General features: G+C 38.1%; 4 protein-coding genes across 19 annotated transcripts; 2 read left to right on the top strand and 2 right to left on the bottom strand.

The window, feature by feature from the left end:
- Positions 1-7,236: 7,236 nt before the first annotated feature.
- On the top strand, positions 7,237-35,980 carry LOC121856020 (probable phospholipid-transporting ATPase IIB). 15 transcript variants are annotated; one of them, XM_042351257.1, is made up of 22 exons: positions 7,237-7,321; positions 9,312-9,400; positions 11,580-11,686; positions 12,577-12,751; positions 13,487-13,631; positions 14,152-14,265; positions 14,718-14,888; positions 15,667-15,894; positions 16,472-16,657; positions 16,986-17,107; positions 17,418-17,640; positions 18,711-18,947; positions 19,722-19,883; positions 20,018-20,194; positions 20,872-21,042; positions 21,182-21,355; positions 21,821-21,922; positions 23,100-23,222; positions 24,174-24,394; positions 25,022-25,188; positions 26,531-26,731; positions 27,410-35,980. In XM_042351257.1, the coding sequence occupies exons 3-22, from the start codon at positions 11,644-11,646 to the stop codon at positions 27,586-27,588; spliced, it is 3,321 nt and encodes a 1,106-aa protein (XP_042207191.1). In that variant the 5' UTR covers positions 7,237-7,321; positions 9,312-9,400; positions 11,580-11,643; the 3' UTR covers positions 27,589-35,980. The 15 variants fall into 15 exon arrangements, with proteins under 15 accessions (XP_042207191.1, XP_042207197.1, XP_042207206.1 ...); XM_042351260.1 differs by lacking the exon at positions 9,312-9,400 and adding an exon at positions 10,160-10,259 and having other exon boundaries at positions 7,258-7,321; XM_042351270.1 differs by having other exon boundaries at positions 7,280-7,321; positions 9,362-9,400; positions 11,580-11,649; positions 12,580-12,751.
- A 2,620-nt stretch (positions 35,981-38,600) lies between these two features.
- LOC121856019 lies at positions 38,601-43,623 on the bottom strand. The gene is made up of 4 exons (XM_042351256.1): positions 43,507-43,623; positions 43,042-43,145; positions 41,632-41,740; positions 38,601-40,152 (listed from the first exon to the last, which is right to left on the bottom strand). Exons 1-4 carry the CDS (start codon positions 43,574-43,576, stop codon positions 40,100-40,102), a joined length of 336 nt encoding a protein of 111 aa, XP_042207190.1. The 5' UTR covers positions 43,577-43,623; the 3' UTR covers positions 38,601-40,099.
- Positions 43,624-47,002: 3,379 nt separating this feature from the next.
- On the top strand, positions 47,003-52,112 carry LOC121856018. Its single transcript, XM_042351255.1, has 6 exons — positions 47,003-47,042; positions 49,936-50,028; positions 50,165-50,276; positions 50,542-50,711; positions 51,470-51,602; positions 51,981-52,112. The coding sequence occupies exons 2-6, from the start codon at positions 50,014-50,016 to the stop codon at positions 52,019-52,021; spliced, it is 471 nt and encodes a 156-aa protein (XP_042207189.1). The 5' UTR covers positions 47,003-47,042; positions 49,936-50,013; the 3' UTR covers positions 52,022-52,112.
- Positions 52,113-55,666: 3,554 nt separating this feature from the next.
- On the bottom strand, positions 55,667-62,055 carry LOC121856034 (probable glutamate receptor). 2 transcript variants are annotated; one of them, XM_042351299.1, is made up of 12 exons: positions 61,674-62,055; positions 61,298-61,441; positions 60,951-61,038; positions 60,431-60,582; positions 60,163-60,308; positions 59,292-59,379; positions 58,669-58,798; positions 57,959-58,136; positions 57,696-57,795; positions 57,311-57,440; positions 56,842-56,987; positions 55,667-55,833 (listed from the first exon to the last, which is right to left on the bottom strand). In XM_042351299.1, the coding sequence occupies exons 1-11, from the start codon at positions 61,874-61,876 to the stop codon at positions 56,865-56,867; spliced, it is 1,482 nt and encodes a 493-aa protein (XP_042207233.1). In that variant the 5' UTR covers positions 61,877-62,055; the 3' UTR covers positions 55,667-55,833; positions 56,842-56,864. The 2 variants fall into 2 exon arrangements, with proteins under 2 accessions (XP_042207233.1, XP_042207232.1); XM_042351298.1 differs by lacking the exon at positions 55,667-55,833 and having other exon boundaries at positions 56,378-56,987; positions 61,674-62,054.
- Positions 62,056-62,964: the final 909 nt, after the last annotated feature.

The following is a 62,964-nucleotide window of genomic DNA, read 5'->3' as shown; positions in this document are numbered from 1 at the left end:
ATGTTGTACTTCGTTCAATTTACGTATTGCTGGGAGAGATCCTTTGTGGCGCTCATACAATATCACTTTATTTGTTCCTGCTTGTCGTGGTGGTACTCTGCCTAAATTATTCAAAAAACAAGGCGGTGAAGGTTTTATTCTTGACATAAAAGCAAGCGATCACGTTGGTCAGTGGTCACAAAGACAGATCGAAAAACTGAGGCTGAATCATGCTTCACGACTTTCAATCAACTGTGCCCAAAGTATCTAACAACAAACTTTGCAAGGACTGTGGATATGAACTAGCTGGGCACTAGAGAGGTAGACATAATTATGTTACCTGGCGTCTGTAGTCAAGCTAAACTTTTCTTTAGCGCGCGCGCATCTGTGTGTGTATGTCGTGTCAGCACTGAATACAAAACAAAGGCTGGCTCATAAATAACAATTTTACACAAATAGGCGGCACAGATGACAAGCCTGGTGTGGTGGCGGTGAGTTGGGACAGGAATATGGCAGTGGGTAGCAATGTGTTCTTAAGGCTTCATTTATCTCTAGTGACCACTTCAAGACCCTAATGAAATAAGCATATGATGGCTTTCTTGGGCTCTGGAAGTCGAGTCGATTTACTCTTTACCAGTGCTTGTGTCCTGCACTGGCTCTGTACATAATTCATATACCATTGTCTCTGCATAGTGTATACCTGCATTGCCCTATATACATGTGAATCAATATGAACTTCCTTGATAGTTTTACATCTATCTGTCTAACTATCCAGGTCACGCCAAGTTTTCTTTCATAGTTTGATGATATTTCTGCTGTGTTATATTGTAATGTATAATACACCTTCAACAACAACAACAACTGAAACTTCAGGCTTTTCATCCCTCTCGTCCAATATACTTGAAACGTGGCTTTCCTCGTCTGCTTAAAATGAAAATATTAAAACAAATGTAAAAAGAAAATAATCTTTATGAAAAACTATAAGTGAATTCTGACAGTAATCGTTATAACAGTTTTTCTTTTCATTACTTGAAAATCAAACAGGGCATACAATTTCACATATTAATACCTGCTTAGGTGGAAAGGAGGCTGAGAATTAAGTTATAAGTTGGCAATGACTGTTAACTTGTGCAGAGACACTTTCCATGATCTAATTCGCACATACCTCACGGTGGCTGCAATTATAACGTAAGACAAAACAAACTTATAATAATTACCTTCCCCATAGCGACATTCAGACAAGGTTTTCAGTAAAAGTCGAATATTGTAATTAAACGGGAGACAAACATAGATTAACCGTCCATGAAAAGACTGCTTGGGTGTTGGTTAACTGTTTGAATACTGACGTATTGTATTATTCAGTCTCTATCATCTCCTATCACAAACAACTACGTGACAGGTTGCCCAGTGTGATCCATTACTGGTGTTATCTTAGTCACCGTGGAGGGATCGACTGGTCTGGTGAGAAGAGTTTGCAGGCACCACAAACTACAGAACTCGCGGCTGTGGCGACACAGAGGGGTATAGACAGTCATCGGTATAAACACTCCTGGAATAATGTTTGCCGAGACGTGTACAATGTCATAAACCAAAACCATAAAACGATAAACCGTCTTACTCAGTCTGAGAAAGGGCAGGAAAGTCACACCACCTCAGCCAAGAGATGACTGTCGTATCACATGGTATTAGTTTCTATTACTCGTGCCGTTGAATGTCGATGGAGTAGAATATCCTCCTCCTGAAGCTGTTGACCCGCAGTCTGCGGTTTTGACTTTTTTGAGGCCTCTTCCAGCATTTTCAGCAACATTGTGCTGATTAGCGCGTCTCTAATGCCTTTCAGTGGCTCGTCAGCAAATTACGTTCTGTACTCTAGTTGTATCTTGAAGTGCTTCAGCCAATCCTCCGCCTAGCTGGGTCAAGCAGGGTGACTGCAGCATGTCGGACAGTGTGCTTAGTATCCCCAAAGGTTTTGGAAAAAGTTGCGAAGGTCCAATAAATGTGAGAGTATGTTGTGTAAGAAAACCTCTGAGCTTCTACATTTTGTCACTGTTTTCAAGGTCTATCATGCAGAACACGTAATCTGGCGATAATATCCATTAGATTCCTACCAGCTAATGCCTGAGCCCACCTGGTATCGGTAAGTTTTTGCAGTTGGTTCCTAGGCTCACCTCCATACATTTCCTCAGAACATCCATCTCTGGTGCACTGTGGACCTGACGTGGAACACGTGGAAAGGACGCATGGCAAAAAAAAGCATTCAGCCTCAGGAACTGACTTCCAGTGTCAACTAGCTCCAGGTTAAGGCAGTGTGCATCCACGATACATAGAAAACATGTAGCTTCTGCCTTTGATTCGCTGCCACTTCAAAGTGTTTCCTCATGACCGCTGCCCCACCATAACCTTGACCAACGAGATTGGATCAATACTCTAGCCCATACCTTTCCAGGCAGTGGGTGATCTTTTCTTAGAGTGCTTCAGCATCTAAAAGTGTGGCTTGTTTGAATTCTCGGAAGCCTTTGCACGGCCTCATTATAATAGTACCTAACAACAGCTGTTCTTTTTTCTTTGGGTCTTTTGTTTCATCAGCAATAACAGAGAACACTTCGCTTTCATACTTATATTGTCACGTTAGTAGGTAGTAGGCAGCTACCAAACGAGGGGTACTACCGCCTGGGAAGATAATGTATTGTCTATTAGTGACCTGCTGCCATGTGGCATCACAGTGTGACCAAGTCTCAGGTTGCTGATCTGACTTTCTGCCTCATTTACACAATCGCAGGGTCTCAATTGTTTTATATTGACAACACAACATACATACAGTATATTGTTTCTCACTTCTTTTTTATATTTATGGCTCTTTATTATTACTACTACTACTACTACTACTACTACTACTACTACTACTACTACAGAGTTATTATAATTATTATTATCATTATTATTTTATTTTTTATTATAAATTTTAATTACTATGAATTATTATTATTATTATTACATTTTCGCCCCCCAGGCCCCAATGTGGATCAGTGACCTGTGCCCAGGTGGGCTAATCCCATAAAAAAATATATATAGATATTTGCCAAACATTCTAGAATTGCATTCTGTAATATATTGCTGGTATATTTAGCATTACCACTGGCCTTCATTTTTTCCCTACCACTGAATCATGCTTTGCAATCATTTCCAAAATTGATAACGTTTCCTTTGTTTAATTGCCATCTGTCACACATCTCACAACTTCTGGTGGAGGCACTGGGTTGTAATCAGCAGATTCGGTGGGGGGGGTGGCCACCCCTAACCCTGCAGTGATCACTCTTGCCCGGTATTTCTTCCATAACTGGCATTTCTTTTGCAGGCTTGCAGATCTGTGATTATCCACCTGTCTTTAATCCCTCTCCTTGTTTTACAGGGTGTACAATCATCTACTGTTGACTCAAGTTTCATGAAGTCTTTGCAATGATTCCTCTTGTCTGACTCCTTTTTAACAATTACATCCAGTTCGTTCTCTGTGGTTTGTCCCTCATGAGCTGATTGTATCCGTGGTTGAAGTCATGGCTATTTATATTTTCATTCGTTTTCTTTCACTCATTACAAAAATCAAGGTTAGGGAACTAAGTAATATTTGTTCCCGAATTTTCATTTGCGGAAGTTATTGACTAATTGGCTCATTGGTGCTTAGAATTTATTCATATAAATCATTCAATAATAAATAACTGTTCTCTGTATTTGAGTGGGCGCTGTGGTGGTGTAGTGGATCTACAGTACTGTAACACGTTACAAGCATTTTTCCTTCTTGTACACAATTGGCGTAAAGCCTGTAATTTTTTGTGGATGCATGTGTTCTTGTAGTCTCACAGAAAATTAAACCTCCTAACATCGGTAATATCTTTGGTGTCTAAAACTTAGAATTTCGCTCGAGTACAGCTGTGTGGATTTTGTCAGATTTAAGGTTGCCACCCAAGCACGTGACTACGTGTTATATATTTCCTACTTCAGTTCTAGGTGCAGCAGATTATGATTGTGGAGTATAATCAGTTTACTATCAAGTTATATAGCAATATTTTTGTAAAGGGATATTAGAAGATATAATTTTAAATGAGATATGAAAAAACATTAACAAAATAAGAAAACTGATTTAATCCACGCCAGCAACCTCTTGAAAACAGTCTAGCCAGAATGAGAAATACATAGCCAGAACTGGCGAACATGACACTTTTTGATAAATTTCTAACTAATGAATTTTTAATTAAGGGCGGAACGAAAGCTAATATTATGGTAAATTACCCCCTTCAGCCAGGCGCGTGTATGTGTGTTGTGTGTGATCTTGACAATAATACAGACTAAAATATACAATAAAACTAGAATTGACTAACAGCTGATAATGGAATTGCCACTAAAAGTTGGTCTTGGTTACGTGCTGATCTTCAATAACGTATTTGGTGCTACTATAACGTGCGATATATAAAGATACCTTTAGTCTATAAACCAAACCAACGAACCGATTCTAACCCTAAACTAAATACAGGGTTATCCATAAATTATTACCCTAAAACATTATGCTCTCATGCTCTAATCAGGGTAATCATTTATGTACGCCCTGTTGCAGGGTATTTTGCTTAGACTTACGTTATATTCTAAGTAGTACCCGTCTTTTAAACGCATAAAATGCGAAGAACGTTCACTATAATAAATTTTACCTTCTCAATTTGGTTAAGTCAGCCGTACTAAACTTTAACAATAACGTCGAATAGCAACAGGACTTTGATCTAAATTTTCTTCGTTTGTCAATACATTTCTTCTGATATTATCGCACGCAGGGTCACCTGAGCTAGACATCCCAGTTTATTTCGCTTGATGATTAAACACCCCAATGCTATATTGGGGATTGAGTTAGGTTAGCAGTAGGATGGTTGATATTCGTGTCATACCCACATTTATACATATTGTACAACCGTCAGTGAGACAAGACGTGCCCCGAAGGCGCTCCCGGTTTTAGCAGCCAGGCCGAGTCTGTTTGGCCCTGCCACTCCCCCTGCTATACCCCAACGCCCTACCAGCCTTACTACACCGGGATCTATTCAGCAAAACATTCTAGTGATTAGTGAACGATTGATTACGGAGCAGTGTTCCTATAGTGCACTTAGGAACTTTCTCAGCAAAGCATTCAAGTCATCAGTGCAATAAAAGTGATTATCATACAGTTGAATGGTGCACCCCAGGAAAAATCAGACAGTGGGCACTTTATCGGTCACCTTTAAAGTGCCAGTGGAGACCACCGCGGTGTTTACATATATCGTGAAAACTGTGTCGGCGACTAAGCACCAGGACAAAGACCCACGGTCTTTACGACTGCAAATTCAAACAGATGTCTACCAGTGTCAGTGGCCTCAAAGTGCCGTCAGTGACAACACTTCCGTCCGCCACAACGAATATCAACAGGTGTACCAATCACTTACTCCGACGCCTCTGTACCATCTAAAAGCGTGGAACGGTTATCCTGATGGCAGTGTTATCGCTGGACTCAAGTCACTGAACATATTCAGCGTAGCCGTGGACAAAGGCGTCGCACTAGCCGAACCGTAACCTCCACTAGGAAACCGGAAACCCACCCCTGACAGACCATACCACCACACTGAAGTTCCGCGGATATGGTATGATCTCCGGTCTTACTGCTATCCAACGTCACTCCCTAGCTAAGTTCGACGAGCTGGCAGCACTACAGTCAGGTCAGCGCCCAGACTATCGTTGCTATATGTGAGGCTTGGCAGAAATTGTGCCTGAAACGTGTCATATTGAGGATATCAACTCTTTTCATCACCTTCGTTTACATAGACGGAGGCGTTGCCCTTTCTGTCAAGATGACCTTCGCCCGTCAGCCTGTGTTCAAGTCCCAGCAGATGTGGGAAGCATTATGGTGCGTTCATGCCACGGTCACAGCATAACACTGCTTCCATCATAATCTGTTGGCATACCATCAGCCACTCACCCACCAGAGACACTCTTATCAATCATCTCATCACCCTCAGACCACCTCAGAGCTAGGTACCCATGTGCCAAGTTAGGCATTATGTGGGATTTTAATGATGACACCACTGATATCAGGACCAGCTATCACTATCTCAAGTTGTGACCTTCCCCACGGTCAAAATACCCTTGACCTTATCTTAACTGACTTAGCGGACCAGTACCAACCACCTCAACCAATGCCTCCTATCAGGTGTAGCACACACTTATCAGTGCTCTGGTCCCCAGCTGCCACTCCCACTCAAGTACAGAGACCCTACATCAAGACCTACAGGCCGATTACTGACTCTGCAGTGCGCCTCTTCGGGCAGTGGATAGTTCACCATCCCTGGACTGAAGTACTTAGCGTGGATGACGTGGAAACCAGGCACTAGTCGATCCATAGTTTACCATGATGAGATGTATCAAGGGAAACATGTATATGGAGCAAGTAACAAGATCACTAGATTACAAGATGTTGTAACCGCTAGATTAAGGTTAGGATATAAGTACCTCTGGCAGTATGTTCCTCAAGCAGATGTAAACAAACTAAATGTAAAGTGTGTGGCATTATAATACTCAACCTCGTCCTGTTACTGGTCAGAAGATAGAACCTTTTAGGACAGGTCCAAGCACACGTGTGTGAAATGGCACAACACTTCATCTCTAATGGCAAGATAGCCGACATATTAAGATTGTATCCACTTTTTGCACTTAGTAACTATATCAGTTCTCATGTACAGAACCAAATCGCAATGTGCTTGAATACCTCCCACGAAATGTGAATAACAAAGTGTGAGGCCAGACATACTGCCTCACGCCTGTTCTCACGCATTTGTGAATAAGTTACCCCTTTATGTATAGAACTAAACAAATAATGTAAAATGAAATATTGTGTAACTTTCGGTGCCATAATATCCTGACAACCGGGTTAATTATTATGACCCTTGTAAACCCTACTTGTAATCCTTTGCGCGCTACCGCTCACAGGATGGTGTGGGTGCAATAAATGCCGCTGCTGAAAATCAACCTCAGTTTCCTGCACCCGAGCTCCTCAGAGTGTTTTACAACATTCATACTTCCCAAGCTCACCTATGCCTCCCCACCTGGTCTTCCTCCCTAAATGCCACACAACGTAAACACCTAGAAAAGTGCAAACCATTAATTATTATTATTATTATTATATAAAGAAATAATTTAAGAGTAAAGGACAAAACAATTCACAATCTGGCTATAATTTCTCGCCAGGTTGGAGTTGGCAACATTGTTAGGTTTGTTTACATCGTAACGTAAGATAATATTACTGCCAACAGCTCACCATTACCACCATACTTTACGGGTATGACCTTACCCTATCTGTCCTTAAGCATTCGTAGATATATATATATTTATCAAAATTACATTCTGTTCATAACTAATTAGACTTTAGGATTGTTATATTAAAAGTCAGTAAGTAGGAAAATTAATTTATCAAAAATGACGTTGCTGATTAGTCACCTTGTAGTGTTTTGATCCACTAATTTATATTATTATGTTTTAGTTGTATCTCTTAAGCTTTTATTTGATAGTTGATATGATACAGTATTAGAATTGATAGCCTTTTAATGTTATTTGTATCTAGTGTCCTGAAACTTAGACAAAATGTGAAGGCAAGATATACTGGGTTAAGGTGTATTGGTAATAGTTAAGAACAAGTGTCCGGGTTATCCAACTACCAAACAAACAAAAACTATGAAGAAGAAAACTTATTTCTTAATTCAAGAATAAAGCAGATTTGGTGAAGGAATAGTACTTTCCATATTCAGGTTTTTGCCCTTGTTTTTCCCATACCTGAAGACACTGCCACCCTCCTGCTTCACAATGGTGCCATATTTATACAACACCGTTGAGAAATGCTTTGTAGTTACAGAACACTTCCCAGCACACGACCAGTTGAATGTCCTACCTTCCTTTACCTAACTTATCCTAAAATACCTGACCTAACTTAAAATGATAATAACAATTTACGTCCAGCCATCCTAGGATAGTTAGGTTAGAGAGGTTTTGTTGGCTCATATTATGTACAATAAATCGTGATATAATTTATCATAATAACATTCACTCCAAATGTTTTGTATTAAAACGATGACAATACTGCTGCAGGGAAGATGTGTTCTTATTTATCACCTGACTAATAATAATTATTACAAAAATCCTAAATCGACTATTATTAGTCATTTTTGGCATATGATTTAGAATAATTTATCATCATCTTTACAAAAGGTGTCTGAAGTTGTTGCTGCAGCTGTTGTTTCTTTGAGAGTATGTAAAAGAATGGCATTATTAATGTCTATAGAATGTTTGGACTCTTGCTTACATAAAGAAAGATGGTGTCTTTCTCGTGTAGGCAGGTGGCAATCTTTATTCATGAGAAAACTAGGGAAAACCTGATTATGGAAAGTGCTATTACTCAACCCACTTTGCTTTATTCATGAGGTAAGAAATAGTTTTCTTCTATAGATATTTTTTATTAGGTAGTTGACTAGCCTGGACCCTTGTTATCAGCTATTACCGGCTAAAGTTGGTGTTTAGCATCTAGGTATAATGCAACAGGATCTTTATCAATGTGTTTTTTAATGTATAGAATGCATCTCTGGTGGAGGACAAAAGAAAATATGAGTGATCTTGTCAAACTAAAATCAGAGGATAGGAGCAGTGCATCAGGAGTGTACCTGTCTCTTGTCTCAGGGTCAATCTCAAGTCAAATACTATACAGGTATTATAAGGATATTTTTCAGTGTGACGTTACTGAACACTCCAGGTTTTCTTCGGGTACTCCAGTGTCCTCCTGTACTCACATTGGACCCATGAAGGGCAAACTCAAAAAGCCACAAGTTTCTTTCCCAAGACAAAAAAGATAAATGAAGCATAAAAGAATAAATGCTAATGCTAAACATTTAGTTTCACATGTTTACTACACTCAAAGGTTTGTGTAGTGTCCTTTCTTAAATGGTATAACACCAGTTTCTAATTATATACACTCCTCGTGTAGACAATTATAACTTTATTTTCATTAAGTCACATTTGTTTTTATTATGCCTCTCCCAGACTTATCGTATTTTCTTTGCATTAAAACAAACCTATCATTGATCATTGAAGATCCCATTGAAAAATACAAAGCAATAAAGCACCACTCCTTTCCATAACCATGTGATCACTGTATTACAACAGACAGGTAATGTGTGATGAATTATAATAATTAGCTAGTTAAAGTAAAATAGAATAAAGTAGAGCTTTATGTGTTCATAAGATGTGACTAAAGGTGTGGGGAACCATTGCCATTATTACAGTACGTACATATATACCGTATACGTACTCAGATTCTCAGCACATCCCACAGGATCTCCATTGACATCTTCACCTGAGTTTTCACATACAGGTATTTTAAATTTCATAAGAAATTTTCAGTTATTTTTTCTAGTGTATCAGTTTTTAACAAATATAATACTGAACAGTATTACAATATGATTCTCATAGAAAGTCTTAGAAATATATATTTTTTTTGTTTAAATAGCATTTTCTGCTATTATTCCAGCACTTGTTATTACTGTACTGAATCAATGACAAGTGCAGATAAATATTATGAAGCTTCAATGTGACAAGATGGCATCCTAATACCTGTACCTGTACAGTAGTACAATGATTATGGTAGGTCTTTAGTGTTACATCTATTAGTGCTCAAGGGTTCTTTATTTAATCATTACATAATACAATATGGTATTATATTTTTCAGCTGCAAAGCAAAGTAGTTTATGTTAACCACCAACTTATATTTGTTCAGTTAATTTATATAACAACAGAAATGGTATTTACAACAGCAAGAGCTATTTATAAAAGATCATCTTTGAGAATCATAATTTATACTGTACCCAGCACAGTACAGGTACAGTACTATACTGTATATAGAAACCTGAGAAGAGAAAATATATATCTACAACAAACAAGAGTTTTCTTGTGGTCGTGGTACAGTATATGAAATATATGTGTGAAAACTCAACATAAATTGTCATCCAACATCAGAGTATTAATCCTGTGAATAAACAAAATAAATATCAAAAGTTTTGAAGAAAATTCCAGGCAATAATGTGACAGCAATTCTAGACACCTTTACTTCAAAAATAATATTTTAAATCCCCAGAGGAAGGACAACAGATCGTGTGTTGATGATCGGGTCAGAAAGAACAGGCCATAAGAGAGTTGATGACATAGACTAACATAAGCTAATGATATTACAAAAGGTTTTGATTCAGATAAGTTTGTTTGCTTAATGTCAAATTTAACCATTTATCTAACAGGCCAAGTCTGAAGAATTTTTTAAGTTTTACATGATTTATGGAGCTGAGAAGACAAATCTGAAACACTCTTGTCTAATTATGTTATGTACAATCACCCACAAAAGTTCTGTCACCTCTCCTCCTGAACCGTGAACCCCGAGATTCAGACGCATAAATCCGAATCATTTACGGGCAGAATAATGCATGAGTGACTACTGTTTTGGGTTCACGAGTCTGAATCTCGGGGTTTGTGATTCAGGAGGAGAGGCGACAGGACTTTTGTGGGTGACTGTACAGTACTACATATACTAGTACAAGGGGTATACTGTAAATGCATAATTTCCCAAAATCCATCTATTTTCCAAATATTTATACACAGTATATTGTACTGTACTTACATAAATAAGGTAAAAGTGTAATGGGTTATATTTAGAATTAAGATAACTGATCATTGTAGCACCTGTATGCAGAACATTCAGTTCGTGATGGTGTATAGTAGTACAGTATGTATACAGTACAGTATTAATTTTTATCAGAAGTGCAAATACAGTAAGAAAATTTGAAGTAAGCTTAAAGTTATCATGTTACTCCAAAGTGTTGTGTTTTCTTTGCCACAGTGGCACTGAACCTTTTCCATGTTCATATTAAGCAGGTGACATAAACCAACAACAGGTAAATGATCTTGATAAATTTAGGTTATGATCATGAATAGTGTACTGTATATTGTACAGGTACTGGATCAGTAAATTGGGATCACCTAAAGAATGTACCTCTCAGCTTTATTTCCTTTTAAGATTAACCATATTAACTCTACGCTAACTTAACCTAGTCTAACCTAATCCTCACAGATAGTATCAGGGTGTTTAATCATCAAGTCAAAGAAGTTGAGTGCTAATCCTCAAATGATTCATAAATTGTTGTTAATGGTGAAGGAGAACTACTGAAGCATCTTTCAGGGATGGCTATATACTGTACAACTGTTAATGAATATATTGCAGTTGTGTTTTTATTGGAAAAGAATACAGAGACCATTGCCGCTGTTATGTTTTATTAACAATACTGTGCATGGTTACAGGTGGCTTATGGTCTCTTAGTTAGCTTAAACACCTAATTATTGTCAGCATGACTAAGCAGGTGCAGTTATGCAACAGTTTATGGGTGGTTCACTGTAGCACCAAGTAGGAAATAGAATTTTTATATTATCTGGTTTATCTTTTGTTAGTGTGGAAGAGTTAGATAAAACATTTCCTGAAAGTGGTGATAAAATGAAAGCTCTCTTGACAGATATTGAAGTTGGTGAAGCCAGAGAACATCTGAGCCACTCATCAAGCCTGAGGCCATTCTAATTATGGCGGTAATGACCTGTAATGTACAACACTGTGGCATGAAGAGTGAGCTTAAAATTCAGCTGTCGTGGATAAAGTTTTGTTAAAAGCGGGTTTGATATAAGCGGTTGACAGCGAGGAAACTGAACTGATACTGTAATACCTACTTAGTTTGTTTGTTTACAGACCAGTGTTCATAATGCTAACAACTGTTTCACTTTAAATAAAGAGTGCGTGTGCATCCTTGTTACTGACAAACATCTCTTTACGTGCTTTATTGTATTATCAGAGTGTTGTGTTGCACCAAGTGGTAGTGACAGGCATCTTTCATTCCACTTTAAATGAAGAATGGCTGCACTACCAGAGTTGTTCTCCTGGTGGCTGAAGATTGACTTCATTTTTTACTCAATCTTTTCACTTTTGTAATTTATTTATTGTACATGTGTATCAATAATGCTCAGATATATTAGTATTGCTGTACTAAGCTGTTGTAATAACTTGAATTGAAATATTCGTAACAAATTAAGAATATGCCAGTTGAAAAATAGAATTCTAGTTTCTGAAATCATACTAAATTTTAAAGTCAGCAACAACAGTCTTTTGAGTTAATTACCATAAGATTACAGACCATAACATCATCTGCTGGAGTTAGGTAACATGGCATGATTTTGATAATAAATAAAAATGTTGGGGTTTGCTTTGGTATATAAGGTACAGTACTGTACTTTAGACAAGCTTTGCAGAGTGTTAGGTTGTGTGTGGTTTGAGCTTTGGTATGTAATGGCTGCTTGTACTGTACTGACAATCATTAATATACTGTACGTACATGTCAGAGTTCTTCTTTACTTGTCTTTATATAATAATACAGTACAGTACAATATACATAATGCATAGATAATTATTTACAATTCTGTATATATATTTAGATACTGTACTTTTAAATTTATTTTTTTCAGAAGGTCATCCATCAAGAAGAAGCATAATGATGCATGCTTCTGCTGATGGAGATTTTGAAGCAGATGAATCCCAGTATCTCCTCTCAGACACAGACGCAGACACCCGCACAATCAACATGACGGGAGCACAAAGGCTTTGTTGTCTCTCATTTTGCATACGAAACTTTTTTGCACGGTAAGTATTGTACTGTAACGGTCAGCATACTTTTAACTCCTTCAAGTCCAGGCTAGTACAGTACTGCACTTGCATACCATACCCAGTGAAAATTCTGGATTTGAGAATATTTTAAAGTATTCATTTTATGGAGACAGATATGTGAGGAAAAACACCAAACATATAGAATAGACAGAGTCATTACCAAAGTTTATTTAAAATTTTGTCTTGGTGGAGTATGTCGGGGTAATAGAGGATAAAGATAGTGATAAGATATATAAAACTACAATACAATAGTCATAATTAAGTATTTTGTACTTATATGAGAGGGTTTTATGAATGATTTTGTGAGAATGTACCAAGATCATGACAATTGTTGTTTTGTTTGCGTCACTATATTGTATAAATTGGTCATATGTAGTCAGATATAATGCTTCAGAGGCAATATCATATAACTCAGTGTGAAAATATGTAGTTGGACAGTGAACGAATTGAAATCATCCAAAATAAAATGTATTGAAGAATGTGTCAGTTAGAGTATGTAGCCAACCACCAGGAGGGTCAGTAGTGTAGGGAGGGACACAGACACAGTATTTACATGCTTTAATTGCTTCTCTTCTCTAGTATGAATAAACACTGAAATTGTTCTTGTGTCATATACTGTTATCATATTGTAGTCTTTGGCCCTTTGTTAGGTTAACTGAAGTCTGTCTTGTGCCATTTACTGAAACTCATTGATCTTTACTCTTAAATCAGGTTATGTGACAGCATGGTGAATTGCTGCATGCGTCGTCGCCAGTTGTCGGCGAGATCAGTTAGAATTGGTTACCCCACAACAGAGAAGTTCCCTCCTAATGTCATCCGTAATCAAAAGTTCAATTTCTTCACCTTTATCCCACTGGTAAGTACTGTCAGTAAATTATTAAATATCTGACAATATCAAGTGATTTTTGAAGAAAGGCATGCTGCTGATGGTGATGTTATACTGTATTGTGTGAAGAAGCAACAGGGGTAAACCAGATTTGGGGTCTTGTGGAAGGAGAGTACCATGACAAAGCACATTTGTTATGCTCTAAGAATGAATTAAGCAAATTTGTCTGTGTACTTAGTCTTATACTGTACTGTACAGTAGCATTAAGAATATATTTCAATACAGTACAGTAGTTGGTGTTCACATATGATAAGTCAGTACAGTAGTTATCACACCAAATAACAGTACAGTATGTGTCTTTGAATCAACTCAAATGTGATATGAACCTGTGAAAATTTGGATTTACTCATTTTAAATTATTTTGTGCCGTGTATGATCAGACAGTATTGTACAGTACAGGTTTTACCTCCTCATTATATTAGTAGTGAATACCATCTGTGTTTTGTCTGTTGTACAGTATAGTCTTATAACAAGTTATTATCCTCTCCAGGTTCTCTTTGAACAGTTCAAGTTGTTCTTGAATTTGTATTTTCTCGTGATGGCCACGTCTCAGTTCATCCCAGAGCTCCGCATTGGGTATTTGTATACATACTGGGGCCCATTGGTAAGTATTTAATATAATATTGTACTAATGTACTTATCTTTATATCACATTACTTTCAAACAACAATAGTTTGGAAATAACAGCATTTATAACAAATTATATACTGTACTGTACATAGCTGACAGAATGCTCAGTAATATGTTCATCAGCCTTTTTGTATTGTGTACAGTACATTGAAAACCTATATAATTGAAATAAAATGAGAAGCATTTCAGAGCAAAGAGATTGTCAGATTATGGAGCCTGATCACTACTCAGTGCTCAGGTAAATGGGTTGCCCTAACCTGATACAGCATAATAAGTTTTTATAAAGAAAGAGAGTAACTAAAGAGAAGATAAGATATAAGAAAAGTACTGTACTGTGCAAGTTGATAATAAGTAATTTATTAAAACACTAAGAAGTAGGGACTTAGGTAATAGGTGCTACAAGGCTGTACGTCCATTTGATTCCAGGGTTTTGTCATACTGGTGACAATGATCCGTGAAGCCGTAGATGATGTGCGAAGACGTCAACGAGACAATGAAGTAAATCAGCAAAAATACAAGAAGTTGACGCCCCACGGGGGACCACGGACAGTGACCAGCGCCAACATTAAAGTTGGCGACTTAATATTTGTGGAGAAAGTAAGATAATCCTCCAGCTCAGTCCACAACTCAACTGCATTCATCCCACCTCCAAAACACAGTTTACTCCCCACTTTTCATTTCTCTTATTTTATACAGGAGTGCTTGATTTACAAAACCTTGATTTTTGAAAATTCGCTAATACCTGTACAAAATTTTTTTCCAGCACTTCAGTATTTCTAAGCCACATTGGAGCATTGAAGTGATATTTATATATATTTTTTTTATTTATAAGTAAAATTAAACCATTGAAGTGATATATCCACAACCTTTATACTTTCTTACAAAAATAAACATTGTGGCAACCGGCACTCAGTCGCGAATTATGAATATTTGACCACAAAATTAAAAAAAGAGGTAGTAATAAAGGTACCGGCGAATTTAAGAATGTGAATTATCGCGACTCCACTATAAAATCAGAGTATCAGTTACATGGGTATTAGTTCTCTGTGCCTAAAAAATTTCTTACAAGATTTATTCCTTATACTGTACTGTGGAGAGATAATATTCTGATATACAGAGAGGTAGTCAGCCTTAAAGGATAGTCATATATACTTGAAGTAACTGAGGAGGAAATTTTGAGCTGACTTACTTTGATCAACTAAATCCTATGAGTCAGTAATGTCACCCCTTAGTTTGCTATCATGTTTAGGTATACTCTAGCTTAACTAGCACCTGTGATCAAACTCAATCCCACACAACATAGTTTTTAGGGTTGTGCATTTACTTCTATGTTGTGACCGGCTCATACATACTGTAATGCTTTAACTCGCCACAGGACCAGCGTGTGCCTGCTGACATGGTATTCCTACGAACAACTGAAACCAATGGTGCCTGCTTCATCCGCACAGACCAGCTCGATGGCGAGACCGACTGGAAATTGCGGCTGACCGTCCCTTTTATACAGAAACTGGACACAAATGAGGAATTGTTTCAGATGGATGCTACTGTGTATGCAGAGAAGCCCCAGAAGGATATACATAATTTCATTGGTACAATTACTAAGGTAAGATTTTCATGAGCTAATGTTTGTTAAGTGCAGTACAGAGGTGGTGTGTTATAGAAAGAAATATGGGTATCCCAGTGTCATGAGGGATGCGTAAGGAGGATTTGAGGAGGGATTGAAGGATTTGCTTGTATGAATCTCATCAGTGAGGGATTGATGGAGATTTAAGAAATTATTTAATTGTAGAAAATGGCATATGAAAAATAATGGAAAACTAGGAGTATGACTGCATTTATTGATTATGAAAATGATTTAGAGTGATTTTGTATTGTATAATACCTGTATGTTGTGAATAAATATCAGTATGGCATGTAATGAAAGTTGTTTACAACTGAAAAAATTCTTGAAGATATGTTACAGCAAACAGTAGTTTTAGATACTGATTTCTAACAATGCTAATCATATCAGAAATAATACATATGCATGATGATCTTTTGAGCTAAAGAAACATAAAATGTTTCAGTCATTTTTATATGTTCACTTTACAATGAATTTAATTTTATAATGCTATCTGTTTGTCAGATATGAGGATGGAATGCTGATTGATTGATGGTAATCAAATATTTTTTCATCATAGCATGACACAGAGACAGAAGAATCTTTGAGTGTGGAGAACACTGTTTGGGCCGGGACGGTAGTGGCATCAGGGAGGCTTCTAGGCCTGGTGATATACACAGGAGCAGAGACGCGCTCTGTCATGAACAACGCTGCACCAAGGTCTAAGGTCGGCCTGCTGGATCTAGAAATCAACAACCTCACGAAGGTAAACATTTCAGTGCCTCTGCTAATTTACTCTTAAATATACAGTATTTGACAAAGATATGTTTAGATACTGTGGGATTACTAATTTACTTAAACCTACCATAATCAGACCCAACACATAGATGAAGATTTTAAACGGCTTGTCAGACCAACATTCCTACAGAACCTACATTTCATTCATATTGCCTATTCAATCTGAAACCCTATTCAGAAATAACACAAGTTCAGGTTTAGCTAAAGTTTATTTTTTTTGGGGGGGGGGCAATATGCTTGGTATCAACAGTATTATTTTTACATTTATTCACATGTTAATATCTCTGGTTTAACAGCTTTTGTTTGTGGCGGTGCTGGGTTTGACCATAGTGATGATGTGCCTGAAGGGGTTTGGTGGACCATGGTATCGATACTTCTTCAGGTTTATGCTGCTCTTCTCCTACATTATACCAATCAGGTAAGAATTTTGTTTGGATTTTCTAACAGATTCAGAATCAGAATTTTTTTTACCAATACAATATATCAGTCCCGGTACAGATGTACTGTAGGCGTAAAGAAAATGGGAACTCCAATTTAAAGATAATGCTATCATGGAAACTCAAGTAATGTGTGTACTGTACATTGTTTTTGTAAGACATTATCTTTACAGAGAACTTTGAAATTATTGTCTGTGATAAGTTTTTCAAATGGAGTTCTATTTTGTATGTGAACATATACAACACATAACCACTTAATTTGTTGACTTGACTTATTGTATTCCACATCAGTTTGCGAGTGAACTTGGATGTAGGAAAAGCCTTCTATTCCTGGGTGATCCAACGCGACCAGGAAATGCAAGGAACTGTGGTACGTTCAACTACCATTCCAGAGGAGCTTGGACGCATCACATATTTACTCACTGACAAGACTGGCACGCTCACACAGAATGAAATGGTGTTTAAAATTCTGCATCTCGGAACTGTGGCCTATGGGACAGATACATTTGATGAGGTAAACATTCTTAGTATTTTTCTCGAGCCTTTTTCACGCTTTTACCCCTTGGGTACAAGGGGTCTTTCTGTGCTGAATAAAATCATCTGGCATTAGCCAAATAAAGTAGTAAGAGGATGCCCAGTAGTCAAGGGGCTAATGTGGAGTGACCAGAGTCAAGTGCAAAGATATTTATTTCCCTTCATTTGGTGTCATGGATTCAATGTTGCTGTTATAAAATACTGTATGTATTTTTTTTTTGCTATAGTACAGTCCTCCCCTTCCTCAATAAGATTCCAAGTACTGTGCAGTTAAGTGGATCCTCTATGCAACCCAGCCTCACCCATCATGCTTAAACATGTGCTAGTGTTGATCAAATCTGGACCTAAAATAGCTAACACTTGGTGCTGTCACACCATTCTCTTGCAGTTTATTACAACAGTTCAGTACTCTTACTTTAAAGTTATTAGTTGTTACTGTTTTTTTATACTCTTTTTATCTTCAATTTGAGACTGTGATGCTGATTGGGGCAGCCATCTCCTAACTCTTAATTTTTTTAGTGTAATGTTCTTTAAATGCTTATTAACTTTTATATTAATAAATTTTACCTGTCTGTAGTATAAACTAGACAATTGTAGGTGTTCTAGCCTCTCTTGGTAAGTATTAACCCCTTGTGTACGGTGTCGCCTCTGAGCCGAATAAAATTGTCTTGCGTTAGCCATATGTTAAAAGGGCATCACCTTAATGAAAGGGTTAAGTTTTATTCTTTTTCATTTGACCTGTAGGTGTCATGCTTTCCTTCACTCCATCAATGGGAAAGTATTAATTATATGTCATAAATTAGGTTTAGTTTAGTCAAGTCAAGTAAGTTTTTTTTTTTTTTTTTGAGATCAAGTGAGTGTTTATGTTGTTAAACCTGAGTGGGAATTAGAATTGATGTTGTGTCTCACTAACTACCAACCAGTAGTTTGTCAGTATCATGCCATTGCCCACAAGAAGTACAGTACAGTACAATTTCTGTAATTTAGATTTTTAAGATGAAAACCCCTTGGAATAATTTGCAATATTTACTTAGAATTACATTTTTTCAGGTTTCAACCCATGTGAAGACATTCTTTTGTAAAGATGGAAGTGGAACAGGAAATACCTCCACCCCTACACGCATGAGAAAGACCGTAGTGACACGTGTGGGGGAGGCCGTAAAGGCTCTAGCACTGTGCCATAATGTAACACCAGTATATGAGGAAGGTGTGAACTTGGCTGTTGAGGAGTCAGAAGACATTCAGACTGTGCACAGCGTCGTCTACCAAGCGTCTAGTCCTGATGAGGTATGTAGATATTTATTGAAATTTTAAACCTAAATTTTATTTTTTCAGATGTTAGGTGGTATATTTTATGTGTTTAAAGGAAGATAAACAAAACTTATGCTGACTAACCTATCTTGTGTACAGTACATGGAGAAGTTAACATTCATTATCATTATTTATAGAGATGTATCATTAGTTAAGACATACTTTATCTGCCTTCTATAACACTGTTTTGATGTAATAAATATTTAGGTTATTTAATTATTTTGTTAATTTACTGAGTACAGTACAGTACTGTATTTCCATAACAACTATTTTCATGGACCTCACTAAAAATTTTGTTTGTCAAAGCCAAACTAACAAGCAATTCTTTTTAGGTTACTGCACGTACAGTATGTTGAGAAATGAATAAAATCAAAATTGTCAAGGTCTGGACAAATTTAGTATTTAATTTTTCTATGAAACTACCTTTTCTTTTGGAATTAGAAATTATTGTGTACTGTACTGTACTATACTACTTCAGAACATTACATTTAGAATAACAAAAAACACTAAAAATTACTTACAGTGAGTAAATAGGATTGCAAAATGAATAAAAGAGTCATAAGGACAAGTAATTACCAAAAATAAATATTTTGACCCCAGATTCTTAAAATAAGTTTGTTGAAGAGTACAGGATGTACAGCAGTAGAATAGATACTGGTAGAGATAATAGTTATTATTAAAGATGAATGGGAAGCTGTAAAATGAAGCCAAAATTATATTTAAAGAATTACATTAACAAGTGTTCTGTAGGTTTCTCTGGTGCGGTGGACAGAGAGTGTAGGCTTGCCATTGGTTCATCGAGATCTGACGACCCTGACCCTGCGCCCGCCAACGGGTAAACTGCTCACTTACACTGTCCTGCAGATCTTCCCTTTCACCTCAGAGACCAAAAGAATGGGCATTATTGTCAAGGTAAAGAGAATAAAGCAAAGGCATTTCTTCTTCACTTTTTAAAAAAAAAATTTTATTTGTATAATTTTCAAATTTTTGTGAGACAGTAGGTGTCTTCCATTTATTTAATATATTTCTGTGGTTTGTGTTTCAAGGAGGAATCAACAGGTCAGATAGTTTTGTACATGAAGGGAGCTGACACAGTGATGTCATCCATGGTTGAGTATAATGACTGGCTGGAAGAGGAATGCATCAACCTGGCTCAGAAGGGACTTCGTACCTTGGTGGTGGCTCGTAAGGTCCTCACTCCAGAGCAGTACACACATTTCGAGGTATGGCAGTTCCCCCAAGCTATATTACACATCATATTTATGTAAGGCTAGATTTAAATGCCATATTGTACAAGCACATTTTGACTGCAGTTGCACCACAAGGCACAAAGTATCTTATTTGCATAATCGGTATGTTTATGCCTTATATTGTGGACACATTATGAGGTAAGCCAAATAACACCATAATACAAAACTTATCCTATTTATGTGAGGGTAAATATTAATCTTTTATTGCTTATATATATACACTACAGTACAGTACACTAATTAAGGCCTCTGTGTTTAAATTTAACTTTTTCAAATGAACTTACTGTATAGGTATTGTAATTTTTTATCTGTTAAGTTAGGCTCAGAGTTGCTATCCTATTAGAGGATTTTCATTTTCATACTTGCTTAAAGCTTTTTCTGTTCCACAATATTGACTTAATGCTCTAATAGTTTCATATTAATTTCATGACTCTTTCCATGTTTCATATATTATTTTCATCATGATCTATTGTTTCATATTTTATTACAATGTGCATGTCATGTTTTGTATCATTATCTTCATACTCTGCTGATACATACCATCTGAATTACTTCTGTTATGCTGTATACTGTAGTTCCTCCATATTCTTAATATACCATTTTGTTCTTATCATTTTGTAATGACACTCCATGTTGTTTCCATAATACAGCAACGATATTCAGCAGCCAAACTGAGCGTGACAGAGAGAACGAGTCGGATAGCGGCTGTTATTGAGAGCCTGGAATGCGACTTGGAACTTTTGTGCCTCACGGGAGTCGAGGACAAACTACAAACAAATGTCAAACAAACCTTGGAACTGATGAGAAATGCGGGAATTAAGGTAACTACGACAATATTTGGGTCTAGTTTAAAATTCCCAAGTGATGACTCTATCATGCCATAGGCATAATGTGACAAATTTAGTGAACATATAACTTTACATATCAAATTTAACTGTTAATCATGCTTCTTCTCTACAGATCTGGATGCTAACAGGGGATAAACTGGAAACTGCCACCTGCATAGCAAAGAGTTCTCGCCTTGTATCACCCAACCAGGGTCTCCACGTCATGGGTAACTTGTTGACCAGGCGAGAAGCTCATTTAGAACTTAACGCTCTCAGAAGAAAGAGTGATTCTGCCCTCGTTATTAAGGTATTGCAATATTAGATATCTTTTATTGGAACTTACAGTGTATTTCTTTTTTCTTTTTTTAATGCTAAAGAGTTTTTCATGCATTTGGAAGCTTGTGGAATAATTTACTACAAGTACCTGTATCAAAGATCAAGGAAGATAACAAAGTGCTTGAATGCCAACTGTACTTAAGAGTAAGACAGGTGCCTTTTAAGAGTAAGACAGATGCCTTTTATGTTGTTACAGTTATTTACTTTGTACATAAGGTGACTCGGTGAAAACAATGCAGAAAAATTTAAGAATATTAAGAGATTTATGTACTGTACAGTCTATCTCTTGTGGACGATACAGTTAATACAGTACAGTACAGTACAGTACAGAATATCATAAAACCTAAACTTAATAGAGTTGCTAATAAAAGCATGGAAATTGTATCTGAGAAAGGAATTAGATTTTCAAATACAGTCTTCTTGTACACCTTTGCAGGGTGATGCACTGGAGACTTGCCTCCAGTATTATGAACATGAGTTGATGGATCTTGCTGTGCAGTGTCCAGCAGTTGTTGTCTGTAGATGCTCACCAACACAGGTAATTCTTGGCTTTTCAGGTGTTTCAAAGTTCATTTAATATCCTGGGGTAAATTGCTTGTGCGATGGCAACAGCCCAAGTTGACCTGACCGGCTATCACTGGATTTGCTGCTGTTTTAGAGAGTACTGCATATTTATTTTTAGCCATATTTTTTATACCCGTGTTTTGAAAGGTTTAGACCACTGGTTCCCAACCTCAAGGTCGCGGGGTGTCCTCAATAGGGTCGCCAGGGACCCTCAGGAAATTTTTAAAATACGTATACTGTAGTACTTATCATAAAGTCATAAACAAATTTTTGCTTAACATTCAAGCTATATAATATATTATATGCCTGAGGATCACGACACCATGTTGTTGGGAAATTAAGGGTCGCAGCCAAAAAAGGTTGGGCACCACTGGTTTAGACAAATGTGAATTTAAGAAACTTTCTTATGTAAGCTTGTAGAAGAATGTTGATATACAGGCATACCCTCATTACGAAAGGGTTCTGTACATGAAAAACTATTATAAAACAAAGTACATTCCACAAACTCCCATTATAAACGCCAAGATATGTTCTTACAAAATAACTTCCACGGAATGACTAAAAATACCACAAAATGCTACAAAACATGTTTCTCATGAAAATTTTGTTATACACAATGATTACAAGCCAATAATAAACATCAACCAATCAATAAAAATACCATCATCATATCTGAGGGTTGGCAACCACTGTTTACCCATGGATGTTCAAGGGCAAGAGATGAAATTAATGAGAATGGATGCCCCAACCTTTCCTCATCAAAAGACTAATTACTAGGGAAGTAGAAAAAGTTGGGAACGAGCTATGGGAGGTAGAGGTCGCTCATACCTCACTCTGGTAAAGGACCAGCCCATCACCTAATAAGTGAAATACATTCAGTTCAGTATAATATAGTGTAGTATTGTATAATAATTTGACCTGTATTGATGAGAAACCAGATGAGATTGGAAATATAATGAAGCACTAAGCCAACATTGATAATGATTATATTAATGTAGTAATATATAATGATTAATATACAGTACTGTACTACATAAAATCTTAGGAAATATACTGTACAAGTAAAATATAAAATTCTGTACACAGAGGTACAATACCTGTATGTATAAAACAAAAACAGAAATTGGTTCAGCAGTTGTTCCCTGTTGCAGAAAGCAGCCGTGGTGCGCCTGATACAGCGGCACACAGGGAAGCGCACAGCAGCGGTGGGAGATGGTGGGAATGACGTATCTATGATTCAGGCTGCAGATGCTGGTATTGGTATAGTTGGCAAGGTAGGAAATTTTCCCCCAAGAGAACATATACAGTATATAGATAGTTTATTAGGTAATTTTAATGAAGTTTTGTTGGAGGTCTGTATTGTATTTACTTGACCCAAAAGGATTAAGTCAGGTTACAATACTGCAGTGTAATGAGTGAGAACTTAGATACCAGTTCAAACTACTGTATTATTCAGCTTAATAAAGATGATCTACAGTTAGATAAGGTAAGATGTATTGGAAGCCATATTGTAACCCACAAATTGTATGCTCGGTAATCAATTGCCTGTACAGTAACTGTTAATTGGCTTGTTAAGTTAGATTCACTGGAATAAACAAACTAGTGAGGTGTAGTGTTATTGATACACTGGGTGATAAAGGATAAACATTAAGCTAGTGTGAATATCACAAGAAAATGGAGGCAGAAAGATTGATGGAAACACTACATTTAAATATAGCAAGTGTTTGCCACGAAAGATGGGAATGGACAAGTATTTCAGAGCAAAACAAGATAAGAGAGGAAGAATAAGGAGGACAGAGATAGAATAGAGTGAGAAACGGAGGAACTTCATTTGAAACATTACCGGGATTTTTTTTTATGTGTCAAGAACTTAAAGCTTAACTGACAAATTGACATTTTAACTTCTTTTTTTTTTTCTTGTTTAATCCCCTCACCCTCCTCTTACTTGCAGAGTGGCTTGGGTGATGTAGTAAGCACTCTTTAGTAGGAGTTTGCATGTGAATCTTCTTGGTATCTTTAATATTAAATGAATGAATTATGTCCTGTATGATCATTAGTGCAAGTCATAATCTCTCCAAAGCTGGGAGGGGGGGGGGATGGTTGAATATAAAATATGAAAATACCAACAAAATAAGGTGACTAATAATTTTTTTTATGAGCTTGGGAAGTTGTACATTCATCTCCGTTTTTGTTTCAAATTGTGTGCACGATTCTGTCACCAACAGGAAGGGAAACAGGCCTCTTTGGCTGCAGACTTCAGTATTGAGCAGTTCCAACACATTGCGAGGCTCTGTCTCGTTCATGGTCGCAATTCATACAAGCGCTCAGCGGCTCTCTCTCAGTTCGTCATGCATCGTGGTCTCATCATCTCCACTATTCAGGCGATATTTTCATCGATCTTCTACTTTTCCAGCGTTGCACTGTATCAGGGGTTCCTCATGGTCGGGTGAGTTTGTTATTTGTTTATGTAAAAACAATGATGCCACAAGTTGTCCACACAATTTTTTGGGGGGCTATTCACAAAATATTGGATTGAGGGATTTCCTTTTGCTGAAACAATTTTTTTTTTTATGAATCTTTCTATAATTATACTATTCTACTTTTTATTCTCACATGACCTGAAAAAAATTTTCACGTCACCCCTGAATGTTTTGCATATTGGTGCATAAGATGTGCTTTATAAACCCTGGAGCCCTCATCTCTCACCTATACAAAGTAATGCAGTGGAAGTAGAATCTTTGTGTCAGGCATTACCACAACCATGAAGCAATAATCACATTTTTGTTATGAGAGTTAAAAACGTGTAAGAGTATTAAGGATTGACTAAGAAAAAAGTTATAAGAAAAAGATTAGATGTAGAAAAGTTACAAAGGTGAGGAATTAATTTATATGTTTATTAAAAGTGAAGCAATGGCCTTCCTGAGGGCAGTCAAATCAAATAAACATTAGAAAAATCATAGGATGGATCTAGTGTGAGTGATTACTCATAAACATCATGGAAACCAAATTTTTGTGTGGTCAAGTGATAGATGTTCAGTGAAGCTATTTCTGGATCTTATATAATTTTCACCAGATATGCAACCTTCTACACGAACTTCCCAGTGTTCTCTCTGGTCCTGGATCACGACGTATCTCCCAACATTGCTCTCACCTACCCTGAGTTATACAAGGATCTTACTAAAGGAAGATCATTGTCCTACAAGACTTTCTTCGTCTGGGTGCTCATTAGTATCTATCAAGGTAGGTCATATTCATATCTTTTACTGCAGTGTTACAGCCAGGGAATATCACTACTTATCTCTCTCTCTCAACTTATCTTATACAGAACAGAGGTCATGTATATCTTGATTTTGGTCTAAAAGAACTGTTTGTGGCAGTTATTGTAAGATTTCATTCTGGGAGCTTTGTTGGGCAATGTAGGTATTAATCATTCTAACTTAATCTATGACCATTTTGAATAGACAGCAGACAAAATCTCACTCTAGACTAAGGAGCAAGATTACATACTGGCACCTAATAAAGTAGTTTTTATATGGTATACAGTAGAACGTCGATATAACCCGAGATACGTTCCAAGAGAGGTCGCTTTAAACCGAATTCGCACTAATTCGGAGTGTTGGTTCAATGGAATAATGTAGTTTGGTACTTAAGAGAAACACAAAATACAAAAAAGACTGAGAGTCTAGCCAGATGCACCTCAGCCCATCTCCTAGAATAAACAAAACATTGTTTTTTGTTGTATTATGTCAAAACAAACACTCATAAATCAACACAGCCAAAATTAAGGGATGCAAAATGGTCTGTATACTAGCGATCAGCTGATGTGAGAGGGTGGTCACGTCACCCTCCACTCACCTCCCGTCTGACTCACCAAGCACTTTCACTTTCCTCTCAACTTAAGTTTTAATTACTTTATGCTATCTAAAATAGATTTTCACTCAACTTTAGCTAGGTAATTCATCCTCTGAAGATGCAGAGCCCAACTCGACCAGCTCATTATCCACATCACTGTTCAAATTGGCGCCCCACACTTGAAGCACCTTCCAGCACCTTGATTATCTGCTTCATTGTAATTGCTTGCCTTGATTTCTTGGTCTTTTGGGGTAGTTATTGATGTAGTGGCTGACCTCTTGGACATAGTGGTGATGGTTGATGCACGTGGTAGAAGGAGATAGTGTCATACAATATGTCCATTCACTAGAGCGTCAGTGCGAGAACTGAGGATGTGGGTGGGTGGCGGGCAGCTGTGTAGCGTGCAAATTTTAAAATAGTGTGTATTTCCATATGATGCACCAGAATGACTCGTGTAAAATAGGAAAGATTCGCTTTAAATTAATATTGTTCTTAATTGTGGGTGTTGCTTTAAATCAATAATTTTAAATTGAATCGCTTTAAATCAATGTTCTACTGTATTATAACTCGGAAACAATGTTACCCTGATGAATGCAGTAAACTTGTAGTGGAATTTTTCACTCAGAATATAGTACATATATTTGCCCCATGTAAGCCAGTTTATGTTAGCTTATGTTTGTTCATATACAGGGAATTAGCTTTGGCTACTAAAACCCATATTTCTCTATAGGCGGGGTGCTTATGTACGGTGCAATGCTGCTGTTTGAGGACGAGTTGATCCACGTTGTGAGCATCAGCTTTACGTCGCTCATCTTAACAGAGTTGCTCATGGTCGGTCTGACTGTGCGCACGTGGCATCCCCTCATGATTGTCGCACAGTTCCTCTCACTCGGCTTCTATCTGTTATCAATCATTTTTATGCATTACTTTGGTGAGTATATTTGTGTAAGTGGTACAATGTAGTGTACTGTACTCAGAGAATATTGACCAATAGCATTATTACAAAAGTTCTTCACCAAATTGTGAGACTAAACACTCTTGTGAAGGAATAGACAGCTTATATGAGGAGCACAGAACCAAATTAAGATAAACGCCAGTACTGTATGGCCGAAAATAATATGCATGATATCTTTCACTAGTATCAATTAAATCTGCACTATTAATGCTACAGTCTTGTCACTTGAATCACATTAATATCTTAACAGGTTCCAAAGTTATGGTAATTTGCAGGTTTGCAAACTGTAACTGCATTTTTCTTTGTTTTTCATTGAAGGCACTTGCCGTACTTTGGTTCTGTGCACCTCATATACAATCATCAGAAGCATTTAGTGGTTTTATTCAGTTCCTTTTAACATTCTATGAGTGGGCTTTAAATATAAAATCAGGGCCTCTTCCTTCAAACCATTGCCTGCTTGACACAACTTGGCTAGAATCAAGAGTCACTGTTCAATATGGTCATTTTTAATTGCTCAACTACTGTACCAGGGTTAGTAAGTACTGCTCACTAGGTTTTAGCTTGTACAACATAATTTTATGAGTTTTACAATATTAAATAAAAACAAACAATAAAAGCAAAAAACAGCTGTTATTATACAGTATTCCATTTCAGATTGGGATTTCATTAAATCTAAAGACTTCTTTTGGAAAGTTATAGTCATCACACTAGTCTCCTGCCTTCCTCTATACATCTTGAAGTTCCTACGTAGAAAATTCACTCCACCTACTTACTCCAAGCTAGAAGAACTCAACACCTTCGGCAGTACCAGCCTATCACAACCACAGCCATGAGCCTGTGCCTAGGTTTTATACCGGTATTTAGTTTTATTTATTTTCTTTCAATGTTATTAAAGTTTGTAAGTTTGAAATTTAGTTTACATAACAAACAGCGATGATGAGTCAGCTTATGGTGTATAAAGAAAAAATCATACATTATGTCAGTAGGCAAACTCCAACCTAAGCAGCTCTCATCAAAGGATCTGTTTTCTTGTTATTAAAAAGAAATCTTTCCAATGCAATGAATAAGAATTTGACTCTTGTGACAGTCCATGGCAAAGCAGCCTTAGTGTGAATAAACCAAGAGTCTTCAATAACATGTGGTTGAGATACAGTTGATGTGGTGAGAATTTCCTCTGAGAATCCAGTCATGTGATATGTGAACTTGAGCTGAAAGTTTTATTTGATTTTTTTTAAATGAAAGATGTACATTTAGTCCCTTTTAATGTGGTAAGGTGTATAATGGAACTGATATATTTTTACATGAGAATTGGGCAAAAGGGATAGAGTTTTGTGAAAGATATTGATGTAATTGTTTTTTGTTCATTTGGTTCAATTTTAAATTAACCAATACACCTTATGTCTGACCCAATTCACTTTGCTCGCAGGTCAAAATTTTAATTTACCTGATGATAGAAAAGTTATTTACTCAACCACAATTTAACTCTGAACACAGCTTTATTAATTTCATCTCCGAGAGTTGCTTTAGTTTCTCACATTTGTTTTTATTACATAAACCGTGGACCCTTTGAATCCCGTCCTTCTCAAAACCTTGAGCATCAGCTCTTTCATCAAATTGATTTACTTTACACAAAACAAATGTAATTTTTAATGTAACCTGTCTCCTTTAATGCTTCACTCTCTATGTGAAGTATAAACAGAAACCCTTCCAAGATCTGTATAGAACTTGTCACACAACTGTTAGATGAATATTTTTCAGGAACACAAAAGATATTTTTTCCTGTTTTGTCATAAATTCATTTATATGGGATCCTTATATATCTGCATACAGTCCTCTCCCATTAGTTGGTATTAGTGTGGACAAAGCACATTGTGCATATCAAAGATTCATAATTTAATCCCAGAATATAATATGAAGCTAAAGTCCTTGTAGATAAACCAAGATATTGATACACTGTGTGTCATATCCCTCTATGGCTCCCATAGTCAAACATGAAGCTCTCATTTTTGAACACAGGTGCAGTAGCACTCCCTGCCAATGATTGACTTAATTTTGTCATACAGGGATATAACAGGGGGTGCTGAACCAACCCTGGCTTACCTGCATGGACTGTGAGAGTGGTCATTAAAAAATACTGATGAGTCGTAACATTTCTGATTAAATAAGAAAGACAGTACAAAAAATTATCTAACCCAGCAAATAAACACTGCAGAAGGTATTTAGCAGAGAATGGATGAGCCTTCATCATATACAACAGGAATCAATAATCCTTACTTAGTGATGAATACATAGACTTATTTTGTAGTTGCTCTATTTTCTACACTAATAGATACCTTCGCAAGTTTTCATTGAGGTTAAATAGGCTTTCATTTATTATTCCTATGATCACGACTGACATTATCAAAAATAATCTAGTACAGTACAGTAATTCATCCATCTCCTTGTCAGTGCCATTTTCTGCTCAAATCAAAGTATCAGAGTAGTCCGTACAACACCTGCCTTAGTGTTTGGAGTTACTAGTCTCATGCCTCTTAACAATTTACCCTTACCACTGTGTCCCTTCTCCCTTACTCCTACAATTTATAGCTTCTTCACAAAGAATTTTTTACAGACTCCCAGTAGATGTAGCAACAAGATAATAATTATTATAGTACAGTATGATTATTATTACAGTTCTATTATTTTTATTTACTTTCCTGACTTAAGAATATCCATAGTCATCCTGAGTCAGCTGATCTACTCTGTACCTAAAATTGCTATATGGCTTTTCATATGGATATAATTTTGTTTGCATTACCAGTGAGGGTCATTCACCCAACTTTTGCTAACTTAACCTAACCCAGCAATTAGCATTAGTACCCATTAGGATTGGCCAATCTGGCCAAGTACAGCTATTGCAGTACTTTACTGTACTACCAGGGAATAATAACAATCAATAGTTAATTATAATGATTATGTTCCAATAGTAGCTGTGGTGGTGTGGATGATTGTGTAGAGTAAAGAGTTTTAACAATTATTTTCTTGTGTTAAGTTTACTACATTTTGTCCAGTCTCTATTAATGACCAACTTATATCAGTGTGTAAGTGCTTCTTGCTGGCATATCTCTGCTCTTATCTCATCCAGCATCAGATATATAATAATGTTTCTTCTATATTGAAGCAGGTCTACTATGTTTGGCCAAAATCTGTAATATAATCTTACTTTCAGGGAATCATTTGTTGTCTATGATCATTTATTTGCTTCACCTTTCTGACATTTTGCATTTTATTTTCTTATAATCTATATTAATGGTTTACTCACATATTACAGTACAGTAGTATTTTTAATTTTGGGGACGCTACACAATAATGAACCTCAAGATTATATACTGTACATAGTAATTCATTTAATTATTCAAGTTTGGTACAGTATTTGTGAATTGGTTAATCTGAAACCGATTCACATATTTTTTTGCTTTCAATTAAATCTCAGAAGATTCTCAAAGATATTTTGGGTTCACATGAAGATTAGCACTCCAGCTTATTTCACTTTCAGATTAACCACTCTAATGCTAACCTAACCTCAGCTAACATTAAAGTGTTAACTATCATGTGAAATAAGCTTGGATGCTAATCTTCAGGTGTTCCATTTTAAGTTATACACTACTGTACTGTGAAGTTCAGTTATTTCAGTGTTTACTTCATTCTCCGGGTGTAGTACTGCCTAGCTGAGTTTATCGTTGTGTGTAGTAAAGCAGAGTAATGCATTTATTTACTCTTTGTTCTATGAATAATTTCCTAGGTTAAGTTTTTATTAAATGTTGATAAGTACTTTACAAAATTTGCCTGAGGGATTGTCAGGGTTGGTTACTTCAGTTGTGATGCATGAAGATCTGAAGCGTAGGGAGGGGCTTCCATATATGAAATTTATCTAGTTCATTTCTGTTTTTGTCTTTAAGTACTGTACTACAGTTGAGTTAATCAGCAGACTTCATCAGATCTCTAAGAAATATATATATCAGGTCTGAAAATTCTTGTAAAGTCCACAATGACCAAAATAGAGGAGGAACCCAGCATATTGGCCACGAAGAGGGTGTTTTGTGACACATCACAGTCCGGGGCAACAATGTCCATGGCCACCATGACTACTGTGAAATTCTAAGTCAATTATATACATTAGTGGAGCTTTTTAATGTTGTTTACCAAAAATGTTTTACAGTGTTCTGGCTATAAGTGGATCTCTGCCACATACTGCTGACTCTATGTCTGGCCTCGGTCATATTCATTGCCAACCTCGCTATTTTTACATAACTGGTTGCTGTACTTGACTAACTTTAGAGATTACCAGTATGCTTTTGATTAGATTAATTTAGTTAGTCTTTGATATTTTTTTAGTTATCAATATTAAATATTTGCTCAACTTTTCATAGAGTTCATCTCTCCTGTAGTATATAGAATGCATATAAGTGAGAAACAGAATAATGCCCCACCAACCCTGCCTAGTCACAGGATTAAACCATTATCTCATGGTTTGGGAAGTCCAGAATATTACCTAACCCTATTTAATCTAACCTAATCTGGCTTGACCTAAATTATCCCAACCTAATCTGATCTGACATGACCTAACCTATCCAATGAGTAAGAGGCAAAGATAAAAAGCAAGGTACCTGTACTGTACTTTTTAATTCAAATTTTAGCTAGTTAATTCCCTGAAGCTTTTCCATAAGTCATTCATTATTGGACAGTCCCACAAAATATATTGTCTTTGAATCAGTGTCTAATGTAGAAACAAAGTCCTGAAGGTCAGAAGTTATATTTAGGAGTTATGTAGGAGGAGAATGCAGAGTTTGTCTACCGAGAGATTCTTAGATTTAGTCCAAAGTATTGAGACAGATAGTTTAGTATGGAATTATGACCAATAGAGGAAGTAGATTTAGTACATTAGAGTTGTACAGTAGTTGACAGATTTAGGGTATGAGACTTGGGGGTTGAAATGTGACTGATAAAGAGACTCAGTGTAGGAAAATTGGAATGATCAAAGGTAGGAATCATTGTGAGGGTTTAAACTACTCAGTCAGTCAGTTGTCCTGTGCCTTGAAATATTAACCTTGTTCCCAACACTCAAAACATCTGATAATTGTTTCATACTGTACAAGGATTTTTTATCACTTGTAAGAAATACTTTTTCATGAGAAAAAGTAATTAGAAACAGCTTTATGAGTGTAGATGTGCATTTACTTTAATTACCATACATGATGTTATGGTATAGTACATAATGTAGTCATACTGATTTTGATATACAGTAGTTATATTACTTACTGGTTCTTCTTAGTGTTGTGTGAATGTTTATCCTTTGTGTATGTTCCAGTCAGTAGACATGCGAATGTGCATCATGGTATTTTCTCTCTCATCCTTTCGTCTAAACTTCAGCTGCTGGAACTTCTCTCACATACACTTAACATTCTGTTGTAAATCTCTCATCAAAAACATTCCCCTTTCAGTTTGTTGTTGACATGAAGGAGGGCTGTTACAGGTGTTAGAATTGTAGGAAAATTCCCAGCATGAAAGAAAAATATCCAAGGTTCACCGTCTTATTCAGCATGGTGCAGTACTTTTTGTTTTGTTTTATCCTTTCTTTTTTTATGGTATACAGTACTCTTTTCATTAGGGTTAATGTTTCATAGCCGGAGTACTACAGGAGGTGGATGCAAACATTTATCTGTCTTAAGGTTACTGAACTGAACTCAGTAACATAACCAGAAACCAACTGAAATGTCTAGGTGTTGACAATTGGTGCCATCATCTTTGAGAACAGATGAACTCAAAATTGTAAAGGGGCATTAAGATATGGTTAATTTCTTATTGGGATTACTTAGGCTTATTAACTCTATTACTATTGTAGGGATGTGATATTGTACTTTAGTGCTAATGTAGCTGGTTTTAATATGTGCATTATTTGAAGGTATTGATATTAATTTAAAGGTAATTACTGTTTGCTCAAACTAATAGTTATCAGCTGTAGGAGAGTATATACTGTATTGCTAACCAACCGATGTTATTGTTTATATGCAGTATATAATACAGATATAAAGCTGGGGTTACAGTATACAAGTATGACTTACCATCAAAGTGCCCCCTCAATATTTCTATATTGTGATTAATTAAATATATTCATATTACCTGTATCATGAAAATTGAGTAAGAGAAGTACTGCACAGGTAGTGTGTTTTAGCATGTTTCTCAGTACAGTTGTAGGTCTTATTCATAACATGCGATGAAAAGCAGGCAGATCATATGTGCATGATTGTCTTCAAAGACGAACAATAATTATTACTACCGGCACCCCTCATGCCCAAATACAGTACAGTACAGGGGAGGAAGGTGAGATTTTTAGTCATTTGTCTGTCCATCACACCACAGCCATTTTTTGGGCTATCCAGTCACAACAGAAATTCATTTGTCCAACTGTCTCTCATGGTTTTGTCTCAGAGACTAGTGCAGAAAATTGTCAAAGAGAGAGGCTGCAGTGAGTGATCCAGAGCAGATTACTTATTTTTGGTGTTAATAAGATTATAACATCTTTATAATAACAAGCCTATCACATAAAGACCTGACATCTCTTCTGCCCATCTAAATCCAGTTGAAGCCTTAGTCAAATCTAAATATTTTGTGTACAGAAAATATTATTAAATTCATTTGTAATCACTAAATAATTTATCATTGGCTTGGCATTTTATTTCCTTTGTTTTTGCAATTCTTCTTCTATTTGTTCAAACAGTATTGAAGGGTCATATCAAGGGATCAAACTTAGCACAATACAGTACTGTTTTTGCAAATGTAGATAAAGATAAGATATAAACTGTGCCTATACTGTATTCCCAAAAGTGTGTGACATGCCAGCTTTGAACCCCTGAACTTAAACATACTGTATGCAAAAATTCACAAGTGTTCTCGGGACATTGGTTTGCACACCCGTAGACTATAAACATCCTTGCATCCACACTCTCACACACACATGTGTGTGCCATAAACAATATCTAAGCTATATTTGAGCCCCATTATGACCCATTGATCCACATTTATATTTGTCACGTGTCACTGTTATTTTGAAATCGGAAATAGTGAACTGGATGTGATGGTTGCCTGTACTGTAATTGCAAAAGTACTGCAGTGTATGGTGTGTTGATCTCAGCTTCCAGTTCATCATTGAAGTTGTAAGCATAAAGGAAACACTGTACTGTACCACTAAAATGGCACACACTTCCAATTTTGAATTTCACTTTTATTTTAATGTTGTGTACTATATAGTTAGTTTGCTAGTCATTTGCATTATTTGCTTGTAGGTAAAATGTAAACAATGCTTTATATACTATCAGTTATTTAATGGGTATGAAGTTAGTGATCACCAAGAGGTGTGCGTATCAAGTTATGGATAAAATATATTCTTGGTATACAGTACTGTATACAGGGTACAGTGTTACATAACTGTAATACTGTATCTTGTTTTCATTAAGAATACTTTTATTGAAGCAAAGATATCTTTTATTAATGAATTGTTCATTGGTTAAAATATCTTCTTCATACATGTTCCATACCATTAGTGTAAATGCAAAAAAATCAATTAAGTTTAACCTTCAGAAGTAAACTTTGTTTTCTGTAGAAATATGTAAATAATCTTGGAAAGTTCATTTTACTTGACCTAATTCTTAATTTTTCTAAATACAGAATTGTTATTTGGTATTAGTTTTACTATTGTTGTTTTCTGTCACCATGGAAGCTGCTGCTTCATGGGTACTTGTCATAGATAGCGGTGGGTGACTGTTATATCTGGGGCTGGTAACTAATATTATATTGGTGGCAAGGTTTGACTTGGACTTAGATTGTATTAAGAAATGTTAATTAATGGAAAGATTGTATTACAGTTTAAGATATTATTGTGATCATTTGATTGTGTCTTCATTGTTTTGGTTTAAATTTCTTTGAATTTGCATTTTGTTATCTTTCATGATCTACACACAGTATATATTTACTCTATATGTTTATCTTGATTTCTTTTTATAATATATATATATATATATATTTGTATATGAACTGTGTACAGTAATATTATTTTCCTGCCTTCAGAGTTGGAAGCTAAGTGGAGTATTTCTACAAAATCTCATATTTACCTTTTTAAGAATTATCATCAAAACTTGGAAACACTTGTAGAACAAGAGAGTTAAAGAGAAAATAAGGAACTACAACACAAGGCATAAAAGCTTTAAGTCCCAAAAGGGTTCATACGTGTAAAGTGATGAATAAAGAATAATTTTAGCAATATACACTGAAGTATATTTGTAGCATTGTCAGTAACTTGCTGACTTCTCAGTCAGTGAACCTTTAGCTCTGGCTTCTGCTCAGATGGGTGACTGGTGCTGACACTCACCTGGCATATACAGTACAATATTAGTATACATACATTGTTTTGTTCAGTAATATGTACTTGCCTATTATGCCATTTCATTAGATTGTTCCAGCTCTGGAGGTGGCCTCATCTTGCAGGACATTAATATTGCAGGAAAATTATTGATCACAATCATGCAGACAAGGGCTAAAGGCACTCTAAAGAAGTAAAAATGTCCAGAGTACTCCAAGACAATATGGATAAAAGGATAGTTCTTACATGAACTTATCCTGGCAATTGAGATGTCAAAAGTGAGGAGACACCATTTCCAGGTTACCTGTGATATTGTATTTATTTTTAAAATATGGATAATGCAATATAAGGCAACCTGGGGTGTATCTGTACTCTCAACTAAGGTAACTAAACTCTTCCCTTCAATCATCATGAAAATGTCAAAGTGTTTATCATGTTATATTTAAGAGTCAGTATGTCACCACAGCTCTTGGGACTAGTTGCACACTACACCTGGGGGAATATTCCTTAACTCCATTATTTGCTCTTGTTCCACTGTACTTATTACTAATATCTTCACTTTTTTTTTGTAGTTTAGAATCTATTATTATGCTTACCGGATAATATCATACCTGTGACTACTACTCTTCAAGTCTCCTGATTCAGTAACACAGAATGGGAACAATGTTCCCTCTTGTGCATAACTTGTACCAAATATTGCTGTTTAAAGTATAAGTCTGTGATTGATAATAAAATAACTGGGTGTGAGTGGAAGTGTTTGTTATGTGAAGCTCTGTATTTTTTGCTAAGTCAATGAAATGTATGAATTCTTCAATAAATGATAAACATACTCTCTGTTTATTTGATATAAAATCATTCATTATAGACATTTCTAAATAAACACGCTAATTGTGCACCAATTATTAATATTTATGCTGACAGTACAAACTGAGCAAGTAAGGAGGATCCAGGTGTGTGTGCCAGCGAAGTTCCCATTCAGTAGTTATTTGCTTTTTTTATATATATATATATATATATAAAGGAGAGGGTGGCTGTTCTATTTCTTGGTACTGCATCTTTTAAAGCAGCTGTTCCCAAACACTGGGTCGTGGCCCCAAATGGGTCGCAATATGCCTCATAGAGATTATGGGGTTACATGGAACTCTTAGGGTGTTGCTGGGCTCTCATAGAGCTCATGGGGTAACTGGAGTCACGTGGGTTTTGTAGCGGTCACACGTGAATTTTTTTTTATTATTATTATTCCAGGTGTCAAGGACTGAAGGATGTGGCCAATGGGTACCATCTCGTTAAGTCGGGACCATAAATTATGGTCAAGGGATTAATGCAGTTATTCTCCTTGTGTCAGATCAGGTCAGGCTTGCCCTGATGACACGTTTTGCAACAGAAGTTCCACATTCCTACCTGTGAACTGCTCTCAGCTTAGTCACTCTCTATTATGTTTCCACAGAAGTGGACAGAAAATGGCAGCAAATTTCAATGATAGATTCCCTGAGTTGCTTACTGAACCTTATGATTTTGTTTAGTTTCCGTTTAAGACAGATGTAAAACAAAGTGGCTCTTTTGTACTCGAAATTGGAGGATTGCAGGCTGACAATGAGGCACGGGTGAATTTTGACATTAATGATGACATGTCAGAGATTTGGATTACTTTATCAAAGAGACATTCAGTGGTTAAACATCGAGTTATCAAGGTTCTAGTATAATTTGGAAACGCCTATGTCTGTGAGGCAGCTTTCTCGTCAATCGTGTTTATAAAAAAATTATTAGTACTATAACCGTGTATCATATTTCAACTTAGAAAATTGTATGCTATGTTGTTTAACCTTGTCTACCCCTAGATATAGAATATTAATAAACTGATGATGTACAGTCAGGGGCAAAAGTTGGCTCCTCATGGTGAAACTGAGTCACGGGAATGAGTCTCCGAATTGATTTAGCCTAATTGTTGTACTGAATCTCGTTTGGGGTTGATGCTGCTCCATTTTGCTGAGGGAGCAAACTTTTGACCCCAACTGTACACATGTCAGATTATTAAGTACAGTACAGGTACACAGTTGTAGCAGACGACATAAGACAGAATTGTAACTTAGAAAATTGTATAGTATGTTATTTAATCACATAATTATACTCCCAGTTTACAGAAAATTGATTAAATGATGATGCACACATGTCGTAATACAAAATATAACAGTTGTATGTTATGTTCCTTAACTGTGTAATTATACCCTCAGTTATAAAACATTTACTGATGAAATATATGATATATAATAAACATGTCACATTTTAAACATGACAGAGTTGTAACCTGCTTCTGCCAGTGTTTGCTTTTACACTTCTCAATGATGTAATACACACACACATACACACACACACACACACACACACACACACACACACACACACTAATTTAGTTAATAACAAAGATGCCCTAAAAATCACAAGCGAAAAATTAAAGGAGGCGAGTAATTAATGTTACGAAACCAATAAAATTTACAAAAGCCATTTGGAGAAACAATTACCGTAAGAATATTCTATCTTTCTGAAGTCACTGATGTACTAAAGAGCAGTGCGATCAGTGTCAACCGCAATCTGTATCTCTAATACAGTATGTACTGTATTAGTAAATGAGTATTCAAGTTTCAAAAGGACAGGGTTTACAGTACAGTACAGTACAAAATCTTATACTGTATACAAGATCTAATTTACAAATGGAAAAATTTCAATACATTTACACATACCAAACTTATAATACATAATTTACTAATACTAAACCTTACAATATACCATTTACACATACAGGTACCTGTACTAAATTTACATAGTAAACACAATTTATCAATTATAAATCACAAACTTACATCATTTACAAGTAGTACCAAACTTTACCTAAAAATACTTAGAGGTAAAAAACATATATATTTTAGCTGGATATTCAGTACAGTACTGTTCTCACAACAGCCAGATCACAGCATCTTCATGATACAGATTGTGGGAGGCAGCCAGATGTTATCTCAGGCTGACGTCAAGGTGAGGGAGCCTTGTGTATCATTTACATCTGGCTTTGAGAATATATGGCTCGTAACATCTGGCTCTGATAATATCTTTTCTTTTTTTTCTTTTGTCCTCTTCACCATTGATTGGCTCGTTAGCCGCTTGGGCGATCGGTCACGTCTCTGTTACGCACTGTTGGCAAGTACTGGGCATGCACCGACTCCTGAATGTACCTGAACCTGCTCCGGTGTTGGTCAAGTCTGGTCTTGAAAGAGCTCACACTCAGTGCCATCACAACACTTTCTGGTAGATTGTTTCAAGAGTTCACAACTCTCACTCCGAAAAAGTTTGCCCTCACAGTTTTCTGGACTTGCGGCTTCTTCAACCTTGAGCTGTGACCCCTTGTGGGGCGAGCGTCTGCCAGCTCCAAGTTAGGACACTCGACAGAGTAGTGCCCCTTGAGATGCTTATACACCTCAATTAGGTCGCCCCTTGCCCATCTGTAGTTTAAGCTAGGCAAGTTCAGGCTCTGATAATATAATGATTATTAATATCTGGCTCTGAGAATGCTGTAACAGAGATTGTAACATCAGGCCGAACTATACGTAGTTAGTTAGTATGGTAACATCTGGCTTCGTGAGTGCGTGGATTGTATCTGGCTTTGAGAATATAAAAAAAGTAACATCTGGCCGACCCTTAGTATAGTAATTTCTGGCTTCGACAATAAAAATATCGTAACATACGACTTACTCTAATAACATTTGGTTTCGACAACACATGACCAACAAGCAGGAGGCACACAGGATGCACAGCATTATCTTCGGCACCAGGATGCTTTCTTCCTGTTACCGATACAAGCTATTTGTATCTATGTGTTTAATAAATTACCACCGTGGTTATATATTATGAATACATCAAGAGTTGCTGTTTTCACCATTGTAGTCTATAGATTGTTTTCTAATACAGTAAATAGAACTTCTGTAACTTTGAATATCGACTGTAATGCAATGATAAATTTCTCTGTCACACCTTACTGGAAATATACAACAGGTGGCTTTGTTGGACTATCCATGGTCGAATTAACTTAGTGCTTACCTGTGTTTGTAGAATCCAGGAAAAAAGTCACAGAAAAAAAAGGCACGGAAAACCTAACCTAACCTAACCTACGTACAATATGCCATCATATATATATTGTGTTGTCAATGTGAACAAGTCAAGTGACTTTTTTTCCTGTGACTTTATTTCTGTTCACCTTCTTTTTATACCATGACTCTATGTGCATTGTTTGTGTACCTTCACTATGTATACTGTATACCTACATTGCCTATGTATATTGTATACCATACTTGCTGTCTACGTACATGTATATTTGATTAGATTAGATTAATTTAAGTTAGATTAGGGTAGGGTCAGGTTATATTAGATTAAAATTAGGGTAGATTTGATAGTTTTGTTAGCTGATGTTAAGGTTATGTTAGAATTAAGGTTAATTAAGGCTAAAGTTGGGTAGGTTAGTTTAAGTTTGGATAGGGAAAGTTAGGTTAGGTTAGGTTAGGTACTGTTAAATATTCACCAAATTATTATTGATCTGATATTTAATTTAATATCTGAAGGTAAGAGATGTAAATCATAATTATTTACAAGAATCCGTAAATTTTAAATGTGACTCCAACTTAGACGACAAGGCATAACTGAGAACGTAAAAACATAGAATACGAAAAAAAATAATTGGAGGCAAACGTAGAATTACAAAAAATAACGAAGAATAAGGAAACAGCAATAAATGAGGAAAAAGAACGCAGAATAAGGAAAGAAGTGGCTACTCAGCCGGGCAGACTGGAGGCTACTTTGCCGGGAGACAAATCGTGGTATGTCCAGTGATCGTCTTCTCGTCTAATACACGTGCCATTTTGGTCCTCTGGTCTCATGCAGGCGTTGATGAGGTCCACAGGTGTTATTTAGGCGTTGTCGTAGTCGTTTAAGGTATCGTAGTTTGATGAGCAATTTGACCCTGTATGGAGGAGGTTTCTACTTAAGAGGTTTTTGTTTAAATTGTTCGTCAAAGAAAATTTTGCTCAAGACTTCTCTATTTTAAAAGTTTCTACTTTACAGGTTGCTAATTAAACCGTTTATATTTTTTGTTACTTTACAACAGCTTCTTACTTTAGAGTTGTCTAATTTATAGGGTTTCTATTTCACCATTTTTACTTAATAGGTTTCTACTTAAAATGCACCCACTTGAGAGGTTCCTACTTAAGAGGTGTCTACTTAAAATGTGTATAGTACAGTACTGCACTTAAGAGGTATTTACTTAAAAGACACCCACAAGCCACAACGCCATCTAGTGCCCAATTTTGCTTTACGTTGTCATGGTATAGTGCTTGCAAGATTTTACTGAACATAATTTTAAGGAGAGTAAAATTTTGAATCGACAGTGAGTTATATGAAGATCAAAATGGATTATGAAAGGGGAACGGAACTAAAGAAGCTATATTTGGTTTGGGAATTTTGTGTAAAAGGGCTTTAGAGGTCCAAAGAAATTTGTATTTCTGCTTTGTTGATTTGGAAAAAATTTCCAAATCAACAATAAATTTGTAGAGGTCTTGGAGAAAATATGCATTAACGAAGGAGATATTAGAATTTTAAAGAATCTTACAGGCAACAGGAGGCTGCAGAGTTAGTAAATAATGAAATTAATAATTGGTTCAAAGTTAAACAGGTACAGTAGTAAGATAAATGCTAAGCAGATGATACTGCTTTTATGGTGGGCAAGAGGGAACTTAAACAAGTGAACAATTTTGTGTACTATTTGGCAAGTAACATTAGCTGTGATGATAGATATTGGAGAAATCAAATCAAGATTAGGGAAAGAAAAACAGCAATTAATAATCTTAAGGACCTGATGAAAGTGACATTAACTTCAATTTGGGAAAAAGGCTGTTGAAAGGCTCAACATGGCAAGGACTGATGTATGGGTCAGAAGCGTGGACATTTTCTGCAGACTCCAGAAAGTGGTGGAGGCCTTTGAAATGTGGTGTTATAGGCGAATGTTAAGAATAAGCTACACTGACAGGAAAACAAATGAAGAAGTACTAAGGTTAGCAAAAACTCCAAGAAAAATACTTGAAATGTACAGAAAAGGAAAATTTAAATATTTAGGTTATATAATTAGGGATGAGGAGATAATAACAGAAATATAAATGAGCAAAGTTGAGAGTAGGAGGGCCAGGGAAAGCAGAGACTGGGATGGATGAATGATATTAAAAACTAATGTAGGTCCCCAGAGAAATACGAAACTAAAGAGGATAAACAACCTGAGTAGAGGACTGTGGTCGCCAACCCTAAAATATGGGGATGGTACGCCTATTGATTGATTGGCTTAAAAGAGGTTTCTACTTAAAATATACTTAAACAGTATATACTTAAGGGGTCTTTACTTAAAAGGTATCTACTTAAAAAAGGGTTTCTACTTAAGAGGATGCTACTTTACCATTGGCAGTATCACCTAAGTCGTAATACATATGATCTGGATCCTGGTACACCCTAATGTCTTCATAATGGTGCTCGTCCTCTGATGACACCGAGCTGTAGTCACGGTCCTGCAGGGAGGAGTGAGAGACATGGTGATAATGGGGGAGTAATGGTGATGATGGGGGAGTAATGGTGATGGTGAGAGAGTAATGGTGATTCATGGGAGAGTAATGGTGATTCATGGGAGAGTAATGGTGATGATGGGGGAGTAATGGTGATGATGGGAGGGTAATGGTGATTCATGGGAGAGTAATGGTGATGATGGGGGAGTAATGGTGATGATGGGGGAGCTGAGAATGGTGATGATGGGAGGGTAATGGTGATGATGGAAGGGTAATGGTGATGATGGGGGAGTAATGGTGATTCATGGAGAGTAATGGTGATCATGGAGGGTAATGGTGATGATGGGGGGAGTAATGGTGATGATGGGGAGGGTAATGGTGATGATGGGAGAGTAATGGTGATGGAGGAGAGTAATGGTGATCATGGGAGAGTAATGGTGACTGCGGGAGAGTAATGGTGATCATGGGAGAGTAATGGTGATCATGGGGAGTAATGGTGATGATGGGAGGGTAATGGATATGGTGAGTAATGGTGATGGTGAGAGAGTAATGGTGTGATCATGGGAGAGTAATGGATCATGGGAGAGTAATGGTGATTAATGGGAGAGTAATGTGATGGTGAGAGAGTAATGGTGATGGTAAGAGAGTAATGGTGATTAATGGGAGAGTAATGGTGATGGTGAGAGTAGTTTTGTGATCATGGGAGAGTAATGGTGGATGGTAAGAGAGAATGGTGATGATGGGAGAGTAATGGTGATTAATGGGAGAGTAATGGTGATGGTGAGAGAGTAATGGTGATGGTGAGAGAGTAATGGTGATCATGGGAGAGTAATGGTGATGGTAAGAGAGTAATGGTGATGGTGAGAGTAATGGTGATCATGGGAGAGTAATGGTGATGGTGAGAGAGTAATGGTGATGGTGAGAGAGTAATGGTGATCATGGGAGAGTAATGGTGATGGTAAGAGAGTAATGGTGATGGTGAGAGAGTAATGGTGATCATGGGAGAGTAATGGTGATGGTGAGAGTAATGGTGATGGTGAGAGAGTAATGGTGATCATGGGAGAGTAATGGCGATGATAGGAGAGTAATGGTGAGATTGGTGATGATCCTGAAAAAATCCACTGAACAAATTATATGTTTTTATGTCGTTACCTGAACTAAATTGACCTAATGTAACCTTACATAACCTAAAGCAACCTAAGCTAACCTTACTTTAACTAACCATACCTTATCTATTCTAACCTTACCTCTGGAAAAGTTAGGTTAGTTTAGGTTTTTGGGCACCAGGGGGAGGGAAAGTAGCTTACCTTTGGGAAGGCTGGAGCCGGCGGAGGTGCGTACGGGGGAATGGCGAGTTGTAGGTTGGATACATCCTGCACCTTGACTCGAGACCTTGTTATGGATGGCCGTGCTGAAGAAGAGTAGACACAAGAGGTTTAGTGAAAAGGAAATGAGAGAGAGAGAGAGAGAGAGATTGAGAGATTTACACAATAGCATAGCCACCTGGATGTTACTTAAAATATAAAGAGAGAAAGGGGGAGATAGAGATGAAAATCATACCCAGTTAGTGTTGAAATAAGAGTTAAATCTAACATTTTACAGAGTTAAGTGTGTGTGTGTGTGTGTCACCTTCTACCCCCCCCCATCCTCTCAGTTCTGACACGTATGACGGCAATGCCTTTGGTCTCTCTCACTCACCTGTCTGACACTTGACACATATGAGGTGATTCTCTCTTAACATACACACACACACACACACACACACGACCTACCTGCGGCGACTTGGACGACGTTGAAACGAATCAGAAGGATGGTGATGAAAGCCATGAGAAGGCACACCATAACAATCCCCAGTGTGATGAACCATAACAGTGTCCGGGACTCAGTATCCTGCCGGGGGGAAGGTGGGAGGGAGAGTTAAGGAACGAACACATCACCTGAAGATTAGCCCCCCCCCCTAAGTTATTACGCATGATGAATAAACACCCTAATGCTACTTACCTTGGAAGTTATGTTACATTACGTTTGGATTAGGTTAGGGTCAGGTTAGGCTATTATATCACCAGGTGAAATAAACAGAATGGAGGTGATATAATTTTCAGTGTTTTGATCTTGTAGTGGATTTCTCCCCTACAAACGCTGTTTGTCGCTGCGTAGCCGACCCCACGAATTCCCCAGTGTATGCCTCGTGGTCTAGGTCAACCAGCGCCGCCATACATCACGGAGCTGGGGTCAACTACTAAGCCACGCCTACCCTGCCATTTAGCCTGACCTCGTGGTGGTCTCTTCTACCTACACCAACCAGCCAGCAACACCTCCTCCTCCTCCTCCCTGCCTGGCGGTCCTCGCTCCCGCCGGCGAGCATGGCGACCCACAAGCTGTCCTCCTCTGAGCATCCTCACCAACCAGCTCTCTTCTTCTAGCTACAGCCGCAGCAAGCTACACCTCCTCCTCCCCGCAGCCTGGCGCCTCGCTCCCGCCGGCGAGCATGGCGACCCACAAGCTGTCCTCCTCTGAGCACCCTCACCAACCAGCTCTCTCTACATCACGCTTGTAACCATGCTGCCTTCCCAGCACCAAGCTGCATTGTGCATCCAATACAACATGTATACAGAGAGCACATTGTGAGTTTCCTTTCTCCATCCCATCCTGAGTGTGAACACAAAAATCCCATACCCCACAATCTGACCCCAACATGAAAAATACAAACACCTACTAGACTGAGCATGATGTTATGTGTGTGACGGAGGCTGCTGTGACATCAGATGGTGGTGGAGGCTGCTGTGACATCAGATGGTGTGGTGGAGGCTGCTGTGACGTCAGATGGTGTGGTGGAGGCTGCTGCGACGTCAGAAGCCTATTGGCGGTACAAAAACACGAGAGTAAATAGACTATCTTTCAAAGGCTTAAGTAATCGTATTTAAGGGGTTAATTCATCGTATTTAAGGGGTTAAGTCATCATATTTAAGGGGTTAATTCATCGCATTTAAGGGGTTAATTCATCGTATGTAAGATGTTAAGTCATCTTATTTAAGGGGTTAAGTCTGTATTTAAGGGGTTAATTCATCGTATTTAAGGGGTTAAGTCATCATATTTAAGGGGTTAATTCATCGTATTTGAGATGTTAAGTCATCGTATTTAGGGGGGTTAACTCATCGTATTTAAGGGGTTAATTCATCGTATTTAAGATGTTAAGTCATCGTATTTAAGGGGTTAATTCACTGTATTTAAGAGGTTAAGTCATCGTATTTAAGATGTTGTCATCGTATTTAAGGGAGTTGTTAAGTCATCGTACTTGGGGGTTAAGTCATCGTATTCGAGGGGCTAATTCATCGTACTCTCGAGGGGTGTCATCGTACTCGAGGGGTTAATTCATAGTACTCGAGGGGTTAATTCATAGTACTCGAGGGGTTAATTCATCGTACTCAAGAGAATAAGTCATCGTACTCAAAGGGATAAATCACCAAAACCAAAAAATAACATCATACCTTAATAATTGCAAAAAAAAAAAGTCACAATAGTAATTCGGCTTCAGGGGACGCTATACCCTAACGTCCGCACAGACACAAACACACTCTTTCACTTTTCCTCCCTCCTTCCCCCTCTCTCTCTCAATCTTTCTTATTATCTCTCTTATTTATGTTAATCTATCTTCCCTTTGTTAATTCCAAAGTCCCCCTGTTTTTAATAAAGCCGAACAGGATATGATACGGAGAAACGCCTGGTGTTATCTTTTGGTTGTGTTATCTTTTGTACGTGTTATCGTGGCTGTGTGTGTATGTGTGTGTATCCTGGTTTTGTTTAACGCTTCCATCCCCATCCTCGCCTCTTGCTTGTTGAACTTCGATGGGGGTCTAACGCTTGTTATTTGGTTAAGCCTGGCTGCTTTGTTCATACACTTGGCTGTTTTGTTCATAATCGAGGCTGTTTTGTTCATACACTTGGCTATTTTGTTCGTAGTACTCGTCATTTTGTGTAAATCAAGCTAAAGTTAGCCCTAACCCTGGCTATTTTACCCATAATCCTTACTCTCCTCTTCAGAAACCTCCACATTTCGCCCCACACCCTCGCTTTCTATACCTAAAACCTCACTATTATGCCCAGTAGCTTTCTCCTTTCAATTTCTTTCAATTTCTTACAACTTCTTCCATCTGGTGTGATCTAATGTGTTGGCCGTCAACGTCTGGGTCAACACTGTCTTCAAATGCGGTCCCGTGGCATTCCTCTTGGCACTTCGCTTTCTGTTGTTTTGTGTTACTTTTACTTTTTACTTTTATCCTCTTCGCTACTAATCGGCTTGTTAGCCGCTTGGGCGATCGGTCACTTCTCTGATTACTTTTCCTTTTCATTTATCTTCTTCACCAAAAGATCGGCTCGCTAGCCACCCGGGCGATCGGTCACGTCTCTGCCACGCACTGTTGGCAAATACTGGGCATGCACCGGCTCCTAAATGTACTTGAACCCGCTCCAGTGTTGATCAAGTCTTGTCTTGAAAAAGCTCACACTCGGTGCCGTCACAACACTCTCTGGTAGATTGTTCCAAGAGTTTACAACCCTCACTCCAAAAAAGTTTGCCCTCACGGTTTTCTGGACTTGCGGCTTCTTCAATCTTGAGCTGTGACCCCTTGTGGGGCAAGCGTCCGCCAGCTCCAAGTAAGGACACTCAACTGAGTAGTGCCCCCTGAGATGCTTATACACCTCAACTAGGTCCCCCCTTGCAAATCTAATCAACAGAAACATCGATCCTTCCCAAAATAAACAACCTCAGTTATAAAGCAAATCTAATCAACAGAAACATCGATCTTTCCCAAAATAAACAACCTCAGTTATAAAGCAAATCTAAACAACAGAAACATCGATCCTTCCCAAAATAAACAACCTCAGTTATAAAGCAAATCTAATCAACAGAAACATCGATCTTTCCCAAAATAAACAACCTCAGTTATAAAGCAAATCTAAACAACAGAAACATCGATCCTTCCCAAACACCACCCCCAATACGCGACCCAAGTACACGACCCAAGTATCACGAACAGCCCCTCCAGAAGTACCCCCTCCCCACGGACAAACACACGTGAAATTAATCTAGAAAGGTAGTCAAAGTGTAATTCCGGCGACATTTTGGACTTTTTTTTTTCCTTGATGGGTAATATTACATCTACAGTTATGAGGAAAATTTATCTTACAAAACTAAAATCCTCCGGAAGTCTGTATGGATGTCATGACACACCTCACACCGGATATCAGTGGCGTTATTATAGATGCTCGTTGTATTTTTAGCGACAGTCGGAGCTATTCTGTTATCCTAGTAGGTACAGTACAGTAGAGAGTTTTACCAACACCTAAACTAATTCTAAAAGTGAAGTTACAGTTAATTTTTCTGTATTTTGTATTTTTGAAAGTTTCAGTAAAGTACAGTACTCGGTATTTTCCGTCGTGAAGTTGTGATTTAAATTAACTGTATGCAAATGCCTTGTGCATCAGTTGTATAAATTTTTGTATCACTGATTGAGCTTACAGTCGACCTCTCTATGATAATACCGTATTATCCTGTATCATGGTTCAGTGTGTTACAGTGTACTTAGGTATGTCGAAGTATTATCCTACGGTGTATTCTAGATAAACCTACATAAGCTCATTACAAGGAAACAAATATTTGAGCTTCATTATGCTTTATATTGGCGGGTGTTTTACTATACAACACAGTAATACGAACAAGACTTTGACCCGACACTGCCTACTCGGTAAACTATGTCAGTGTATACAATTGGTCTTTCACTGTATTATTGATTTTTTTTCAGTATATAGTGTATTGATATAAGAAAAAATACATAAACTGTATTTGTACTTTTTGTAACGCCATGGAATTACAAGCTGATGATGGTTATATGAAACGGCAGAGGTAAACCAAATGGATATATTGGGTTTGTTGTGGCAGAGGAACACCACAAGAACACAAGAACGGAGGAAGCTGCAGCGGGCCTATTGGCCCATACTGGGCAGTCCCATTTACACCCAACCCCTATCGCTCATATATCCATCCAACCTATGTTTGAAGCTATCCAGCGTGTTCGAGTTAATGATGATATTTGGTAACTTGTTCCACTCATCCACTACTCTATTTCCAAACCAATGTTTACCTATTTCGCGCGTAAATCTAAACTTCTCTAATTTAAAACCATTGCTACGAGTTCGCTCCTGGTTGGATAATATGAGTACCTTTGTAATGTCCTCTTTGTTCAGCCCTGACTTCCATTAATACACCTCTATCATATCGCCCCTCACTCTACGTCTCTCGAGGGAGTGCAAATTAAGAAGCTTTAACCTGTCTCTGTACACAAGGTTCCTAATGCCCGGGATTAGTCTTGTCATTCTCCTCTGAATTATGTCCAAGGATTCTATATCCATTCTGTAATACGGTGACCAGAATTGAACTGCGTAATCCAAGTGTGGTCTCACAAGCGCAAGATATAGTTATAGGATGACCTCGCTATCGGGACCTGGCGTCTTATTAGGCTTTAGTTTGTCTATTTGCTTACTAACATCGTTACTAGTCACTGCTATCTCGCTTAATTTATTTTCTTCACTGTCTCTGTAGAGTCGGTGCCTCGGGTATCATGTTTAAATTTTCGGTGGTGAAAACTGTTGAAAAATATCTATTCAGATTTTTGCTCATTTCTCCGTCGTTATCAGTTAGTTCGCCGGTTTCTGACTGTATTGGTCCAATCTTTTCTCGTGTTTTAGTTTGATACATTTGAGAGAATCCCTTGGGGTTTGACTTCGCCTTGCTACCTTCATTTCATTATTCCTTTTTGCTTTTCTTATCTCGGTCTTAACCCTACCGGCCAATACCTTATAATAATCTCGGAGGTAAACTTCACCACGATTTATTCTCCTACCTATAACCTTCCTTTGGCCAATAATATTCTCTAAATAATTATTTTTTCCATTTAGGGTCATTGTTGTTTGATCTGAGTTTTCTGTATGGCATGTTCTGCCTTTGTGCATCAAGTAACTCATTATTTAAATTGTTGTGGATCTCGTCAACCTCAGATCTCGTTATCAAGTCATCCTCAAGCGTCGGGTCTCCAGGTAAGGTGAGGTCGCCCTCTGTGGGTATATTGTGTAAGGTCATGTAATTCACCCCCAAGCGCGATACCCCTTCTCTCAGCTGCCTCTTCAAACTGTCAAAGTTTGCCCTTCTGAAATCTGAGACTTAAGTGGAATTTTCCTTGTGACTGCCCTGAAATTCTAACTGGAATTTTATCTCTTTGTGATCGCTGTTAGAAAGTTCATTCCCTACCTCGACAATACTAATGAGGTTTTCTCTGTTGGCTTAGGAAACAGTCCTAGATTGTTTCAAGAAAATCCTCTGATTCTGAGTTACCCGTAAGGTCAATCCAATCTATTTGGCTAAAGTTAAAGTCGCCTGCTATACAGACTTTGGAAGCCCTGCGCATTTCATCCGAAATAAGTCGCTCATTAGTTCTATCAAGATTAGGAGGTATATATACTACTCCTGTGATTAATTTTCCCTACCATCGATTAATTATATCCAAATTGTTTCTGTATTCCGCTCAGCTTTTAATTCGTTATTTATTTCACACTTCAGATTATCCCAGACATAGATTGCTACTCTGCCTCCTTTCCTAATCTGCCCAACGGTATGGAATAATTTGTAACCCGCAATTTGGTATGCGACAGGTAACTCACGTGAGTCATAGGTTGATCCATGTTTCAGTGAATGCTATTATATCGATTTTTTTTCGGTATATACCAACGCCCTGATTTCATCCATTTTGTTTCTCATACTTCTACTGTTTGCGTAGTAGACATTTAAGTTAGTCGTGTACCGAGTCCTCTCTTTGTAGCGTTTAGGTTTTAACTCCCTGCCTAATTTAGTTTTGTCATCATTCCTAGCACTATTTCTTTGTAACCTTTCACTTTGTTTACCCGCTCCCGCTGCAGTCTCCTCCACCCCCTCCACCATAGCATAACACGTATTTTATAGCAGTTGGAGTGAATGGGTGGATGAATGAATGAATGAATGAATGAAGTCTGTGTTAGCTTTTCATATCGACCAAACTTACGAGAGCGAAACAAAGGTTAAAATATTATCATCGTTGCTTGTAAACAAAACGAGATAAAAGAATCTCTCCTACGATAACGTGTTGTTGATACACTGTTTCTCACTTCAACAGAGTAACAATAACAAGGCAGCGTCACAACACCAACGTCAGCATTACAGTCTCCGTCACCGTCACCGTCAGCACAGGACCATGTCAGATGTCAACGTGAGTCAGACCTTCCTGATACTGCCTTCCTGATACTGCCTTCCTGACACCATCTTCCTGACTCTACCTTCCTGACACCATCTTCCTGACTCTACCTCCCTGACACCATCTTCCTGACACTACCTTCTTCCCGCAGGAGTCTGAGACGCGGGCACTGCTGTGGTGCATCACTGGAGGCATCGTGCTGGTTCTGTGTGTGATGGCAACGATCACCTGCCTCTTGCTGCGTTACAACCGAACCATGAAAGGTACTACGTCAGGCGCCAGTATATTGTGTGTGTGTGTGTGTGTGTGTGTGTGTGTGTGTGTGTGTGTGTGTGTGTGTGTGTGTGTGTGTGTGTGTGTGTGTGTGTGTGTGTGTGTGTAGCTGCAAGGGACAAGGGACTAGATTAAATCTCTCTCTCTCTCTCTCCCATATCTCTAGACAGTGGAGATTAGAGTTAACGACCTGGCCCACATATATATCTCTCTCTCTCTCTCTCTCTCTCTAACAAGCACCATATCTGATCACAGCTCCAAGGGGCAAGAGAGTCAGGGTTAGAAGTTCTCGTGGGGATGGCCATCGACTCAACACACCGGGCTACAACAAGGCGGCCAAAAAAGAGGAATTGCTTTACCTGCAGCCCAGGCAACACCACCCACTACCCATTGCTCCGGGAAAGATGGCCCCCGACCTCCCCATGGTAAGTCACTCCCACACTTACACGGGTCGGCAATGACGTCACAAGAGGCGCAAGTTTTTATTGTTTTTATCTTTTTATGGACATTACCGCCTAAAGTCTTTGGTTTAAATGGTGTTCTATACATGATATATCGCCGCCTACCTCATACACGAGGACATTATCTCGTCAACACAGATTTGTGAATGACTTAGAGAATATTGAGATACATTAAGAGATAATTTACCATAGATCAGTTAACTTTTGTACGACAACAACCAAACTCTCACAGCTGACTTTGACTAATTTAAACGAACTTGACCTAACCCAACCTACTGTACTATAATCTGTCCTAACCTAATATAATTTACCCTGACCTAATCTAACTAAACATAACTTTGATATAATCTCACCTAAGTCCAACTAAATCTCACATAATCTAACGTAACCCAATTTAATCTACCCTAGCATAACATAATTCACCCTTAACGTAACTTAAAGCTAACCTAACCTAAATTTCCTTAAACAAACCTCATTAACTTAAACATAGTGAAAAAATAATTAAGTAAAACGGAGTCAATTCGACCATTACTCTTACCCACCCACGGCTTAACCTAACCTAACCCACAGCCACTATCCCTCACTTAACTCATCGGATCCCCAACACTCACTCTCTCTTACTCTCCCAGGGCCACCACTCACTCTCTCTTACTCTCCCAGGGCCACCACTCACTCTCTCTTACTCTCCCAGGGCCACCACTCACTCTCTCTTACTCTCCCAGGGCCACCACTCACACTCCCAGGACGAACACTACACTCCCGCATCATCAGTGGAGAACCACATCTACGACGAACCAGAGTTAAAGGTCCCTGACAACACTCAACACGACTACTACAACGCCAGTGAAACCTCCGGTGAGTAGAAACCTCTCAAGTGAAATGTCTCTCAGTAGAAACCACTCAAGTAAAAACCTCTCAAGTGAAATGTCTCTCAGTAAAACCTCTCAAGTGAACTGTCTCTCAGTAAAACCTCTCAAGTAGAAAGTCTCTCAGAAACCTCTAAAGTAGAAACCTCCCAAGTAGAAACCTCTCAAGTGGAAAGTCTCTCAGAAACCTCTCAAGTAGAAACCTCCCAAGTAGAAACCTCTCAAGTAGAAAGTCTCTCAGAAACCTCCCAAGTAGAAACCACTCAAGTGGAGAGTCTTTCAGTAGAAACCTTCCTACGATATATTATGATTCATGGTAGCATAAAGGATTTGCAGGAGTTAAGTTTATGTTGTCCTTATCTTGCAGGATCAGTTGAGTACGAGACTATTGACTACTGCATCCCCTGAGTCCACGGCCATGTGACCTCTCCTCTTCTCCTTCCTCTTCTTCTTCCTCCTCCTCCTTCCTCTTCTTTTTCTCCTCCGCCTTCTTCTTTCTCTTCTTTCTACTACGTTTTCCTCCTCCTCCTCCTCCTCCTTCTTCCATTATTTTCTTTATTCTTTTTATCTTTCCATCAAGTTTATCAACTTCTCTTACTATCTTCTGGTACCTGATTATAATTTTTATTTCCTCATCAGGTAAATATTGCCATAATTACAACACCTATTTATGGTCGCGGTAGTCAGATATATTAATATGTTAAATGCCTATTTAACAACTGTCGAATAGGTTAAAATCAATAGCAATACATGTTAATATCTGCGTACTGTTGGCTCCTATTAGTTAAAATCTTAACTATTTTTAAGATGAATTGTATTAACATCTATGTAATGTTCACCTAATTAAGTGCAATTAAGAATGATTTAACCTCTGTACAGTAGAAGTGACTCACATAGATAGGAATACATTTTAACCTATGATATAACAGTTAAGTAATTCTATCAATATTTTTGTAAGGATATAAATAATGGTGTGAATAAGATGACCAGTTTTAACACTTAAGGGGTCGGTTGTTAACTCTCACCATTAAAAATGTTAACACGCTGTCTCAAGAATGGTGATTGATCTTAAGAAAATATATACTTAAATCTTAGTATTTAACTTGTTATTAATTCTGAGCGTTAACAGTGAATGCTGACTTTTGTATAAGGAATGCTTGTTAAATTCTAAGCATGTAATGGATTAATTCTTCTTTATTTTGAATAATATTGAAGTTAGTTTTGTAATAAAGTTAATTCCCAGGATTTGTCAGGTTAGCTCTAGATACAATACCATAGAAACTTTCTGCACGTTTCCAGCATAATATTTTAATTGACTGTTACATAAGTGGAAGTATAAGTGGGTCTCTTAGGCATGTCTGCCCACCACTAAATCTTCGGCTCAGTACACAAGGAGGCAGCGTGGCCGGTACTGCACTCGACCGACTTCACTTCCCCAAGTTGTAAACTTTGGTACCCATCTACAGCTGGGTCAGCTAATAATTTAGGGTGTCCTAAAATTTTATTTGAGGAACAGGATGTCCCAAAAATTAACATTAGGTACAGTCGGGGTCAAAAGTGTTGAACACTTAGCAATACCTGGCATCTACTTGTACTATATATGATTGGGATATACTAATAACACTACTTGTCATCACATATTACGTCTGAACCACAAAACTCTCCTTAATACCTAAGATCTTCGGGTACTTACATGCCAAATACTGTCAAGTGTTCGAGACTTTTGACCCAGACTGTACATGGTATCCCAAAACTTAAGGCAAGGGACAGTGGCCCGAAAATTTAACACAATTAAGTTTTTAATTATTTTGATTAATAACATTGACTAATCTTAGCTTGTATGTTGCCTAACGGTGTGTGTGTGTGTGTGTGTGTGTGTAGTCATATCAACATTGAACCCTTGATATTATCCCTCAACAGAAAAAAAATCCACCTTGTAAAGTTGGTGACACTGCTCCATGTCAAACCCATTGACTTTGTACACTATCAATAAATAACTAAGCGAATTAATTGTCTAACCTCATTCTGTAAAACGTTAAAAAACAGTAAAATAATAATAATAACAGTAATGGGTTGACATGTCAGTAAATGGCGTCAAAAGTCCATGACATTATTTAAAATCTTAATTCAATAAACTAGTTAATTAATTACACAAGTCTCTTTAATTAACCCTGTAATTAATGTTTAATACAGTGACAAGTAATTCTAGAGTACTCAGGGAGTTAAGTTATAGTACTCAACTTGTCATCATGTTCAAGGGGTTAAATCATTGTACTCAGGGACTTAAAACATTGTATACGAGGGGGGTTAGGTTAGGTTAGGTTAGGTACACAATAAGTTAAAAAAAAATAGTATGATAGATAAGTAAATACAGAAAAAAAATTACATATACAAGTACAAGTAGATTTAGATAAAGTTTACGCAGACAGAAAAATTTGGATATCAAGTTTACATTTAAAGAGAGGTAAAAATTAAAGGTCTCTCTAGTTGAATTGTAGAGTAGTGCGATAGCGACCGGTCGAGTGAGGGAGGGATGGAAGGAAGGGGGTTTCAATAATATTTCCAAAATTTCAACTTATTTTTACCACGAAGTTTTTTCTTCATTTTCTTCTCCCTCATCTCAACGCCACGTTTCCACTAGTATATACGTGTTGCTTGTTATAATTCCATCTATACTAAGGACAGAAGCATATCACCTCCCTGCCCTTATGCCTTGAACTCTTTTAATAATTTCTTCATGGGTATCGCTTCAGCCGGCAGTTGAGTAAGTTGATCTAAAAGATATTCGATGGACTCGACGTTTGTCTCGGCAGCTAATTTTATCAAATATTAGGTAATTACTAAAATGATAGTCAGAATTATTATTACCACACTTACGGCAAAGATCTTTTTCCATGGTAAATCCTTGATTATTTTCATGAAAATCTTTATCTTCATAAATCTTTTGAATATTTTTCGACGAGCCTTTAATTTCAATTCAGATTTATTCTTCCCTTTGACGGAGGGAGGAGGGCGTGTGGCTGAGGGAGTCTTGGTGTCTTTAGGGAGGCTATCTTCTAGTCTAGAGAGAGTCTCATCTTCCTCAGAGAGAGCTTCGTAATAAGGAAAGTTCCCTGTATTAGAGATATCCTCCGAATGAATCCTGTCGAAAAAGGCCTTCACATAGTCAACATCTGCGTGGTCTGCTTCAGGAGGGATCTGGGGGAAAATATCTTCATCATATAATTTAACTTTCTCATTGTAACGACGTTGGATTGTCTCAAATTTAGGTGAGGAGCCACTGAAAGACCCATAGACGAATGTACTGCCTCCCTCCTCCCCTGCAATGTGATAATCGCGTTCTCTCTCAGTTTTCGTGTCTTCTATCTTTTTCTCGTCGTCTTCCCCCTCTTTGACCTTATGATCCTTGACGTAGGGCTCCGGGTCATCTTGCTCGCCGAAGACATATTCCGTGTGGATATCTCTGCTAGGTGTTTCCTCCCACGACTGTACATTGAGCTCGACCAAGGACCCGGTTTCCTCGAAGACCATCTACGTCTCAGTATCCAGTTGCTTCTTTAAGAATGGTGGGATCATGGAAGCGATCGACCTGATGTATTCTTCATCTGTCTCCCCGTTCTCGTTGTTAAACAAATCCCAGTCCATTTCCTCTTCTTAATTTGAGACCTAATCATTTTCTTCATCAGAATCAGTATCCGAATGGCTCCCTATCCAATCAAAGTCATCGGATAATTTTACCATGTCATGTACATCATCATTATCCTCATCTTCATCAAAATCCCAAGGCTTCCCTGTCCAATCAGAGTCGCCGGGTAATTTCACCGTGTCATATACATCATCACTATCCAAATCATAATTCCAAAGAGTACCTTTCCGATCCTCGTCCCCATACCAGTCCTGCATACCTTATATCTACTTATCTGACTGTTCTTCATCACTATGTTGCCCCAAGCTCATGTTACTTAATAACATCACCAACAAGGCCAGGAGAAACAGGTCCAATGTCCCGACACTACCAAAAATAAACCGATACATCTTGTTTCAATACTTTATTTCAGGTAAACTTTATGAGACTAACTTACAGAAGATGAGGATTTTGGGTAAGTGCTTGAAATCAAAGTGAGGATGGATACCAGTCTCCAGTACTGTGCTAGTGTGTAGGTGTTTTATTTGTTTGTGTTTTTAGCGGAGAATAGCCAACCCAGGCACAGGTCATCGGCCTGGGGAGAGAAGAAAGAGTATGTTAATCTACACCACGAAGATAACCGGAAGACCAGAATTTCGGAGTGAGACATTGTATGAAGATGGAAACACGGAAGAAGGCAGACCATTCCACAGTTTGTCTGTGTGAGGAAAGAAGGGTGTACTATAACGGGTTATTCTAGTGTGACCGACATCCACACAGAAACGGTGTGGTGGATGTACGGTAGATAATGGTAGCTACACTACTCCACCAAGTTTATCATGTTAGCTACTCTACTCCACCAAATGTATCATGTTAGCTACTCTACTCCACCAAATGTATCATGTTAGCTACTCTACTCCACCAAGGTTATCATGTTAGCTACTCTACTCCACCAAATGTTATCATGTTAGCTACTCTACTCCACCAAGTTTATCATGTTAGCTACTCTACTCCACCAAATGTATCATGTTAGCTACTCTACTCCACCAAGTTTATCATGTTAACTACTCTACTCCACCAAGGTTATCATGTTAGCTACTCTACCCAAATTACCCAGAATTTGTATAATACAATTTACATTACTAATTACATTTATTTATACATAAACAAATATCTACAATGTTTACAGTAATACAAACAGCGTTGTATTCTGTTTTGTCCCTTTGATTTATCTTAAAAATATGTCAAATTTCATAGGTGTTGTCCATCTATCGTGGGATACAGAACACCTACCCATGTGTTATGTAACCGGTAAAGGTATACTAATTAATCATATACGGCCATCTTACTTAATGCAATATTTGTACATAATTGTGTTACATATGAACACTGACACTGTAATATATACACTTAATTGTTTAACACATTATCACTAACATCACACCACTTATCTTCCTTATTTAATGCACCTAACTCATCATTAATGAAACCACATAAACACTCAATTAAATTACACACAATCACTAAAACTTCCACGCACACACACACACACACACACGTCATGTCTCCTCCACTTATGTTCGTCACTTTAGGAAGCCTTTACCGTGCCTCCTCCAGGTATAATCATCACTTCCTGGTGATCTTGGAGGCCTTGTTAGGTCTCCTCACCAAGAGCCAGTGGGTGATAATATCCCACAGGAGGATGAGAGCCGCCAACCCCGTCCCGCCGCCCAGCAACACGAACGACATCTGTAGAACACGAACATCGGTGACGGGAAATTCGAGAATAATGTGAATAATTTGTTGGCGTATAATTACAATGAATAATATCCTAATATCGTAATATTTTAAACTAAAAAAATAATTGGTCATGTTCAAGTATATTATAAAAAGCTGATTGAACTTAGGGTATTAACTTTATCTTTCTGTCACGGTAGTTTAAGACGGAGAGAAAAGCAAAGGAATTTATATATTTATTTATCGTATTATTTATGAATGATCGTTCTTGGTGGTTTCATCTATAAAAAGAAAACGAAGTTAGACGAAGGGTAAACATGATGGAGTACACTCACCTTCATGTCCACTAGTGTGTAGGGAGCAATCTCGGTCACCCTATTAGAGGCGAGGTAACAGTGGGAGGCTCCCCGTAGCTCCTCCGTCACCCACTGAGCGTAGATGCCGTACTCCCTTAGCGACAGGATCCTCGCACACCATACATATAAATTTAGTATTTCGAAGATTTTTACACACTTAGAAGCTAGATTTGAATAGGGGGTTTATATAATTAAGCCATATATAAACGGGGAAATTAGATGATTAGAAGCCAGATCGGAATGGGACATATGGGTGGTTAATAACTAGGGGATTCGAGTCTGTTTAATGTGTTAAGATCCTGAGGTGGCAAGGAGTGGAGACCTTCTGTGGTGGAAGTGTTCTCCCGGATTCACTCTCACTCACCTGGCGTTGAAGAGGTCCAGGAGAGGACTGCCCTTCGAGACGGCCATGGAGATGTAAATTGAATAGCTGTAACTCCGAGACATGTAGAAGTTACACCTCCCTGTAACACCAAGGTATGAGAGAGAGAGAGAGAGAGAGAGAGAGAGAGAGAGAGAGAGAGAGGTAACATCTTGTAAACATAATTAACAAACAATCTAAACACATTTCAGAACCCAAACATTTCAGAGCCAAAACTACTCAAGGTCTTAGAGAGCCACACGTACCAGTCTTGGAGAGGTTAATGGACATATATTTCTTGATCGTGTGTTCCTCCAACAAGGCTGCGTGGCCACGGTCAGGCAGGTCCCTCTCCAGTACCTCCTGTAGCTCGGACGCCTTCAGGAACCTTCCTCTGCGTTTAAGCTCCTTTGAGATTTCCTTTACAATAGACTGTTCCGACTCCTGTGGTGAGGGGAGATGAGGAGGGGGTGAGAAGGGTAGGGGAGAGGAGTAGGGGGGAGGGGGTAGAGAAGGAATAGACGTGGAAGAGAGGGGAGTGGGTGGGAGCATGGGGGAGAGGGGAATGGATGGAGTTTAGAGGAGAGGGGAGTGGGCAGGGGTAGGGGGAAGTGGGTGGGGGTGTGGGAAGAGGGAAAGAGGAGATAGAGAGAGAGGGACTATAGAAGGATAAAGGAAGTACAATGTAGGGAAGGACAGTGAGGGAGGGTATGTAAGGAAGGAAAGAGACTGAGTGTAGAGGGAGGAGTGGAAGAGGTGGAAGTGAGGTGAGGCGGAGCATGAGAAAGATAGACAGACAGAGAGGACAGACAGACAGACAGGCAGACAAACAGGCAGGCAGACAGAGAGAGACAGACAGACAGACAGACAGACAGACAGAGACAGGTGACAGACAGACAGAGAGACAGACAGACAGACAGGCAGACAAACAGGCAGGCAGACAGAGAGAGACAGACAGACAGACAGACAGACAGACCTGGACGAAGGCCTTGAAGCTGGTGTTGTCCTCCAGTAGAAAAGTCAGGTTGTGGTCGTTCAGGATGTCTCTCAGGTCATCATGGGTAGCGGGTAACGACTTCACCGTCAGTAGCGAGGTGTACGAGCTCCTGACGAGGGAAGTAACGTAAGGAACACGTGGGTTAAGTAGCATAAGTAACTGTAAGGTAATAAAGTGATGTGAAGAAGCAGTATAATGGTGGTAAGTAGCATTAAGTAACACAGTGGTAGTAAGTGGCGTGAATAAGTAACATTAAGTAACATAAGAGTGATAAGTGAAGTGGGTTAAGTAATATAAGTGGTGTATATTAAGTTAATAAGTGGCTTAAGTGGCGTTAAGAGGCATAAGTAATGCAAATAAGTGCCAAATACAACGTAAAGTGGCATGAGTGACGTGGGTGAGACGAGACGATGTGAGAGGTGAGAGAGACAGGTGAGAGAAAGGTGAGAGAGAGACAGGTGAGAGAAAGGTGAGAGAGAGACAGGTGAGAGAAAAGCGAAAGGTGAGAAAGAAATGTGAGAAGCAAGACACAAGTGAGAAGTAAGAGATAAAGAGACCAGTAAGAGAGAAAGGAGGAGACAGGTAAGAGATAAGATACTCACTTGAAGTAGGAGGTAACGATGAGAGAAAAGAACATCCAGGTAATACAGGTGATCCTCATGGCGGCTCCCTTCGGCTCCCAAGTCACACCTGTAGTAATGATTAGCGTGTTATTGCGAGTTAGTGAGTGTCAGTGCGTGTTATTGCGTGTTATTGCGAGTTACTGAGTGTTAGTGAGTGTTATTGCGTGTTATTGCGAGTTACTGAGTGTTAGTGAGTGTTATTGCGTGTTATTGCGAGTTACTGAGTGTTAGTGAGTGTTATTGCGTGTGATTGCGAGTTACTGAGTGTTAGTGAGTGTTATTGCGTGTTAGTGCGTTTTATTATTGTTAAGGTGTTTTGTTTACATGTTAATTTTAGTTTGTGTGACTTTGTGTTAAATTTTGTGTGTGTGTGTGTGTGTGTGTGTGTGTGTGTGTGTGTGTGTGTGTGTCGTTATCTTCATTTATTTGGGCTATTTAAAGCAATTTTCGCTCGGTATCAGGATTTGTCTGTCCATTTAACACTACTACTCCTACTAATACATTAATAATAATAATAATAATAATAATAATAATAATAATAATAATAATAATAATAATAATAATAATAATAATAATAATAATAATAACAGCGAGTAAGACTACAGTATAACTAATTTATATATTATCAAGACAAATATTGTTTAAAAATCAACATATACTGTACAAATATATACTGATAGATAGATAGATAGATAGACAAAATATATGGTTCATTATATAATTTAGATTTAAATTGGAAAAGTGTAGGAAAGGTGAAGAGGCCGACAGACACACAGACAGATAGACAGACACACAGACAGATAGACAGACACACAGACAGATAGACAGACAGACAGACAGACAGACAGACCCTGAGAGACGAGAACAGCGAACACGGTCAACAGATGGTCACTCAGGCCTCGAGGACCCCGGAAGTCGATCACCAGCTGCGCCACCATAAAGCTCACCATCCACATCACCAGCAGCGACACCAGCAGGCAGATCCACACCATCCACCTGTGTATGGTGAGACCGGCTGTGTTTAGTGAAGCCACCTGACTGTCAGTTAGGGGTCACATAAAAGTCAAATAGTGCCAAATACGGGTCAATCAGAGGTCATGCAGGGGTCAAACACTCACGTAAACGGGGCAGCAATGGTCCAGGGGTCAGGGAGGGGTCTAGGGCGCCCAGTCATGATCCTGAAGTACTCCTGGCCGAGGGGCACCGTGAAGTTGGCCACCTTGCTCCTGCTGTAGGTCACGCCGATGGGTCCTAATGCCATGTCCACTTCCTATAGGATATAACTCACTGTAGGATGTGTGTGTGTGTGTGTGTGTGTGTGTGTGTGTGTGTGTGTGTGTGTGTGTGTGTGTGTGTGTGTGTGTGTGTGTGTCTGTGTGTGTGTGTGTGGTTTAGCTCGTTGTAGGGCATGTACAGTAATCACCATAGGATCGTATAGGATTTATGTCCCTCGTTATATAGGATCCAAAAGGCGATAATAATCACTGAGATTAATATAGAATTTGTGAAACCATAATTATAATTCAAGCTCAGGGGATAAGATTACTCTCACTTGTTCTGCCTGTGTGTGTTAGTCTGTTTTTTCTTGTAGTATTATATATCATGGAAGCGATATCGTAAATTTATGAAGCTTCTCACCTGCCTGTGTAACATCCCCAGCATGCCGTTCCAAGACCCATCCTTCTCTAGGGCACCGAAGTACCCATCCCCCCTCACGAACCTGTACCTGTCAGGGGTGGTGAAGGAGGGACGGTGTTATGAGGAGACAGTTGCTCTCTCTCTCTCTCTCTCTCTCTCTCTCTCTCACTTGATTTATGATATTTTGATATGGATGATCGACTCACCAAATGTCTTCCCATAGTTGGTCGATTTACCAAAGAAAGTCGACTAACAATAAAAGGTCGACTAACCATAAAAGGTCGACTAACCATAACAAAAAACAATTATCACAGAAGAACCAACTTACCAACACTCCCTTGACTCACTTGAAATTCAGAGTCGAGGATAACACATCAAGGAGCTTCCTGGAGGGCCCGCTGACGGAGGCGAAGGTGTCGTTATACCAAGTGACCTTCGTGTAGGGTAGCCACTCCTCCGCCGCCACCAGGAGAGTCGGTGCCTTCTCAAACCTGACGGAGTGAAGTGTAACCAAAGGCGGCCAAGTTATTGTATTTGAGTGAGAAAAAATATGAATTTATTCGGGATATTATTTTTATTATTATTATTATTATTACCGTAGTATTATTGTCATTATAAATATTCATATCAACAGTATTGGTAGTATAACACTCATACACTAATTCTTAATGTTAGTGCACCAGTTATTACAGACAGTTAGTACAGCAGGTTGTTGGCACTGACCGGAACTTGAGAATGTTGCCACCCCGTGCAGCCTCAGCAGACCCCAGCCTCGCCTCCTTCTGCCACCAGGCCCTGTACTTCTCTCTACCTGTATAAACATTGTTCATTGTACCAGCACACATATTGTTCATTGTATGGCCGGACATTCCGTGCTTTGTACATTGTGCCATCAGAATTATATTGTGCATTGCTTTACCAGACATACTGTGCTTGTGCTGTACATAATTATTTATACCATCAGATATATTGTACACTAAAGCACCTCACACGTGCACAATGTACCACTAGACAGAAGACTCAAGGGGTTGTGTCAAGGGGTCACAGTTGACCTTAGAGTGTTTATGAAGTTTTGACGACAACAACAAAAACATATTAACCAAACCTAACTTAACCTTAACTTATCCTAACCAAATCTAACCCTAACTTAATCAAACCTAAATTATCCAAACCAAACCTTACTTAATCCTAACTTAACCTATAACATAACCTAATCTGACTTATCTTAACCTAACCCAACCTAGCTTTAACTTAACATAACTTACCTAAATGTAACCTATCTTAATCTACCCTTAGCTTAATCTTAGCCTAAACTAACCTAACATAATCTAACTTACGCCACTACTAAACTTTGGGATAAATCAATTGTTGCGTCAGAGTTCCCCACCATGACGTCATAGTCGATAAGGACCAATCAGCACGCGTCTTCGTACCCGGATCAGTAAGAGAAATAACGAATATTACCATCCATCTATCAACCAGTCTCCATTATATACACCTGATCCTATTATCCGACGTATGTCATCTTAAAGGGACTCCCCCAGTGGGAATATCTTGACTATATTTATCATTCCTTCCTGCAAATAAGTCGTAAATTCGTCTAGTTAAAACTTCCTCCGCCATTTACAAGACAGGTAATCAATACTTAGTGAAAGGTGACGCGACACATTGCCATACTTCACTGTTGAATACTTGTCACGCCACGCACCAGTCTATGTTTTTCTCTCACATCCTCCCGTGCTGGAGCAGTTTCAGTACTGTATAAAGGTACTGTACAGAAGTGTGTATAAAGAGATGGAATGTTGCACGGAATTAACACTAGCACACGACAAATTCTTTCAACCAACATATGTTTTTCATATCCTTTTATGTTATAGCACTTCATAGTAAGATATAGTGTAGGAAAAGAAAACTGTCCGTTTTATTAGCGATGTCCAGTATACGTACATTATAGGAAATAACACCGAACTTGTTTGTTTTCACTGAGACTCTTTTGAGTATTATTCATGTATTC

This window comes from Homarus americanus, unplaced genomic scaffold, assembly GCF_018991925.1.
Source record: "Homarus americanus isolate GMGI-L3 unplaced genomic scaffold, GMGI_Hamer_2.0 scaffold19117, whole genome shotgun sequence".
Classification (NCBI taxonomy): domain Eukaryota; kingdom Metazoa; phylum Arthropoda; class Malacostraca; order Decapoda; family Nephropidae; genus Homarus; species Homarus americanus.
The sequence above is the reverse complement of the archived record's forward strand: the minus strand, read 5'-3'. Positions and strand labels throughout refer to the sequence as shown.

Bases quoted from the DNA above. Each gene is read 5' to 3' on its own strand.
- LOC121856020 (XM_042351257.1), top strand. From the start codon at position 11,644: ATGGCGGTAATGACCTGTAATGTACAACACTGTGGCATGAAGA. The intron at 15,895-16,471 runs GTAAGATTTTCA...TTTTCATCATAG, and splicing joins TCATTGGTACAATTACTAAG to CATGACACAGAGACAGAAGA. The intron at 16,658-16,985 runs GTAAACATTTCA...CTGGTTTAACAG, and splicing joins AAATCAACAACCTCACGAAG to CTTTTGTTTGTGGCGGTGCT.
- LOC121856019 (XM_042351256.1), bottom strand. From the start codon at position 43,576: ATGGTGTGCCTTCTCATGGCTTTCATCACCATCCTTCTGATTCGTTTC. The intron at 43,146-43,506 runs GTAGGTCGTGTG...ACTCTTCTTCAG, and splicing joins CGTCGTCCAAGTCGCCGCAG to CACGGCCATCCATAACAAGG. The intron at 41,741-43,041 runs GTAAGCTACTTT...TCCTCCCTGCAG, and splicing joins CGGCTCCAGCCTTCCCAAAG to GACCGTGACTACAGCTCGGT.
- LOC121856018 (XM_042351255.1), top strand. The intron at 50,277-50,541 runs GTACTACGTCAG...ATCTGATCACAG, and splicing joins TTACAACCGAACCATGAAAG to CTCCAAGGGGCAAGAGAGTC. The intron at 50,712-51,469 runs GTAAGTCACTCC...TTACTCTCCCAG, and splicing joins TGGCCCCCGACCTCCCCATG to GGCCACCACTCACACTCCCA.
- LOC121856034 (XM_042351299.1), bottom strand. From the start codon at position 61,876: ATGTCTGGTAAAGCAATGCACAATATAATTCTGATGGCACAATGTACA. The intron at 61,442-61,673 runs GTCAGTGCCAAC...TCACTCCGTCAG, and splicing joins GGCAACATTCTCAAGTTCCG to GTTTGAGAAGGCACCGACTC. The intron at 58,137-58,668 runs GTCTGTCTGTCT...CCCTCACCACAG, and splicing joins GCTTCAAGGCCTTCGTCCAG to GAGTCGGAACAGTCTATTGT.